At 28.4% G+C, this 72,089-nt stretch overlaps 2 protein-coding genes across 5 annotated transcripts; one reads left to right on the forward strand and one right to left on the reverse strand.

Moving 5' to 3' along the window:
• Positions 1 to 12,029: 12,029 nt before the first annotated feature.
• On the reverse strand, positions 12,030 to 28,599 carry LOC129975193 (peroxisomal targeting signal 2 receptor-like). The gene is made up of 10 exons (XM_056088176.1): positions 28,334 to 28,599; positions 24,417 to 24,592; positions 23,426 to 23,461; positions 22,766 to 22,843; positions 19,976 to 20,084; positions 18,214 to 18,320; positions 15,840 to 15,953; positions 15,691 to 15,746; positions 13,763 to 13,859; positions 12,030 to 12,281 (listed from the first exon to the last, which is right to left on the reverse strand). Exons 1-10 carry the CDS (start codon positions 28,452 to 28,454, stop codon positions 12,228 to 12,230), a joined length of 948 nt encoding a protein of 315 aa, XP_055944151.1. The 5' UTR covers positions 28,455 to 28,599; the 3' UTR covers positions 12,030 to 12,227.
• An 86-nt stretch (positions 28,600 to 28,685) lies between these two features.
• Positions 28,686 to 59,566, forward strand: LOC129975192 (uncharacterized). 4 transcript variants are annotated; one of them, XM_056088175.1, is made up of 23 exons: positions 28,686 to 28,851; positions 30,536 to 30,752; positions 33,377 to 33,462; positions 33,787 to 33,856; positions 36,809 to 36,891; positions 36,972 to 37,017; positions 37,234 to 37,330; positions 38,115 to 38,194; positions 39,448 to 39,558; positions 40,582 to 40,701; positions 41,562 to 41,622; positions 43,603 to 43,645; positions 44,634 to 44,670; positions 45,014 to 45,120; positions 45,238 to 45,353; positions 45,965 to 45,995; positions 49,615 to 49,676; positions 51,438 to 51,606; positions 52,721 to 52,847; positions 54,344 to 54,400; positions 54,523 to 54,599; positions 54,752 to 54,881; positions 57,713 to 59,566. In XM_056088175.1, exons 2-23 carry the CDS (start codon positions 30,561 to 30,563, stop codon positions 57,737 to 57,739), a joined length of 1,929 nt encoding a protein of 642 aa, XP_055944150.1. In that variant the 5' UTR covers positions 28,686 to 28,851; positions 30,536 to 30,560; the 3' UTR covers positions 57,740 to 59,566. The 4 variants fall into 4 exon arrangements, with proteins under 4 accessions (XP_055944150.1, XP_055944147.1, XP_055944148.1 ...); XM_056088172.1 differs by lacking the exon at positions 28,686 to 28,851 and adding an exon at positions 29,019 to 29,165; XM_056088173.1 differs by lacking the exon at positions 28,686 to 28,851 and adding an exon at positions 29,165 to 29,305.
• The last annotated feature ends 12,523 nt before the right edge of the window (positions 59,567 to 72,089 follow it).

Consider the following 72,089-nt stretch of genomic DNA (forward strand, 5'->3'; position numbering starts at 1 on the left):
ACCTCGGACGATGAACGTTCATACAACTGTTGTGGCGCCATCTACCTTCAGCAAACCAAAATTGCCAGGTTCACTTGACGCAGCAGCACAAAAAGGTCCCAGGTTCTATCCTCGCTCATACCAATCCGCCACATTGGAGACCTCGGACGATGAACGTTCATACAACTGTTGTGGCGCCATCTACCTTCAGCAAACCAAAATTTCCAGGTTCACTTGACGCAGCAATACAAAAAGGTCCCAGGTTCTATCCTCGCTCATACCAATCCGCCACATTGGAGACCTCGGACGATGAACCTTCATACAACTGTTGTGGCGCCATCTACCTTCAGCAAACCAAAATTGCCAGGTTCACTTGACGCAGCAACACAAAAAGGTCCCAGGTTCTATCCTCGCTCATACCAATCCGCTACAATAGTAATCGTCAAAAATTCGAATTCGATATTTTGGTATTTCGATACGAATTTCCACGTTTTAGGCCTCCCTGAATTTGAACAACACATTTTAGAAAATATCCACCTGTCTGCCCGTGAAAGCACAAAAACGATTTGAGGTAGACTTTTGAAATTTGGTGTACTGTCTTTACAATAAATGTGCACATTTCTATGAAATTTTGAATAAAATCTTTTCGAGAAAGTCCGTCTGTTCGAATATAAGTTAACACAATAATTACAAAACGAAGAGATCTAGATATACATGATTCGATACACAGATTTAACATTTGTAGTGTAGACACCTGTCAAATTTTGAGCTAAATCCCGCTTACAAATTTATAGTCTGTCGGTCTGTACTTTCTAAAATAAATAAACGCGATAATTCAAAAATGCAGTGACTTTAATATATCATATTTGGTATTACAATTTGTGACTTCAAGGGCACCTCTGTGCCAAATTTTTGTTTCAGTCGGTTGATAAAAATATGTCTAAAACACAATTTCGATTTTTAGATATTATTAACATCATGCCAGGTAGTAATCGCCAAATAACTCGCCAAGTATCACACGAGATGCAGTAAAAATATTCCATTCAAGCTAAAAGTTAATATTTCGCAACTATTATTCGTCAGTGCTATGTAAGACATTCTCTGGTATGAAAAATTTATTAGAGACTGTACGAGAAAGTTTTTATAGCTGACTTCCCCTTGTTCTTCTGTTATCGTTCTTAGTTTTCATACTTCCTTTTTCCCCCCCCCCTTCCAAATGATATAAAAGGGTTTTTAATTTCTTCATTGACCCTTTCTAGTGCCGTGGGAAGCATGCTTCCCACCAAATTTATCAATCTTTGTCTGAAACTATGTAGGTTGGCATAAGTTGTGACAAATTTTTTTAGTGAGTCAGAAACTTAGATGCTTCAGTTCTTTATCTCAGACAAAATGATGTGTCTTGATTTTTTACTTAATTATTAATTAATCAAATTAAATTTATCTAATAATCTAAATGAAACCCTTTCCTTATTCTAATTTCAAGCTTAAAAATATTTTAACATAATAGGACTAGAAAAAAATGGCCCTTTAAAGGGTTAAACATTATATATATTTTTCTAAGCTTTATTAATTCTATAATAAAAGAAGTTATTATAGAATTCTGTAATAAATGCCATTAGATATGGACCCAGTTCTTTAGCGCGAATTTAAAGCAAAGAATATCAGCATCGATACGTCAATCGTAGTTAGGCCTAATGATTAGAGAGTAAGACTTACTAAATCCACTAGGGATCCTATAACTGTCAAAGAATGGATCAAAGAAAAATCTAAATTAACGCTTTGCAAGGAAAAAAGTGTATCAGTCCTTGCAAAATAACCCATTGCAAGGACTGGTCGATTTCTAAATATAGAATTAAAATCTTTCTTAACTACTACGTACTGGATGGAAAAATAAAAATAAATAAATAAACAGAGGAGCCCAATTCGAATGCAAATAAGATAACCTAAAGGAAATACCAAGATGATCAAAAATGGTGCAATAAAGCTAATTACTGAGTCATGATAATCTTTACTAATTCTATATCCAATGAAACTCAGAAAAAGGTAGTGAGACTTGACATTGCCAGAATTTGCTTGATTATACCTGTACAAGATTTTCGAAGACTCTTCTGACAATTTGTTATATAATATCTGCTTCCAATTTTTTGTATTTAGTCGGAGAAATGTGACAGCAGCTCGTCCATCAAAGCTCAAGAATTTATGGTATGACCGAAAAGGAGAACTAGAAAATAAGAAAGCGAATAGACTTCCAGAGATGTTTTTAATAAGCTAATTCTTGAACATTACTTCAGAAAACTATTACTCCTTCAAGTCAATTGGCTTCTTTTGAACAAAGAAAAAAGAATTTTAGATCAACTGATTACACAGCTCTGTAACCACGAAATGGAACTGAAGTAGGATTCAAGCACAAATGAAGTTGGAGATCGAAAAGAATCAGTAAAAGAAGGAAAAAAAACAACAGTAAATGCAATCACAATTTTCAGAAAGTGCATTGGGTCAAAACGTGCAGAAAGTGGATTGGTGATGGGAAACCAATAAGTTGGGTGTTTCCAATTCCGTAAAAGAAGGAAAAAATCATACATCTGCTCATTTGATATTTTTAGATTTAGGTAATATTTTGTTACAGATTATTGCAATTGAATATAATTACTGCAAAGCGTAAAGAGCTAGATCAATAAAATTTGGCACACTATTTTAACATCCAAACGGTAAATCTGCATCAAATTTTGGAACAAATCTGTCACTGAGTTGACCCGCCTGAAAATTCGGTTATTGTTATTGAATTATTGTAAATGCGATAATTAGAAAGCATATCTCTTTAGATAAATGAAATTTGAAATGTAATGCATTGCTATAATTATACTCGCCAAATGTTATAATTGTGCCAAAACTCGCCAAATGTAGCACCAAAACAAAATCGACATTGCAACCCTACGTGCTTGCCCTAATAGCACACATATATTGCACAATATTATATAATATTAAACAATATTCGCAATATTGTATAATATTGTTAAACATTAAATTATATAATATAATATCACACAATATTTAATAATATTGTGGAGTTGCTTTGCTAACTTACGAAAATAAATAAGCTCTTGTTTACACTATTTATACAAAGATTACAAGAAGAAAATCGTATTTTTTTAGGAAATTATAAGCTTCAATCCATCGAAAAAATACATCAAAATTGCATATTCAGCTTTCTTTACCATACTATTGGAGCACAAAGCGCTCATGTGCGGGAATCTGAAAATAAAATTTCTTGGCTCTCACGGTCTTGCCCATGACCCATAATATTTCTAAGGTGGGGAAGGGAATAATACCTCTATAATGAAGAATCCAGAAAAGTTCGAAGGAAACTACCCCGCTGTTTTTTCTTTTAAACATATAATACTGATTGAAAGCATATCTGAATTTGTTGCAGACTTTAAAAGAAAAAGAATTTTTCGTCGATTTTAAAATGAGTTTATCATTCATAATTTATTACTTGACCCACTTCGCTATGCAAACATCCATCGCTCATTTTCTCCTGACAACTTTCACAACTAATATTTCACTTTCGAAAAGGCTTCGACTTCGTCTTTTGTTCTGAAAGTGTGAAGAATCACTTCTGTTCAGGAGTTTACGAAAAATAATCTGCACATCAACTCTCGAAATTTGTCAGTTCTAGCTACCAAAAAGCTTTGAAAGTTTAAAGAGATGCTCCATCAAAAATTTAACGTGTGGCACTTTCAGTTTTATCTTTGAAGTAGCTTTTAAAAAGTTGTACATGTCATTTATATGCCTCACTTCACAAATTAGAAACCATAATTTCATAATATGTGTGACAGGCAAATAAAAGTTCATTTTATTGAAAGGAAAGTTTTAAATTCCCTTTCAAATCATACGCAAGTTAAAGTTAACGTACAAGAAGAAATAAATGCGGAGCGATGTTTGAGTTTAGTTATAACAAGTAATATATATAAAAACATGTTTAAAGTCAATTCCTACTTATTTTCTTATATTATTTATATATATCTTATATTATTTATGATCGGATGTCGTGTTCAGTGATCACAGAGCTTGGCGAAAAACTTGGCGACCAAATAAAAATTACTGGACAAATTTATTTAATTAATTAATATTTTTAAAAAACTGTATTAACATCAAGTATCATCAACTGCAAGTTTTAAAAAATGTATTTGAACTTGAATGGATGAATAAAAAGTATTTTTATTAAAGATTGAAAATTTGAACAAGATACGTATTGTTACGAAATTTCCGGGTTCGTTTGGATAGTGGATGTGATATGGTGTGGAGAACGCTCAATCAGCAGGCGGCAGTAGAAGAAAACAACGACGTTTATCTACACGAAGAAACACAGAACAGCACAAGGACGACAACTATATACAGCACAGAGAAGACAATTATCTTCAACTGAGACGTGCACACAACAAGACTGTACTGCAGACAGTAGCGCACAGCTTAGTTCAGCACTAGCTTGACTCCGTCGCTGCTCTGCTAATCTCTGGAAGATTCGTTCTTCACCGTCGATTCCAAATACTCTTCCGGCAGCTGCAGGCTGCCTCCTTTTATAGGTCTCAGGAGGCGAGGCTAGAAGCATCTCAACCAATCAGGAACCTTCGAGGCGTATCTCGGTTCCTAATGGACGGATCGGGAAAATTCTCGATGTTTTGGATATAATCTATTTTGGCGCCAAATTCGTAGCCAAGTTGCTAAGCTTTGGGACCTCCGACGCGACACCCGGACTCCGTCCAATACAGATGACTGTAAAATAGTCTTTCTGATGATGGATGGTTGGTTGGTTTTTTTGGCGCAAGAGCCAATATTGGCCATACTGCGCCAAGCATATGGTTTTACATTTGGCAAGCTTAAAATGAATCAGTTATAAAATGTAAAAAGTAGGATAATTAAATAAACAAGAATATTTTTGTAGCAATGAGTATATTAAATTTTGAGTAAGAAATGGGCAATGATTCTGTAACAGAAATCAGGTGTTACAATTTAAATATATATATAAACAATGAACAGGTATTAAATGCACTCATAAAAGCCAATAGCCTTTAAATAGTTTAAAATATTTGGGTGGTATTTCTCACCCACCATGTCTTGGAAATCCAGAGAAGGTGAATGAAAAAAATATTGACGATGAGAATTAAACACTGGACATTCAATTAAAATGTGTTTCACACTAAAATCAATGTTACATGCAGAACAGATCGGTTCTCTCTCACCGAAAAGGAGATGACGATGCGTGAATCGAGTATGCCCTATACGAAGGCGAGTCAACTTGACATCAACCTCTCGTATAGGGATTATAGGCCAGAAATCAATTGTAGGTTTGACAAAATGTAACTTATTGTTAGTTTGCATGTCCCATGCCTTCTACCAAGTTAAGTGGAAATAATTATTGACGGACTTTCTCGCATCATAATATGGAAGGCCATATGTCAGAAAGGATGTAGCCTGTTTAGCAGCAGAATCTGCCTCCTCATTTCCGGAAATACCCACATGACCAGGAACCCAGCAAAATATGACATTGAATCCTCTATTTTGTAAAATGTGCAATGTAGACAAAATCCAAATAGCAGTTGGGTGCATCCCTTTATGACAATGTGAGAGTGCCTCCAAAGCACTTCTACTGTCAGTATAGATAATAAAATCACGCTGAGAAGAAGGCAAGATCTCCTGAAGAGCACAGAAAATTGCCACCAACTCAGCCGTGAATACAGAACAGCAGTCGTTGTGGCGATAGCTCAGTGTATCAGATGGAAGTGCGATGCTTCTGATGATGGAACCAACTACGCTGGGAAGCAGCATCACAGATACTTAACAGTATATACATATATAGGGTGAGTGTAAACTAATAGTAGGAATTGAAAAAAAAAATGTATTAAATGTAACAGATATGGGTCTACATATTATTCCGATCATAAGATCTTGACTTATGAAAAAAAAAAAAAAAAAGAACATTTTAATCTTCTCCGAGAATTAAAATATGGTTTTGCACATACAACGGACAAAGCTAATCATTTGGATGGATTACAGAAATGATAATCATCACAATTTAACTTGCCATAGTTGAAAAATGTGGTTCAATGAGCTGATGTCTCAAGTATTCCAAAAATGTCAAATTTTGGATTCCATGATTTGTAAGCAGAACGCAGCAGTTGAACGATGATTTGCTGGACTTACGGCATTGAGCGATTCTTCAAGATATTTTGTTATTAAATTTCATTTCGCAAATTACATTTTTTTAAAAATTCAATTACCAAAAATCACAGGGTGCGAGATCTGGAGTAAATGGAAGTTCCTTGAAAAGGAAGGTACTGTAAAATTAGTCATATTGTGGAATCATATAACTGGTTGAAAAAATAATTTTATGTAAGAAGTTTCTTCTTTTATGGATACTGCAGATAGTAGCTTTTTTTATTGTAAGAGGTGTACAATTATTTATTCACAAAATTCAACAATGCCAAAATAAAACTCGCATAGTGACAATTTTGATTCTTATTTTCTGACATAAGAAGTATAGAGAAAATATTTACATGGCAAAAAAAAAAAAAAAAAAAAAAATTCGAGAATTTCGACGAATATCCACTTTTTTGAGCGTTCTAATTTCGGAAAACTACATTTTGAAAGATGTTTGTCATAAAGATAACGCAGAAACGTTTTGAGAAAGGCAGCTGAAATTTGGTATACGATCTTCACTCAAAATCTGCAAATTTCTATCAAATTTTGGGCAAACTCGGTTCTGAGGAAATTTCCCTATCCGGCTGTTCGAATATAAGCTAATTCCATATCCACAAAACGGAGACAGCTAAACATATAAAATTCGATACACAGATTAAACATTTATAGTGTAATCTATCCTATAAGCGGCTGTCCGTCTGTACTTTTAGAAACATGTAAACGCGAGAGCTCAAATATATCAAATTTGGTATGACATTTTATGACTGCAACTGCAGTTTTGTGTCAAATTTTTGTTTCAATCGGTTGAGAAAAACGCGCCTAAAACTCAAATTCGATTTCCGAATACTATTAACAGCATTCAAGAAATTAGTCGCCAAAAAAATTCACCAATGATCACACGATAACTTCAGTAAAAACTATAAATGAACGCCATAAGTTAATAATTCGTAACTATTGTATGCCAATGTTATGTAGGACATTCTGGAGGATAAGAAAGAACGTTTCAAGAGAGCAACACCCACTGATAGCATTCTTGCATCTGCCTAATTTGTGTGCATCATCTTACTGTAGTTGGTGATAAAATTTGAAACTTTTTTATTTGCTGCAGCAATAATCGAAATATCATAGAGAGAAATAGTGAGAGGAGTTTATGTCATGAGGGTAGTGAGAGGGTTATTATTCCAGCTTAATATGACTGCTCGATACATCATTAAAGTCAACAAGCACTATGTGCAAAAAATGATCAATGTGGGAAACTGGTCAGAATTGGCATGAAGGGGAATAGCAAATATCTAAATCTTCAAATTATGACAAATTTGGATACATTTACAAGAAAAATATTTTGTATAACCCAGCACCAATTACTTTTTGTTATTTCATAGCCTTTACTCTTTATTTCAGTTTGAAATTACACGAGGCATTATTAAGGATCAATATTCTTAAGTCTAAAGATTATTTAGAGGCAAACAACATTAGCAGGTGGTGGGGATGGATGGATTAAGCCCTTAAGTTGCCCTCCAGCATGAAAATATCAAGCTAACTTTTCAAATAAGATTAATTTATTTGAAATTAATATCTCTATATGAAATTTTTAAGTAAAAATTTCATGATTAACTAAATAGCAAAATATTCAAGCACAAATCATCTTCAAGAGAGCTTGTTTCAATATGTTATATTCGGAAGAAATAAATTTGAAAGTAATTTTAAACAAAAATGATAAACAATTACAGTTCTTTTCTAGTAAAATCTAAATATTGGGTTGGCAACTAAGTAATTGCGGATTTCACTCATAGATGGCTTCAGTTGAATTTTTAGGTTTTCAGACGTAGTACAAATGTAAAACACATTTTGTTAGTTGATAGTTGGCAATTCAGCTGTCAATCAGTAAAAAAAGTTTTTTGATCGGCTGCGTAGTTTTCGTTTGGCGTTCGTTCAAAAATGGAAAATCAAAAGGAACATTTTCGTCATATTTTGCTTTTTTATTTCCGCAAAGGGAAAAACGCATCGCAAGCTCATAAAAAGTTATGTGCTGTTTATGGTGACGAAGCCTTAAAAGAACGGCAGCGTCAAAATTGGGTTGCCAAATTTCGTTCTGGTAATTTTTCACTCAAAGATGAAAAACGCTCTGGTCGTCCAGTTGAAGTTGATGACGACCTAATTAAAGCAATAATCGATTCGGATCGTCACAGTACAACACGTGAGATTGCAGAGAAGCTTCACGTATCACATACATGCATTGAAAATCACTTAAAACAACTTGGCTATGTTCAAAAACTCGATACATGGGTTCCTCACGAACTGAAAGAAACGCATTTAACGCAACGCATTAACAGCTGCGATTTGCTAAAGAAACGTAATGAAAATGATCCATTTTTAAAACGACTGATAACTGGCGATGAAAAATGGGTTGTTTACAACAATATCAAGCGGAAAAGATCGTGGAGCAGGCCAGGTGAACCAACTCAAACAATATCAAAAGCTGATATTCATCAAAAGAAGGTTTTGTTATCAGTTTGGTGGGATTACAAAGGAATTGTCTACTTTGAACTCTTACCACCCAACCGAACGATCCATTCTGATGTCTACATTGAACAACTAACGAAATTGAACAATGCAGTTGAAGAAAAGCGGCCCGAATTGACAAATCGAAAAGGTGTTGTATTCCATCATGACAATGCAAGGCCACACACATCTTTGGTCACTCGGCAAAAATTATTGGAGCTTGGTTGGGATGTTTTGCCACATCCACCATATAGTCCTGACCTTGCACCATCTGATTACTTTTTGTTTCGATCTTTACAAAACTCCTTGAATGGTAAAAATTTCAATAATGATGATGATGTCAAATCGTACCTGATTCAGTTTTTTGCTAATAAAAACCAGAAGTTTTATGAACGTGGGATTATGATGCTGCCTGAAAGATGGCAAAAGGTCATTGATCAAAATGGGCAATACATTACAGAATAAAGTTATTTAGTTCCATGAAAAAATTGTCTTTGATTTTCTAAAAAAAATCCGCAATTACTTAGTTGCCAACCCAATATATTCTAATACGAAATTGTTGTTACTGTTGAGTTAGTAACAATAGCTGATTTTTTTTAATACACTAATTTGTTGTGAATTTGAAAAAGAATGATAAGAACAATTTTCTGAAATATAAATAGTAATTTTAATTTAAACGAGTTTAGAAAGATCAAGTAGTTCCAAATAAACTCAAATCTTCAAATGAAAGCATTAATTTATATAATCTTGAAAATACTGTAGAAACTGCCAAAATACTTCAGATATTTCTTTTATTCCTCTAATTGATAATCTTGGCTTGGTGAAGGGTACTGGTGTATAGGGGCCCCAGCTTTTAAAGATGTCTTGAGGAAAAATAATTTATCTTTTTTTATACAAGTCTCATTTGGCAACCAATAAGTTCACAATGATTCATGATTGCTAAAAGTTTCAAATAAATATTTTGTGGTACTTGGTTTTAATGACTTCCTCAGAAAAATATTTTTAAAATTCAAATTATAACAGATAAATTAGTAATGCTAATTTAGAAACCTTATACCATTCTGTTCATTGTACAGAATCTCTATATATAATGCATATATCTATGTAATACATATAATAAATTGTTTTTTCTCTCTGTTATATATTTCTAATTTTCTGCCTATATCTTTATACGTCTAACTATATCTCAGAAACGAGCAGCAGTGTTTGAAATAGGCTAACTGAAAAATTTTTTAGCAATTGCTTGAATTCTGAAGTTAAATTATAAAAGTTAAAAATTCATTTTTTTTAATAAAACCTTTTCTAATATTGAAATTTATTAAACATGAAAAAAAAAATAAGTGGAATTATATTTAGATCATCAAAAGAGGAAATAGAGTCAGGGTAAAATATCAGTAGGAACAATAAAAACGATTTTAGTTCATTAATTCACGATTTTAGCTCATTCATTCGACGATTTTAGTATGGTTAAAATATTTTTTTAATCGATTAAATACAGAAAAAAAATTATTTGGCTAAAAATTGGTGACACTGAAAACATAATTTTACAAATTTCAAGATGATGTAGAAACCCTTTTTGTGTTAATTGGGAAAAACATCAAAATTTCTCATAATTTTTAATTAAATTTCTACTGTCAAAAAATTTGCTTAGTGATGTACATTCCAAAGTAGATATGGGCCAAGTTTAGTTGCTCTAAGTCAAACGATCAATCCTATAGAGGGCCGACACATTCATCTTTATGATTTAAAAACCTCAAGTCTATAAATGGGAGTGAGAGGAGTTTGAATATTATGTCATGAGAGTCATTCATTCCAGCTTCCTGCTTAATACATTATTAAAGTCAATGAGCACTATGTGCAAAAAACGAACAATGTGGAAACTGGTCAGAATTGGCATAAAGGGGAAAAACAAATATCTAAATCTTCAAATTAAACATTTCGAATGAGCTTCTTAAATAAAAATCAAATAATATACCAATTGAACTAGCTGGTGGCCCTAAGGCAGTCAATTTAAGATAAAGAGAAAAAGCTTTATCTTACAATAGTTCATATATGTCTTCTTTATAATTCTTATATTTTTTTGATGATTGATATATAACCAGAAATAATCATGTCTTACTTATTATAAAATAGTAAATATATTTATTGTAACCTTCCATGAACATAAACCTTGTGTGGTGGATACTGCAAAGATGATGCTTTGTAATTACATATAATTCTACAAAATACTTTAGCATAAAGTGAATATAATTATTTATATTTCAGTCATAAATTGCAATTAAAAAAGATTGATCTGACAATTTATAAAAATCAATTATTTTAGGAATTAAGTAACTGTTAAAATACCTTCCAACAATGGGTACCCAGTCATCAGTAACACTTCTTAGCAATATATTATATGTAACAAGGCAATAACTAAATTATTGAAAAATAAATATTTCAAAAGTTTAATTAAAACAAACATTTTCAGACATTATTCAAAATTATTTAAAAAACATTAATTATTGACTAAATATATAAATGAAATAATTTTATTTAAAAAGCCACACAACACGATTTTATTGATGAAGCAAATTACCAATACTTATTTACATTTTATAATTTTTTTCATTAAATAGTAAGACACTTTTGCTTTTTTTAAAGTCATAATTATTCAGTTCAGCATCATAAGAAACTCCCATACACATTTTTGTTAAGGAAAGTGATTTCAGTGTTCTTACATTGATGTTGAAGCACGATTCCATTAAATTTTTTTTTCTCTAACCATGCTGAAAATTCTTTCATTACCATCATTACTGTGAGTGAGGATTTAGGGAAAAGGTGTTTTTGGTTTTTCTTTCTTTCCCCCCCCCCTTTCTATCTCTTTACACCCCCCCCTTTTGAAATTTTCTGTACATGTCTATTCATAGTTTTTAAATACACATCAATCAATTTTCACCTCATTTCCACAGCAATTTCTAATTATTGGATGCTTTAAATATCAAAAACCTTTTTCTTTCTCACAAGTTAAAGATTCAATATGTTATAGAATGTACCAATAAAGATCTTATGCATTCTCTGATGTCAACAGCTTTAAGAGTAAACATGAAATTCCAGACATGCTATTTCAAATCTTAGTTATTCACTTTTTGCTTTCCATATGAGGTATTATTATTAATAAATTAATTAGATAGAATCCAAAATATTACTAATCACAACAAAAAAATTATTTTATAAAGTTTATCTTATTTGAAGCCTTGTTATTCAATTCTTATAGTTATTATCATTATTATTATTTGTTATTCAATTACCATGCATTATTTCCATTATTATAATTATCCAACAAACTTAAAAAAAACAAGCACTTCATATTGCCAAATTAATTTTAAAGAAGTTTTATTACAACACCTTATACTTGACAAATACTTTCTTTCTGCACTTATATCTCAAGTGTGAATAAAAAAAAGTAATATATTTTAAAGTACAAAATGAGGGTTTATTACAAGAGTTTACGATTATATACAAATCATACAAAAATATTTAAAAATCTTCTAGGTTAATATAGTTTTCTAGGTTCTATCATTGTAGATGCAAAGTAAGGAGTCCCAAGCACAATCAATTGCCTAAAAAAAGATCAGAAATATATTAATAAAAATGTTCAAAATATTTAACAATAGTGTTTTATATTTAATAAATATAATGCACTAGAATACTATTTATGATATGAATGGAAGAGGGGATTACAGGACATTTTATTTGAGGCTAAGTTACAGTTTTTCCTTTCCCTCTATAGCAATAATGGAACAATAAAAATCACATTTTTGCAGTTGGCAATAAAAAAAAAAACATTTTTTACAAATTAGAATTTCTCAAAATTTCTTATTAGCCACATGATACATTCGCACACCTATACCATCAAGAATATAATAAGTATCAATATAATACCAAGAATATATATATCAAGAATAAAATACCAAGAATATAATATGTATCAATGACCAGGAAAAGCTAGAAAACATCAAGTCTAGCCTGAAAGTGGTTTGCATTTGAATACATTTTGTTTAAGAATATTAGCTAAGTGATAGCAAGAATTGAAAATTATACTTAAGGTTATTCAAATCAAATATCATTTAACTGAAAAATCAGTTCAGGATTCAATTACAAAAATTTGTTTGTTTTTAACATTTTTTTCTAGAAGTAAAATAAAGAAATTTTAAAACTATCACATATTTCATTAGAGATGTATAGTTAAATTTCAAAATGTACATTATAGATATATACATATATAAAACATATGTTTCAAATGTAAATGCTAAAAACTAAACAATTTTGTGATAGTTAAAAAAAAAAAAAAAAAACTCATCCAAAAAAATTTGTCACCTCTTATATTTTTGAAACTTTTCATCATTTAATGTTAATACTCAAATCCCCTTTCCATGAAAAGGTTTTAAATGTATAGTTATTAAGTATTTGAAAAATATAACTGATGACATTTTTTGTTAATATATGTGATGTTTAAAAGTTAGTTTTACATTCCATAAAATTGATTTTATCTAAAATAATTTAAGGGAACCTGCATATTTTCTATCTCTTAATAATGCAAGATGTCTGGATGTAAAAGTATCCAAGAGTAAAAAGATTATAATAAGAGAACCATATATGATAAATCAGCTATATGTTTTTGAAACATTGAAGAGGAATGATTTCTTAGGCTAATTTGCTGTTTCATTCACATTAAGTTCAATGAGAGTACATTTTGTGGCTTTGTAAGTACCTAAAGCGTAACTGATATAAATTTTAATTTAAAATGTAATGCTAATATACAATCATATTAATGAAATTTCAAAATATAATTGAATAAGATTGGAATTAAAACGTCATAGCAGGATTGTCTATGGAATATCTATCATATTTGGATACATATTGAAAGAAATCTACTTAGAACATTAGAAATTTCTTTAAATATCTCTTAAATAAAATCATACAAGGAAAAAAAAATCTGCTTAGATAAAAATATACTTACAGTCCATTGTTTATAGAAAACAACTATCCAACTATTTTGAAAATGCAAATAATCTGACTTTTAAAAAGAATTATTACTTACTTCATTGCGCCTCATGGGACTAAAATCTAATCCATATACAAATTCAGAGTGCTCTTTGTGGACTTGCAGAGCATGTGCCACATTCCAATTCCAAAATCTAAAACAAATCATTAATTTTTTTTAACTAAATAATAAAAAACGAAAACAGGGAACAAGAAAACACCTTATTAAATAACCAATGAAAACATGCTATGTTGTGCTAATCCCCCCCCCCCTTCTGAATTTAGTATTTTAGCTCTGCTTTATATATTCATCTATTTTGAAATATTGAATAGCATTAATACAGTTGATCAGAAACAACTTTTCAATAAAATAAAATCATTTGGAAGATTATATAAAATAATCAATTGTTTAACATATGAAAAATAAACAGAAGTTTAATTTAATTGAATTATTTATTACATCACAACAAATTATTAAATCTTGATGGCTTATTTTTTCACTTTTACTATTTAAGCATTGGAAAATATGAAAAAAAAACTGTCCATAAATTCATTATCTCGTATATATCTTATGTTATTATAAATTGAACTAAAACTGATAGTACAAGAAACGATGCTTCTCTTATTAAGAAATTATCATGATATGAGTGGGATTTTGAAAACATTCATAATGATTTTTACATTCCAATTATTAAATAACTGTAAACAAAAAGGTAGATATGAAAAAATCATTTAAAAAAAAAACAGCTTTTATTTCTGCGAATATTTTTTTATTTATTTCTTTATTCACTATTTAGCATTAAATAATACATTTCCTTATATATCTTATAATGAATACTGAAATACTATATACTAAAAAGGTATTTTTTTTTAAATAGAAAAATGAAGGATTGCCTGTGAAAAATATTTTTCAAGTTCCTAATATACAGATATTCATATCTATATAGAACATTCATATCATATAGAACATTCATATCTATACAGATATTCATATCTATATTCAGTATAGCACTTATATATTGAAATATTCAGACTTATCAGTTAATTGTTTTAGTATTTTTAACATGTAATTACTGCAATAAACAGGAGAATTTTTCTGAAACTTTCTTACAATTCCCTAATAAAGCTAATATCTCACAAAAGACACAGAAGATCAAATATAGATACATAAGATTAGCACGATGTTGAAGAGAAACCAGAGCATATAGATACACAAGATATAGAAAAGAAATTCTGGTTCAAAATTTGATACAGATTTATAATTTTGAAGTTAAAACTGTAAGTCAAATTTTATTTGTCTTGCTCTTTTGCACTGTATTTCTCATCACTTGAACAAGAAAATTTCTTGTGAATAAATTTTATTCAAAATGCAACAGCAAACAACAAATACAAAGACCAAATAAATATATTTAATCCTGTTAGTTCAGCTTTTTTTTTTTTTTTTTTAGTCAAGGAATTCAATCAAGAAATATACCAAAAAATTTAACTTATTCATATATTAATAAATAGCATAATTAATTTGGGAATATTTACAGAATATGGAACTAATTAGTTAGGGGGGGGGGGACTCTGGAAAACTACATAACATCGTACATTAGAATCAAATATCGATCAATATAATAAGAGTCTTATATTTTACACTATTCCCAATATTTCTCCCCACATTTTACAATATTACACAATTGTATGCTACTTCAGAATAAAATATGAAAACTTTTTCTCAAAGTTCTATCAATTACACTTATATTTTACAATGAGGTTATTAATTTATCTTCCCTTTATTAGTTTTCTGAGTTACAGGTGATAAATTTCATAATTGATAGGTTTATATATTGGCTCTCTTTTTTTATACAGATACAGATTGTCAATAATGCAGCAGGAATAATTATATAAATCTGATCTTTTTACAAAAATTCAATAGAAAATGAATAAAATATATTTCTTTAATTAGAATATACTAAAAATTACTTGAAAGAAAGAACATACCTCGTAGTAAAATCATAGCTTACTGAAGCTAATCTTCCACGTTCAAATGGAGAAAACTGTCAGAAATGAAAAGAAGAAAAATTAATTTTTTTCATGAGAAATAACATATTACATTTAAAAAACAGAAACTGCTAAACAGATAATCTTACTTTTAACTGTCTTATTGCATATTCATGCCCAGAGAGAACAAAAAGAGGATCCAACATTTTTCTGACATCCCATTCAAATATTCTTCCATCTGTGGTACCTGTAGCTATTACATCCTAGAGTAATAAAAAAAAAAAAAAAAAAACACTTTATGAATATTTAAAGCACATAAAAATTATTCAGAAATACAAAATTTCAAAACACAAAAACAGTGAACAGACTGCATGAAACAAACACAAAAAGTAACAACATGAAGCACACAAAGATGAAAGGAGGTTGAAAATTCTTCACAGTGACAGCAGATTTAATGAAGTATAGATTTCATTATTTTATACACAAATTACACATAATTGCACAAGATTTAATAAAGTTTTTTTACAAACCTTTGAGAAACTACACCTAGTTATTTCAGGATTACTATTTACATTATAAAGCAAAAATTAAACGTAATAATAACATATTTATTATTAGTATTCAAAACTTAACAAGCAATAAAATCATATAAAATACTAATTAAAGGGAATTTCAAACTTTATCTTATGATATTGTAGAATAAAAATGTCTTAACATGTGGATTGGTGCATGATTTACCTTGGTCCACACCTACTACCTAATTGCATTGAATCATCTAAATTTGATAGTCTTTTTCCCCCTTCCCTGAAAGGCTCATAAGATAGAGGTCCTAACATCAGGCATGAGTCATGGTAAAAAAAAGTGTTAAGCCCAATTTAACTATATTGTATTAATAAATTTGAACTTTATCACACAGCAATGATATTCATATACAAAAATATATTGTCACAATGTGCAAGAATATAAATTCAACTTAATAAAACAGTGAAAATTATTGCAATAAGTGCTTAAAAATATACTAAATATGTTTAACAGTTGCTTATGTTAATATATTTAACAAGAATTTTTAATTTTATTAAAATTACTATAATATTATATAAAAATAAAACCAGCATGCTTCCCTTTTTAAACTTTAAAATGACACAAAATTATTGGCAAAACTTTAAAAAAATTTTTAATTAAAATCTTAAAAACTTTTTTGGTAAACACCAATCATTCAAGACACAAGTGACTCATGTCTGGTAACTCTCAATTTGATTGTCTGCCTAGTTGAACACTTTAGACAATAATTGCATCATGCATGTAACAACTTTTAGATAATATATTAATCAATAAAAGTATTATGATGTTAACATGTGAACATGTTTTCTCACAAATTGTGAAACGCATTAATTTAATTGCACTACGCATTTAAAAAAAATCAGTTAAAGTTCAGTTCTAACTATAAATGCTAGATTTCACATAGCCTTATATTAATGTCTGTGGCCATTTAAGATTTGTAAATGCAATTTCGATTTTTCTTTTAATGTCTGGCACTATTTAAAATAAGTCTATTAATGTTAAAAATTTCTTCCATTTGATTGCAATGTTAATATGTTTCAGGCTACAAAAATGTCATCAGAAAAATCTCATGATTCCAAATTATGATTATAAAATAAAATATAATTTATCAAGAGGATATATGTGACTCAAGAGACTTGTTTAAACATTTTGATAGCCAAGACAATTTCCTGTGCACACCAGGTGTTTGATAAAACACAAGACTTAACATTTTTTCTTCTTCTGGAACCAAAACAGGTGAATTATTATTTAAAAAATATAGTTATTACTTTTTTTGTTCAAAAAACCTGTCCAATTGAAATGTATCTTGAATATATTTAATAGTAAGAGTTAGATATATTTATACTATCTAATTAAATTTTTAAAATTTAACTTTAACCAAGGAAAGTCTAACTACAAAAATACGGAAACATTTTTATCTCTTGTATGCACATGCTCACAGATAAATCATGTATTTAAAAGTATCAAATTAATATAATTATAAGTTTTAAGTCATTTATCACATAAATATTGGATATAAGACAAATCTGTTATTTCACTATTTTCCCATATTTCAAAATATTCATAATTGCAAAAAACAACAATAGCAATGTGTATATAGTTAAAGAAGCTAAAATATTTCACAATAAAAACATTTTAATATTTAATTTTTCATTCATAGAGAATTCAATTCAAACCAACTCTGAAAATAATATTCATTTTGCTATCAATTGTTATAGTAAAATGGAGCATATTTATTCCTTTAAAACTAACAGTTACAAGACTCTATAGTAGAGTAACGAATATTTCTTTTTTTCATATTCATTAATGTGAAATAAATAACTTAAAATTAAAAACCACATTACTACATTGTTTAAAAACGAAAATACTCACTGCCGAGATTCTAAACTGTTAAAATTACAGAATTATGTTATCAAATTACAGAATATAACATTATCACATCAGAACAAAACAAAGCCTTACTGAATTCAGTTTACTCCAGTCACAGCATAAAACTTCTGTTTCATGAGGATAGCAGGCATAAGCACGAGCTGGAGTTCTAATATCCCACAATCTGAGTGTTCTATCACCTAAATTGAATAAAATGAGTCAACTTCAATTTTGAAGAAGCTATAAATTCTTGACAATGAAATATTAGCTTTGAAAAAAATGTTTTTGCCATACTTATAATGCTTGTTCAAAACAATCTTGATGCATTCTTATTTCTTAATGCAATCGAAAGAATACAATAAAAAATGTCTTACTAAAGTACATTAGATAATTATAAGACAAATGTAAGGTTTGCAACAGCAAAATTTTTTTGAAGCAGTTTATTGCAATAAAAATTAAAAAAGCAACAAATTATTAGCAATAATATATACCATAAACATAGCCATATAAATTCCATGGCATTTTTCAGCAGTACATTTTAATTATCCACATTTATATCATCCCTTAAAATAATATCAATTCTAAATTATATTTTAACAAGTGTAATTAATGGAAAATATCTTAATCATTCAAAATTTTAACGGCTGAAAATGACAATTTAAGAAATATAAAATAGTCAATTGTGAAATATTAAAATATAGTAATAATTTATATATTTCCATAATTAATTGTATGATTTATTTGCAATTAACTTAAAATAATTTTTTAAGAGTTTAATAAACAAATAGAAGGTAATAAGATTCATATAATAATTTTGGAGTTATCTTTTATATGTTCAGAAAAGCAATAAAGAAACCTGATGTAATCAATGCTGAATTATTATATAGAATATTCAACACTTCAAACACTTTTAAAGGAATCAAGAAATCAGTGCAATGATAAAATTTTGATTATCTGAAACCAATAAAGCCTGTTATTATCAATATTTTATTGCAGCTGAAAACTATGCTGTCAAGGCAACCAATTGCAAAAAACTTCTACAAAGACATAATCATTTTGATATTATATTATAGGTAATCAAAATGAATTATTTTAAAATGTTAGCAAGAATTACTGTATGCTTAAAGATATTTTAATTAAAAATTTGATATGGAGCCGTGTATATATTGAAACAAAATTTTCCCAATTGCAATTCTTTTTCTCATCAAATTTCAAAACTACATCAAAAGTTATTCTCAAAAACCAAATCTCATTAGTCTAGGTCAATTCATTTTGAAATTATGAGTTAATAAATTTTGAGCTTCTAATATTAAATTTAAATTTTGGACTTTCATACATATAAAAAAAATAATATAGTTATTAATTTAAATACTTTTTTACTATGAAAATATAAGGCATTCTATATGTTTTGCATATTATATACATATATATAAATTATAAAGTAATTTTTAATACCTACAAAAATTTTAAAATTGGAGAAAAAAAATTTTTAAATAGCAACAAACATAAATTTTGGCAAATAACTTAGCACTTCATGTACTGATACTTAAAACTTCTTTTTGCTTTCTTCACAATCAATATCACTTTAAGCTCAACATTTTAACTACAGTCTGGAATTGGATAAAATACCTTCTAAAAATTTCAAAAGAAGGATTTCAACAGTAACAAGAATAACTTAAAGAATTCAAATAAAGGTTCACTGGATCTAAACACTTGAAACTCCTTTAATTCATTGCTATACCTCCAAAAACTCACACTTTAATGCACACAAATAAAATAATAAAATTTACTGAAGATATAGTATTTTTTTAATTCAGATTTATCTGCAAAAAGTTAAACACTTTGTTAAACTTACCTGAAACTGAGGAAAACACTTCCACACAATGAGGAGACCAACATGCTTCATAAACTTGATCAGTATGCTCGACAAAGGATGACACTCCTTTTGCAGCAAAAGGATCCCACTGGAAAGAAAAAAAAAAAGATAAATTTCAACGATTAAACTTTTAATATTTATTACTCCTTCCTTTCCTTTTTGTTTATTAATTAGATAACAGAACATATGCATAAAAAAATATTAACAAACACAACCTCATCCTCCAAAACAGAGAATTTCTACCAATTATGCAAGGTAAGTTTATTGAATATGATGCAGTTCAATATAATTTGATAGCTTTCAAGTCATAATAAATATAAGTATTATATTCTCAACTTTCCTGCATATTTCTACAATAACCAACATTTAACATCGAAATTTCTAATACACTAAAGAAAATCTAATATACATTTCCAAACAATTCCTTTTTCTATTAACTAACCGGATTCAAAATTTGATACAGATTAACAATTTTGAAGCCAAGATCATAAGTCAAATCTCATTAATCTGTTTAATCTTTCTAAATTGTCGTATTCACACAGATAAGACAATCTAGCTATTCTCAGATTTAACCTAATCATTACAATTTCACAGATTTAGTAGAAGAATTCTTCGAAAAAAATTGTAATACTATTGCTTAAAAAAATTCTTTCGAATTGGGAGGGGGGGGGGGCATGCAAACGGTAAAAACTGATGGACAAAATATGTAACAATACAATACAATGTACATATATATTTGTGAGTGTTAAAATGAAGATTTATTTTTAAAGGGAAAAGTGCATCTTGATTCGCCCTTCCTTAAAAAAAGCCTAACATTGAAAACACAGTCAATTTGAATAGAAATGGGCAAATTACTTTGTAAAGAACTAAGCAAGCATAAGACAATTAGAATTACTTTTAGAATAAGAGAAAAAATATACACATTGAAAACTGAATTTAAAAAAATTTAGCATCTAGTAACATACTCTTCATACAGACGAGAACTTAAATTCATACTTCACATTCTTTTTGTACTATTGTAAAAAATAATCAAAAATTAACCAGTTGTAAAAATGTATTCCTTTTAACTCTTTCCTTGCAGATGCTGAATCATAAAAATTGAAACAATTAGGGATTTACTTCCAAACTGAAATAACCACCCTCTACTTTAATCATATGGCCAATCATTGTATTCTAGTGTTCTACTCCATCATTTAATAGCAACTAATCTATCCATTCACAGCTAATAAAAGGAAGATAAGAAAATGTCCAAAAGTAGTTGTGCAAGATGTCAGATATTATCTTCTGGCTGTTTAAAAGGCAAAAAAATCACTTGTAGGAAGAGATATCCTTATTATAATAGAATGTTTTGAATCCTTTTTAATACTATAATACACTTGTCATTCATAAACTTACTATCTAATTTGATGGCTATCTTCTCTTATCTGTTAATAAAAATAATGATAAATAAAACAGATTATGTCAGCTAACTTAATACTAAAATAAATTCTATAAACAAACTTTATAATGAAATAACTAGAATAAGATTAAAGCAGGCAACAACAAAAAAATATTTTTAAAATATTGTTACAAATCTGGAATGTTGCTTCCCTAGTTTGAATAGTTTTATAGTAAGAAAGACCGTTTTACAGTGAGCCTTGTTGGGTGCCAGGTCAGTGATCTCAGAACTTGGCGACAAAATAGAAATTACCAGAAACTTCGAGAATTTTATCGATCCATCCAATAGGAATTGAGATATGCCTGATTGGTCCGAGAACCTTCTCGGCCTACCTCCCAGGAACTCTAAAAGACCGGCAATCCCAAACTGCAATGAATCGTAGACAGTCGGAGTCGTTAAACGACTCATCAAGAGCAAATGAAGCAAAGGCAGTATAGTCCGACTTAGTAGTGGTGCCACCGATGTGTGGAGCTCAAATGGTTACTGAGCTGAGATGTGTGTTGAGTCCTGTTGTTTATTTTGGAAGCAGCATTGAGTCCTGTGAAGAGTAGCCAGTCATGTAGTAGTGTGTCAGCAGCTGGATACAGCTAAAGAATGGAGACAGGAGAGAATTACAGCCACTTGGAGAGACCATAGAGTGAAGCTATGAAGATTCCCTCTCCTACTGAATTCTGTATGGCTGCTTTGTGTGTTGTGATCATTGTTACTACTGAATTATTACTTGTGGGCTACTGTCTGTTTTAGTGTTAGGCTGTATGTTCGTCTCGGCTATACATATTTGTCGTCTTTGTATTAGTGTCTTTGTGCAAAATATATATCATCATTAGTTTCTATTGAGGCCTGCTGATTCTTTTCACTAATTACAGGCAAACCCAGTGACTTTACGGACTTCGTAGTAGTGGTGGAATCCATAATAATGTTAATTTAATTGCTATATAAATTCAATTTCAATAAACTGAATATTCATTATTAAAGTAAACAGATATATAAATAACAAAAAATAAATACAAACAGTATGATTTTTTTTTATTGATGCATTAGAGGTTAATATTTAATCAGTAAATTTCACCAATTACCCAAAAATTTTAACAATTTAAAGTATGTGCAATTTCCCTCGTATATTAATATAATATGTAAAGCATAAATTCAGTAATTGCAAATAACTGCTGCTATAGTAAGTGTGAACAAATTATTAGATTATGCCAGTTTACAGCCTGACTTTAAAATCCCCCTCCCAAACTTTTATTGCAGTCTTCTTGCAAAGTATTAAAAGTAGCATTGCACAACTATTTATGACAATAAAAAAAAGCTATAAAAAATCATTAACATACCAATTTTACTGTATGATCCCATGATGCTGATAAAATATAAGTGTATGAATTTTGAGGATTCCATTCTACGGAATATACCTATATACATAAAAAAATAATTTCTTTTATTACAAAGCATAAAATTTGCAAGGAATTTAATATTCAGCTAGAATTTATTTTATTCTTTATAATTAATTTAAATGTTTAACTAACATATAAAATCAATCTAGAAAGTTGGCACTACAATGATACAAAGCAACAAAAAGTAGTCTTAAAAGTTTTTTTTTTTTTAATCCATATTTTGGTTAATTTTTACTCTTCCAGTGTCAAATTATTCTGCTTTTAATAACTTTTGAGTTCTAAAAGGACCTTAAAAATAGTAAAAATTAACTTAAAATAGTAAAAGTAAACTGTACAGTTGAAATAAATAATCCCTTGCCCAATTCTAAAAATATTTCACCTGTAACTTCACAAAAGAACACATAACTATAAATTAAATAGTCCGAAGCTTGGTTTAACAGGAAAGACTTGAATAAATGGAATGCTATTTGGAGGAGTTCAGTTTAACTGAATAATATTATAGAATTAGTACTTTTTTTTTCTTTTAAAATTACATGTGGGAAAAGCCTATTATATCCAAGTACAAAGTCAAGTATTTCATGAATGAATTTAAGCACTTACTTCTTTGTTGTGAATTTTGTACACTGAAACTGGATCCTGGAAAAGAAACAAAAATATAAAAAGATGATTCATTACAAATATTATAGATATAAACTCCTTTGAAATGGAATTCTATTTTTCTGTCATTTTAAAATTGCTTTATTTTAATGTAATCTGTAGCAATTAGAGCAATTCTTTTTTATTATTATTATAATTTCAGTGAAGCTACAAGGGTTTCATGTCTTATTATGCTACAGTCTTAGAGTGCTTCTACACATGGCTAAAATAGATTTTCATTTTAGTCAAGAAATAAAATCAAAAGCCATAATTTAAAGGTTTTTTTTTTTATTTTATTTTATAATAAACAAATGTTTAAAGCTAGATTAAACAAATGATAAATCAATGATCTCACATTTTGGGAAAACAAATGGTTAAAATTCTTAATGAAATTAGGTTATATGTTTATGTAAAGGCAACTTTATAACAGTCATAATAAATCACATTTGTATGAAAAAAACTTGAAATTTTTTTATTAGATTTAGGAACACTATACAATCTCAGTAAAAATTTCACTACATTTTAGACAACTATTACAGCTTAGTTGTATTTAATCTAAAAAATTTTTTCCTAAATTACTGATTGAAAAAAAAAAGCATTTAGTGTCGATATTGAATTTTTATTTGAAATTGGGTTTCTAATGTTTTTCTAGAGCCCCAGTACAAACTATTTTCCAACCACCTCATGTTCTTTAACATTAAGCAAAAAGTCAACATTATCTAATCATTACATCAATCTTATTGTTTACCATAACTTTCTTCCTCAGGCAGTAAACAGCATTCATTATAAAACATTTGCTGTACAATTATTTTTTCGGTAACTTTCTCTGTTTAAATGAATGACTATAGTATATAAAAAGGATCTGCATCACTGCTGTAATACTAATATAGTAATTAAAAATTTTAATACACAATCTTTTCTTAAAGACAATTACTGAATTCAAAAAAGGACTTACTGGAGATACATAGATATCCCATATTTGAATACTACCATCACCACAACTTGTAACAACAAGTTGAGGATTTACTTCACTCCAAGTAACATCAAACAAGCCTTCAGGCCAGTCCTTGGTCCCTGCAACAGTCACTTGTTTGCTATAATTAACATCCAAAATAAACAAACGTCCTCGCCCTGAAAAATTAAGATTCATTATTTAAAAGAATCACAACTACCAATTATACATTTTTTTAATGTTTCTGCATTTGTAATTAAACAATTACACCATTTCCTGGCCATATAATCTCCTATAAGAGATATGCGAAATCAGGCTAAATTTGAAATCAATGAACAATCACTAAAGTTGAAATATTTTGGGGTAATTTCTTGTCAAATGTAACTGTGACAATGTTTAATTGCAACTCTAATTATCATATGTTACCATGTCTGGTAACCATCCAAGATGGCATTTTAAACAATTGGCATGATTTTGATGTGCTTGGTAAAAAAATACCCATACCAAGATTAATTTCACTCTGAAATCATTGTCCAAATTCTTCCTTTTCCTTGGTTTTCTTTCTTGATATATCCAGTAAACATGCTTTAAGGACCAAGCTTTCAAATTATCACATTCAATGTGTAAGGGTACAAAACAAAACAAAATGCTCTATTTGCCCTTCTTGAAAAAATTGAGCATTTTTTTAAGGAACTTCTTCCCAAAATTAAGTACTTTTAAAATGCTTTAAAGAGGTATTCAAATTTCAGCACTTTTCATGATACTACATACCCTGTAGAAAATCATTACATCTAATATATAAAAATGAATTTTTATTTGTTCATATTTTATGCACTTCCATACTATTCATCCAATCACGATAAAACTTTGCCAATTTATTGCTTGCACTTGCGCGAAGGTTATAGGCATAGTACAATTATTAGTTTATAGGCATATTACAATTGTTATTTATTTTGAACAAGATAACATTTACAAACATATCATTTCATATATTTCTATTATTCAACGTTATTTTAAAATTGATAACTGGCAAAAGACAAACAGCACATGTCACTTGGAGTTCATGGAGTATCATATATCAAACAAAATAATATTACGAGTGATGTCAATCAATGTAAGTGAAATGAAATCCAAAATATTTAGTGCAAGTGCTAATTTTTTTTTTTTCTTCTTGTTAATGAATAATCATCTACACAAGATATTGTCATTCAATGGGCACAATACTTTGGCTGTGGCCAACCACGCATATTATTCAGATTTTATTTCACACATACAGAATAGAATTAGTATTATTGATGCCGAAACAAGGTAAGTTATATATATAACAGAAATTTTCTAATGCATACAGTAATTTTTCTATTTATTTAGTGAATCAACAAACAATATTTCTGTTAAACAAGTGTTTAGCATGTTAATTGCTTTAACAAAAAAAAAAAAAAAGTTCCCAAACATTTGTCATTTAATACATTTAGCACTCAGTACTTAAAAATAAGGAAATTCAAGCTTCTCAAACTAATGAGGAATGACAAGAGAGTAATGAAGCAGATCATTTACGAATTCCAAATTCACATGCTTCAGAATCTCAAGATCAACATGCGACAAAAATCGAAAACAACGTTTATGTGCTACCCAATCACACACATCAGAATCAGAAGACCAAACATGTAGGAATAATCAAGGTAATCATATTTAACGGAGAGCTGAATGGAGAAGATGTGCACATTCCACGCATTCTCATTCCCCACCAACATGCCTTTTGATTTCATATGACTGCAATTCCCTATTCGACTTGCATTCTTGATGACTATCAAGAAGGCGCAAGGTCAATCACTTCCAAGTGTGCAGAATGAACCTAGAAAAACCAGGTTTTTCACATGGCCAGTTGTATATTGGATGCTCATGAGTCGGACAGCCAAGAAATTTATTTGTTTTTGCTGAAGACGGAAAAATAAAAAAAATATTGCCTACTCTAAAGCACTTGAATAATAAAATATAAAAATAAAAATAGAATAACTATTATTTATACTTTTCCTTTATATATCATTCAAATTAAATGAATTCATTCATTGTTCATAAGAAAATATCATTCCTAATTAAAAAAAGATAGCTATTCAAATGACATTTCCAAAATCATTTCCACTGTGTGGCTGTAACGTGCCGGGTTCCAGCTATTATGTAATAAATATTACAAAACATAATTTAAAATCTTAACAGCAACCAATTTTACACTTTGACAAGATGACTAGCACATATTTAGTAACTTGGATAGCTAATATAAAAATCAGTTTAACTCGGATAAATCAGTAATGTTCAGATAAATGCTTTCTATGAATAAAAAAACACTAAATTTTTCCAAATGTATTTAATCATATTTAAAGAAGAAATCTACTAACCAAGTAATAAACACCTGCCAACTTTCAAGTGTTTAAAGTGATTTGTTACCCAATTTATCATTCAGACAGTTGTTCTTTTTACACAACTGAACAGTAGATTTCTTTTGTTTGTTGGGGATTTTTGGCACAAGAGCCAGTACTGGCTAAATAGATTTCTTTTGAGACCTAAGCTCATATTTCATAGTCTGAATTACATCAAAACAACTCTACACTTACTCTTTTTGTTTCAGAAGTGATGACTATAATACTACATTTTAGTTCTAGGCCCATGAAAGATAGTGATCATAGCACATGATCTTTCCAAGACTAGTGGAAATTGTCTGGAATTTTCAACTTCCATCCACTAGCTATCACTGGTTCCTTTCATTGTACTTACCATGAACTGACAGCAGGATACTTTCATGATGAGCACTGCATAAAGTGGTACTTTAAAGTCATAAATATTTAATTTTATTCTTTCGAGCCATTCTTTGGTCATCATTACAACTGACAAGTACCTAACAGTACGAGTGAATTATATGACTAACAAAAGCTTAAAACTATTCTGAAGAAGAAGCTAGTAAAAGATAAGTTACATAAATTATTTAACTGAAATTTTTAATGAGCATTTAAACAGGCGAATCGGTTGAACGCCAAATGTCAAATAGTTAATAAATATTTAGATATGTGCATGCCAGTAGCAAACATTAGTTACAAAAGTGCATAGCATGCAATTTTTTGCAATTGTTAGCATTCATTTAACATATTAGTACCAATATTATTTATATTACCATATTACAATGTATACTAAAAAAATATTTATTACTATTAAATTAAATAAATCAAAGAGCTTCTTCTGAAAGCAAAAGGTTTTAAAAAGTAAAGTTCTATTCCTTAATAAGAAGCACTATGGAATAATAACTGTAACTATTATCCATATTTTAAAAGTAATGCAATTAAATGCATCTATTTTTTTAATTCATATCTAATTTAATTTTTTAATTAATTTAAGAGGAATGAATATAACACCTGAATGCAAAGATTACTGAAATGATGACGATGTATTTTTTTTAATAAACCTTCACAAAGAATAAAATTATGCAAATTATTATATATAAAATTTATTTTATAATCAATTTGTCATTAAAACAAAACAATAGATAGCAATTTCTTCTTCAGAATATATTTATTACAATTTAATTTGATGGAAAAAAAGGCAGGTTAAATCTTTGTTAAAACCAAATGATAAAATTCTGGAATAAATATGCCAGAATAATAAAACCTTTAAAAAAATCAGCAGCTTTAAAATTACGCCCCAATTATTTAAAATAGAAAAAAATCATTACAATATTATACATAGAAAGGTATCTGATTTTTTTTTTAAAAATTATTTGCTTTAATGAAATACAAATACTTTAGTACCAGTTTCATTTCCACATTTAAATACATATTTTATGAACAAATATTCTAATCTAAGATTCATTCCCATAAATCTCTCTGTGATTACTTATATTTATATAGCACAGAAATAGATTTCAAAAGCCTTACCTGTAATTCCATAATTTTGAGACGCTGCACAAGCTAATAAATGCTTACTGAAAGGAGAATATTTGACATTATACCCATGATATTCACCCGTATTAAATGTACCTGTTATTACATTGTTCATTTTTACGAATATCGAAAGAAATAAAACTAACCATTTATTCACATTTATGAGTACTACTTTGTCTTAGACGTAAACAATTTTTTTGTATACAATGTTATAAAAGTTTGACGTCCTTGTATACGCTTTTTAAATTTACTTCTCCGAGTTTAGTTGTAAAATTAGTCCCAAAGAGTCGTCCTAATCAAATAGTGGTTCATAATATACGCAGTGCACAATTGTTCAAATTTTAATTAATAAGTAAATACTCTTATAATAGATGCATCATATTTTCTTAAAAGATGTCTACAACAATATTCATCAGAACTGGGATTGAACGTGAAAGGAAAATACTCATTTCGAATAATGAATGATTTAAATTATTTGTGTCATATTTTGATAAAGCTTACTTAAGAATAAAGTATAAAATTTTCATATTTATCTCCTTATTAATTTTTTTATTATTGCAATTGGTAGGATTAGCTATAAACTTTTTTACATGTTTTTTTTTTTTTTTTTTTTTTTTTATTAAAACATGTGTTATTGTTTATTATGATTGGTAAAAACAAAAATTTTAGTGAATGATAAATATATGTCGTTATATTATTGTTTAATAACTTTTGACCAAAAAAAAGTTGTCAGAAACACCAAAAAATTCGAATCTCCTCAGAACTGCATTGATAGAACAAATTATTTTGCAGTCAAAACAAAGTTTGTCGATAGCCTGTACATGTGGTAATCAGTCTTTCTTTTTCTTTCCTTATATTGAAATGTAAATAAGTTCGCGGCTAGTTTCATTATCAGATGCCTATTGGAGAAATCATTACTGAATGATTGAAGCTAGTGTAAAGATAAGAAACTAATTTTTAAATCATGTATGATTTTTTTTAAAATTTTATTTTTGAAACTGTCACGCTGATCCTCAGACTTGCGTAATTTCACAACAAACAGGCCTCATGGCATTCTGTCATTGTGTGAAACTGTCAATAAGAATTTTAATTTCTGCTTTTAATGCTGTTCCACTCATTATGCTTTGATAAGGGATTTTCAATGTAATGAAATAGTATAGATTTTGTCACATTTAACGAATATTTGTTTTTAAATGATATTCAATATAATTAAAATGCAGTGTAATTTTTTGTGCAAAAGGAAAAAAAAAAAATCTTTGATGTCTTTACTTATTTTTCTCCGATCATTTTATTTTTTTGAGATTGTGTTTCTCTTAACATTAAATGAAGTGATAATTTCCTTTTTAATATTGTTATGTAGATGCAATTGTAAAATTGTGGAGTTATTTTTCTCCCCTCCTCCTCTTGTAATTTCTGTTTGGCTTATGATCTTTTAGATTTAAAGTAAATATTAATCATTATTCTTGTGTAGTGAAAAAATTATGTCACAAGTTTAAAAAAATATTTATTAGGAAAATGACCGATTCTAAGATAGTTGCTTCAAAATTAACTTCATGTGTCACTGCTTTTTATTTTAATCAGCATAAAAAAAAAAAATTCTATTATGCTTCCTGCTATTCTAATTTGAGACATTTGATATTTTTAATATAATATTTTGTGTGCCTTAAAATAAGTTGATAAATTGTTATTAATTTTTTTTATGTCTGCTCAAGCAGAAAAAAAAAAGTGTTTTCAAAATATGTGGTTTTACTGAATTAACTTATTAGTTATTGGTCATCTTTGCCAAAAGCTGATTTGCAAGGAATATTGGTAAATTGGTAGACATGATTCCAATCAAATTTTCATATATTAAAATGATGTTGTTTTAATAGTTTTAAATATTATCTATTTATTGTGTATGTGGACTTTCATAATAGAGTTTGATCCCATGCTATCATAGTGCTTTTAAAAATGCAGTTCATTTCTTTTCTAACTTTCACAGTATTTCAAATTCACCTTTTATTCATTTTGTAAACTACACGCATATTAAAGAGAATCCATGAATTTTTAATTTGTATACACATATGTATATATATGTCAAGTTTGGGAGCTCTAGGTCTACAATCTGCCTTGTATTATACATATACATTCTACTTTAATATTAGAAGCAGTAAAATTTTAACTTTCACTAAAATTTGTATATTATTTATTTTGTAGAGGTTGATAAAATTTATTTTTTACCATGCTGTGGAGTCCCAATGAAGTTCTTGCTTATCTGAAAGAAGACTTGAGTGATTACCAGTCAGCTACTAACAAAGAAAAACAGAAAGTGATCCCAACTTCAGCATTTGGAGGATTTGAAACTTGGCCTGGTGATAAAGAAGATTTTATACTCATTGCAGAAAATTCTGAAATACATGGACCAAATCCTTTGGTTTGTATTTTATAAAATCTTAGAAATAAGTTTATATATATATGTAAACATAATTTTTAAAGCAGAATCGTGGCTGAAGACAGAGGAGACACTTTGAATTTTTAATGTCATTTTATTCCATCCCGGGAGGCATGATTTATGTACAAGAGAAGCAACAAGCACATCAACACAGAATGACAAAAGACCGAAAATGCGGGAAAGCTCATGATAGATTTATCCCTGTAATTATATACTGTAAGATTTTGATAGGGATTTCTTTACACGTGTCGATTTTGGTAAGGGAATTATAGGGATCTTTTAAAAGAATATCTTAACTCGGCAATTTTTCATCCCTACCCTCTGAGCATGGGAACTTGTCAATGTCAGCAATTTTACAGAGCTTCCATTGCATTAATTAAATAAATAAAAAGTGTAATTGGATTAGGAACACTTTAGAATGAAGTTTATATGTACTAAATTAAGCTAAAAAATTAGGAAATTAAAGGACTTTCTTGAAAGTCCTAATTTTTCTAATAACTCCTAATTAATTCCTTTTAATAATTTATCCTAATTTTTCCTTTCCTTGAAAGTCTAAAAGAAAAATTAGGACTTATTTGAAACTTAAATATTTTCACTCAACATTTTTATTTTAAAAACAATTTAATGGTTAAAATGCAAGCCTAAATCCTGCTTATTTTGCTTCCATTAGGAAAACTAATTTTTAATTAATTGCTATGCTGTCATGAGCATATAATTTACTTACAAAGATTATTAACATGTATACTCTTTAAGAGATTTTACAAATTGCCCTTCTCCGTAATTTGTTGCTATCCATATAACTATGCCCATTTCTATGGAATACAGTAAAGTGCTTTACTGTATTTCAAGGATACAGGAGTTGAATACTGGACATGGACATCATGTCTGAAGGTACATCCAAGACGCCATACTCTGAATAAGAGGTACATCTATATCCCTGAATAAGAGGGAGGGAAAACTGTAAATCTAAAAATAATGTGCGTCATGCAAAATTAGGTATCGCTAAAAAGTGAATTATGTAAGATTTCATTTGCAACTAAGGATTAAAAAATATGGAAAAAAGGTAAAAATAATCACTGTTATTCCTTTCTATTTGTACTGAAAATCTTTTAAAAATGTTATATATTAAATCCCCTTCTTCTTTTAATGGTATTAAAATATCGAAATATTTCTTTTTGCTTTTAGAGTGAAATAGATTTTGAGTTCTAAGTTGCTAGACCATGTAAAAGATATTGGAAAAATTAACTCAAGTCTAGCTCATATATTTCTCTGCAACATTGATATGAGATTAATTAAAGACTTAAAATCAGATTTAAATTTTTTCAGGTTCAAGATGTCATAAATAGTTGATGCTTTTGTTAGATGTAATATCTTCACATGGTTGGCACTCATTTTTCTATTTCGCAATATTTATAATATAGTTTTTGTAATTCAGGTTAATCTGATAGTAATTTTTTTTCTATAATTTTCATAATGTGCATATGATTAATTAGTTTCATTAATGTTCGTGACATTTTGGTAAAAGCTTATAAGCCAGTTAACAGCTACACTACCCGAGCAATTGCTTTTGTTTCGTGGTCATGTTACTGGACTGCAAACCACAAGATCCCAGGTTCTATCCTCACTCATTCCAATCCGCTACATTGGTGACCTCAGACAATGAACCTTCAACCTTCGTACAACTGTTGTGGCGCCATCTACCCACAGCAAACAAAACAAAGTCAGATTCACTTAACGCAGCTACACAAAGCCGTCAGACTCATTTGACGCAGCAACCAAAGTCACCAGACTCACTTGGCGCAACAGCATCAGCAACCACTCACCCACACATGCTCGCCATAACGCTTGGCGCTACTCAAATGGGTACAGGCGCATTAGACTCAACAGCTAAATACATCACCACTCAACAGCCATATCGTTCGTCTCACCTCCGACTTACTGGAGGGAGAGTGTGGTGAAAACTTATAAGCCAGTTAACAGCTACGTAACCCGAGCAATTGCTTTGTATTGTGGCTATGTTTCTGGACTGCGAACCACAAGGCCCCAGGTTCTATCCTCTCTCATTCCAATCCGCTACAACATTATGTTTCTCTAATAATAGAAATCAAAATAAAATTGTCTCTGTATATATATATATATATAATAGTCATCATTTTTTAAATATTTAAATCTCACTCTTGAGCTTGAATTATAATTGCAAATTGTTAAGTGATATGGGAATGCAAAAGATACAGTAATTACTGCTGAGGCTTAAATGTCAGCTTAATTAATTTATATAAAGTAAGCAATTCTAAAAGTTAAGAAAAATAATTCTTCCATATATCTCTTTTTGATTTGTTTGCATCACTCATTTTTATATGATTGACTTCGGATAGATTTTTTATTTATTAGTTCATTAAATTTTTTTTCTGTCTCTTGTTAATTATGAACATTCACTTTTAAGGTATTAAATACAAGCTTACTGTAAGCAAATTATTTTCTGAACTTTACTTCTAACAGACATACTTTTATTCTAACCATTCTATTAAAGTTTTATATTAGTAAGAATTAAAATTGAATATATTATATTTTTCTGATTATTTGCATAGTGGTTTTCTATATTTTAGTTCACTATTCCTGAGCTGGATTCATCATTAGATCTAAATTCGCTTTCAACACAGATTTTATCTGCAGATTATCAAGGATTAAGCAAGTAAATGCTCTGTTTCCCTTCTAAAAATTTTTTTAAGCGTAATATATTGAGAGAAATTTCTCTTTTGATTTATTATATTAGTTTATAAAATAGATTATTTACGACTTTTATCTAGCAAAAGTAAAACTTTTATGATCTAAGCTTATTTTAGATTTTCTCATTCTGTCTTCTTATGTTATTGTCATGAATCAATACTTTCTTTATTCTTTATCCCTTTTTCTGATTATTCAATGAAGAAATTGAATTATAGAAAAAAAAGTCCTTAAAAAAGATATTACTATTGTTTTTACATTGTTTCTAATAATTTTTATATTATTTTTCCAGTAATAAAATTCTTCCTGGAAAAAATGCTCAACTTCTCATGCCAGATCTGGCATCAGATTTGCATGCAGCTGTAAGTGTTTTCAAAGATCATTTTTTAATGAATGTGATAGTTAATGAAATCTTGACTCTCTATAATTAGAATATTTTTTTATATCTATTTAAAAGTATCATTGCAAAACTATTGATAAAAGGTAATTTTATAATAATTCAACTTAGATGTAGAAGATTAAAACTTGGTTAGAATATTTGTATTAAGTGCATGTACTAACAACATAATATTGGGTTGGCAACTAAGTAATTGTGGACTTTTTTTAGAAAATCAAAGACAATTTTTTCATGGAACTAAATAACTTTATTCTGTAATGTATTGCCCATTTTGATCAATGACCTTTTGCCATCTTTCAGGCAGCATCATAATCCCACGTTCATAAAACTTCTGGTACGATTTGAAATCATCATCATTATTGAAATTTTTACCATTCAAGGAGTTTTGTAAAGATTGAAACAAAAAGTAATCAGATGGTGCAAGGTCAGGACTATATGGTGGATGTTTCAAAACATCCCAACCAAGCTCCAATAATTTTTGCCGAGTGACCAAAGATACGTGTGGCCTTGCATTGTCATGATGGAATACAACACCTCTTTGATTTATCAATTCGGAGCTGCTTTTCTTCAACTGCATTGTTTAATTTTGTTAATTGTTCATTGTAGACATCAGAATTGATTGTTCGGTTGGGTGGTAAGAATTCAAAGTAGACAATTCCTTTGTAATCCCACCAAACTGATAACAAAACCTTCTTTTGATGAATATCAGCTTTTGATGTTGTTTGAGTTGGTTCACCTGGCCTGCTCCACGATCTTTTCCTCTTGATATTGTTGTAAACAACCCATTTTTCATTGCCAGTTATCAGTCGTTTTAAAAATGCATCATTTTCATTACGCTTCTTTAGCAAATTGCAGCTGTTAATGTGTTGCGTTAAATGCCTTTCTTTCAGTTCGTGAGGAACCCATGTATCGGGTTTTTGAACATAGCCAAGTTGTTTTAAGTGATTTTCAATGCATGTATGTGATACATGAAGCTTCTCTGCAATCTCACGTGTTGTACTGTGATGAACCGAATCGATTATTGCTTTGATTAGGTCGTCATCAACTTCAACTGAATGACACGAGCGTTTTTCATCTTTGAGTGAAAAATCACCAGATCGAAATTTGGCAAACCATATTTGACACTGCCGTTTTTTTAAGGCTTCGTCACCATAAACAGCACATAACTTTTAATGAGCTTGCAATGCATTTTTCCCTTTGCGGAAATAAAAAAGCAAAATATGACGAAAATGTTCCTTTTGATTTTCCATTTTTCAACGAACGCCAAACGAAAACTACGCAACCGATCAAAAAACGTTTTTTTACTGATTGCAGCTCAATTGCCAAGTATCAAATAACAAAATGTGTTTTACATTTGTACTACGTCTGCAAACCTAAAAATTCAATTGAAGCCTTCTATGAGTGAAATCCGCAATTACTTAGTTGCCAACCCAGTAGAATGTTTTATTATGGTTCTTTAAAAATTAAACAAATATTTTCCTCAGTGTTATTAATAATTTAATTTTTTTCTGTTTTAAAAGTTTCATAATTGCATTTTTAAAACTTCTTTTCATAATTTTATCAAAATATTTTGATACTATTAGCATTGTCATGATTTCTTGTGTTATACAGTACATGTTGCAATCCTTTAAACTTTGCCCGTAACATTTTTATATTATTTACAATAAATGCATTTTTATTGATCAATAGCACCTACTGCTATCCTAATTATTGGTAACTTTTTTTTTACATTATTGTTAATTGTTAACTATTATGGGTTAATTATATGCATAATTACTTAAATATGTATAAGTATCTGATTGTATTTTTTCATTAATAAAAAACGATATAATACAGTATTTAATTTTCTGAAAGAAGAAATTAAGAGCAACATTTCCTTATTCATAAATTTGCTGAAATACACATATTGTTATTGAGCTTTTTGTGGGAATCAACCATTCTCATCCTTGAAAGAATGTTTAAATTAGTTTATTTCCAGCTTCCATAAAGACAAAAATAATCACTTAAAAATTGTTATGGCAAATTTTCTGGAAATTGAGGTCCTGTGCAGCAATGAAAAATCCAACAGGCTCTACAATAGATAATAAGTTTTATTTTACATGAATACAAACAAAACATGGCTGAAGCATAAACAAGTACAGCATTTTCCATAAACAGCAACACACAAGCAGCAAATTGTTAATAAACAACTTTAACACCGCAAAGTGCTTAGAGAGAACTCCCAGGAGAAAGACAGCTCTCAGCTAATCATGTCACTCAATTGTCTGCTACTTTACCACTGACTCAGTACTAATTGATTGCAGTTTTGTTTCCCATTTTTTTATAGTTAACATGAAAGGGAAAAAAAATTCAAGAAGGATTTTCATAGTTCAAGTTCTATTGGCTACCACCAGGATTCTAGTAGTTTCTAAAATCTCCCAAGTTTTTTTTTTTTTTTTTTTTGCCAAAGTTAGGGTCACTAACTCAGCATTTACCTATCTATCTGTTAAATTGTCTTCTTTGTCATGGAACTAACTACACTAGGGAATAACAATACAAATTCATAACCATGTGACATTTCAAGAATGTTTGCTTAAAACAAAAATACTTTGCAATTCATTACAAAAAAGAAAAGAAAAGAAAGACATTCTTTGCAACAAAACAAAATCTTAATCCTCCCCCCCCCCAAAAAAAAATGCAATTGTTTCAGGTCAACTCTTATGAAATTTTCATTTCATTTTGTTAAATTCTTTTCACGGTTAATTTCACATGGTCTCTTAAAGTCACTCATGGCTTTAATTATATTACATAAAATATTACTTTTTATTGCTATAGTCTTGGTTTAAATTTTGATGTTTTTTGATATACTGAATATTAGTCAATATTTTCATACATTATAGCTGTTTTTCAAAGTACTTTTTTTTTTTTTCTTTTGCAGATAAATTATTTCTTTCTTTTTGACTCTGATGCCCGGGGTTTCGTTCGACCAACATGTTTAGCATATTTTACAAATGACAAGCAGTAAGATTTTTCTTTAAAAGTAGAGTTGTATTGAATTTTATCTTTATTCATATTAATTACAAGATTTCTTTCATTTTTAGTAAGCTTGTAATGTTGGCTGAACCAATTCTAAAAACACTTGGTGAGGTATATATATTTTTGATTGTATAACTTCTATCTTAAGAATTATTGCTCTATTAATTTTTATTACTTAAAAAGACATTTTGTAGAATACATTAGGTAATTTTATTTTGTTTAAAAATTTCTCAAAATTTTTCAAAGGGATTTTTAATTATTTAAAAAATTATAGTCCTTTTATCTAATTAGTCTTTTTATTAATTTGTAAAATTGTTATATCCTTAGGTTGCTGCAATTTTGCAACATTCAAACATTTTGTATCATATTAATGATCTGAGAAGTTTAAAGGATACTTTTAAGTTACCCGCACCCAGTACTCAAGGTAAGATTTTATATATATATATTATTTTAATTTAAATATTAAATTTTCAGTTTTCTTTTTCTCAAATTAGTCACAACTACTTTTTTAAAAAAAATTTCTTATTTCATGATTTACTATTAACTTTTTTCATTTAAATGTTTCTAACATGCACTCTAAAAAATTCCTGAGTGTCAAATTTCCCTGGGCTTGAGTGAAGGATTAAAAATACCAAATGTTTACAGTATTCTTTCTGAGATTCCCTTTCCTAATTTGACATGTATCAAAGAAATTCCTATCAGAATATCATAGTAAAATCACTGAAGGAAAAAATGCATGTTTCTTTGCTCTTGTCTTCTGGTGCAAAGGCACGTCTTCCAATTTCTTTCTCACTTACAAATCATGACTCCTATAGGAAAAATAAACTAAATTTAAAATTTCAGAAATATCATTTTCTTGACCACATATCTACCAAAATTTTGCTACATATACACACATATTGAAATGATGTAAAAATATAAATAATAGTTTTTGGATAATTAACTGATTTTAGATTTAATTAATTGAAATTTCAAATTAAATAGCTTCTGAGATGTATATTCTCACTTTCCAAAGAAGGCATATATCCTGAATTTAGTAGCTGTAGGGTTAACAATCTTTCCTGTTGAAGGCATTATAAATACATTCACATTTGTCTTTATTTTTACTTGATATAGTTATTGTTAAAATAAAAGATTTACTTACTTTTTTTACTGTTTTTAATTTTTAGAATATATGTGAAATTATCCATGTGCCTTTAACATTTTAGTTTCCAGTTCAAATGAAATAGGTCTTGAGATGCGTTTGAAGGATATTCAAGAAGTTCTTGATATTGTAGAAAGTTATGAGGTACTTATTTATTTTGTACTTTTTTCTTTTTTAAATACTTTTTTGAGTTTTAATATTATTCTGATAAAAAAAAAGACGTAAAAGCTAACTTATATTGTTCCATATTAGTATTCAAATCGAATTTCAGTTTCTCTTTGAGTACCCATGAGCAAACGTGTTGACAAGATTAATATGGAAACCTAAACTATATATATATATATAAAAAAATTATTTTCTTGCTGATATTTTTTTATGTATTTCTATAAAGCTTTATTTGTAGTTCCTAGAATTTTATCAATTTCATTTCTTAAGTGTCTCATAAAATTAACATTTTTGTTCTTATGTTGAATTTTTAATTAATCGACTCTTTCAATTAGCTGGCATTAATTTATTAGCTAATTCATTAGGAATATTAAATAAATTTAATTTCAGTTCAATCATTCAGATATATAATTTCATATCTATGATTCTGCCAAATTGTCAGACATTAAAGCTGTATTATTTTAATTGTTTTACATGTATTCTGCTCATTATATATTCAGATTTTCTTAATGAAGCCCAGTCCTATGACATCACAGCTCCATTAAAAATGCAAATGTGTGTTTCATCTATCTTCTAAATTTCATGAGACTGTTACTTAACTTTTTTTATTCATTTTGTAAACAACATAGATGTTAAAAGAGGGTCCTTCATTATTGGGAAAAAACAAGCAATTATAAAATTGATTTGAATCTGATGGCACCATGGAATTATTAATGGAAATAAGACCAAAAAAAATGTTTGAATATTAAATTAGTATCATTGAAAAGATAATTTTTTAAAATTTATATGTTGATTTAAATCTTATGACAGCATAAAATTATTATTGGAAATTAGACAAAAAAAAATTGCATGAATATTAAAAGATAATTTTCTTATATTGATTTGAATCTCATGGCAGCATGGAATTATTATTGGAAATTAGACAAAAAAAAAAAAAAAAAAAAATTCAGAAAACATTTGCATGTATATATGTATATATATATATATATATATATACCCGTTTAATTCCCAGAAAGAGTGTATAATGCAATAGAAATTTTCAATTTTGTATTCAATCATCTAATTGTTAAAGAGATAAGGGCAAAACTAAAACTAAATTATTATTATTTTTTTTTATACTCCTGTTAAGAGATTGGCATTAAATCTGTAATTTGTATGTCATTTTTTTGTCGTTTGGCACACAGTTTGTAAATCCTTTGCTTGATTTTTTTTTATACCTTATTTTCTAATAGGGAAATGAACTTTATGATAAACTGATTTTAAGTGTTATGGAGAATCTAAAAAAAATTGCTGTATCTGAAAAAATCCAAAATTTGGATTCTGTCTTCTCTCCTGTTAAAAAAGTAAGTTTTATAATTTATTTCAATTCTGTCTCTCTAATTATACCGATGATTACACACTGGAAAGTTGTGTACTTGTGATTTTTTAAATATCTTTTTGCATTGTAGATATGACTTTCTTTCCGGGACATTTATTGCCACTAAAATTTCTATTAATATCTTTAGTGTCACCTAAGAATATTGTAAACTTTCCATTGATTTATTTCTTTTATATTAATTTTTTTATTATGTGTTACAATTTTGATAACTTTTATTATGAATAAAACTCGGTATTTGTGTGTGTATCTGTTCGTGATCAACATTACAAATTGTTGTTTTTACAAGTACTAAATTTGTTTCAAACCTATCTCTAATATTTAAAATATAAAAGCTTCAATCTTTTTCTGTTTCCTTTGAAATTTTAGTTAATAATTTACTATTTAGAAATTAAAATACAATTCTAATTTTTTACATACTTATGTGCCTATAACTTCCTAATAATTATTTCATGAAAACTATTTTTTTTTTCATCGTAAAATGTAGAAAATTTTACTTGCAATGATTTAAATTTAATTTCTATAGAAAGTTTTGACTTATTTTCATACGTTTTAAAAATCATATTTTATCAGTCTTGAAATAGATTTTTTTTTTTTTTTTTATGAACAGCTCGACAATATGTATAATAACACATGTATTTTTTGTATAAATTTCTTCATTTTTTAAATTAAATTAATCATATTTGTTTTGCTTCTTGGTATTTATGTTTCGCTGGATTCATTATTTTCATTTTCATTTAGCTGTATTCATATTTAATTTTCATTTTTAAGCCTGTATTCTGCCTCATATTGACTTTTTGTGTAATGAAAAAAAGAAGAAAAAAACAAAGTTAATTAAATCACAGTTGTTAGAATTGTCTTTTGTGGTAGTAATTATGTTAAAATTCTCTATTTTGAATAAACCTTCTATTAAGTAGAAAAAATTGGTAATCAATTTTACTAATTTGATCAACTTTTAAGATACCAACTTTTTTTTTATCAATTTTTTTAGGTTCCTGTTTTAGATTTTTTTATCTTCAGACCTAATACCAAGACTCATATGAAGAATTTATATCATATTTGTAATAATGGATTGGTGCTTGGCTTATATCATCTATTTATCATGCACAAAGTTAGTATTTTGTTTAATTGTGGGTGAAAAATATTTTGAAAATTTGTAGTCATAATTTCATGTTTTTACATTATTACCATCCAGCTTTGTAGATATTATTATAGCAAAATCAGTTCAAATTGTTTTTAAGAATTAATCAACTTTTATTTTGTTCTTAATTAATAAAAAAACAATTCCGAATTATTTTGAAATTGTAACATTTTTTAGTTATATGTATGCAAGACAGTTTACAACAGAGAAATTGATTATTGAAATAAATGTAACAGTTTTCCCAATTGAAAGCATTATGAATGCGTTTGCTTTCTTCATATACTCTTATTAGAAAATTTTAATAAGTTTAAATTTTTGATATTTATTCGTAATTTTTTTTTATGAATTTACTTGTATTTGTTCTATTTATTTTTATAGTTGAAACTATTCTAATTCTTATGAAAATATCTTGGTTCTAAAAAGAAAATGCTATAAAATGTAAATGTACAGTATGTTTATTTTGTTATTCTACTACAAATTATAAATTATTTTTTCTGGAATAATAATTTAAGGTAACGAAACAAATAATAATATACAAGACAGAATATTATAAGCTAATGAAATTAAATATTTTTGCATTTAATCAAAAATTTCTTTAGTATTCTTTGTCTAAAGCAATTTAAAATGCTCTTCTTTCTCTTTGTATAAAGAAGGGAAGATGTATTTGTCGGTTATATTAAGATCATTTATAAATTTTTTAATTATAAATCAGTTCAGTTTACCCCCCCCCCCCCCAAGAAAATATCTTGTTATGTTTTAAAATCCTACATAATTACTTTGTCTCTAAATTGTAATGTGTTTATTTATTTTTTTATTTATTTATTTTTTAGCATTTTAGAAGAAAATATGAGCATGTAGTTTTGAATTCAGATATCTCATCTACCTCAAAAGGTAATAAGTTATTTACTTTTAGTGAAATAATTAAATACTTAGCTTGTGGAAAAAATCCTGATTTAATTTTTTAGTTCCATATTTTTTTATATATATATTTGGAATAATGACCTTTTCTGTAGTACCCTTTAAAATATCCCATTTTTTTTTCTAGTTATGGTGTATTAAGGTCTTTAGGATTTAGATTGCTTTAAGTAATTTATTTACCTTATTAGATAAATTTAATTCATTAATTAATTTTGTTAATTAATAACTAAGTAACAAATCAAGACATATCATTTTGTGCAAGATAAGAAACTGAGGCATTTAAATTTCTGTTTTATATAAAAATTTGTGAAAATTAATGCCAACCTTCATAACTTCAGACAAAGATTGATGAATGTGGGGGTAAACAACTTCCCATGGCCTTAGAAAAGATCAAAGTAAAACAATACATTATGTTCCTTAATGGGTTTTTCAAATCTTATTTTAACATTAAGATCCTGTGATAATTTCATATGTCATTTATTTCAATTTTAATACCTATTTGTATACTTGCATACACTGAGTGGTAAAATTATTATGAACACCCCCTCAATACAGTGTCGGTCCACCTTCACCCCTTAATACTGCTCGCATCCTTCTTGGCATAGATTCTGCGAGATGTTGGTAGGTGATATTAGGAATTTGATCCCATATCCAATGAACTGCACTTTCCAGTTCCTTCCAATTGGATGGCACTGGATCCAGCTGTCTGATGTCCCATTCGATCCCATCCCACAAATTCTCAATTGGATTGAGATCTGGTGATTGTGTGGGCCAACGAAGGCAGGTAAAGTCAGTGTTATGTCCTTCGAACCATTTGACGACAATACCAGCTGTATGGCAAGGAGCATTGTCTTGCTGAAAGTATGCATCTCCGGCAAGGTACAACATTAACATAACAGGATGTACTTGATCTGCAAGAACATTTAAATATCCTTGAGCATTCAGACATTGTACCACACTAATCAAAGGATCCATGCAATGCCAAGAAAACATCCCCTAAGCCATTATATTGCCTCCAGCAGTTTGAAGTGTTGTGGCAATGCAATTGGGATCCATACTTTCATGCTATTTTCATCTTATCTGAATCATGCCATCTGCATGGTATAATTAAAAATGCAATTCATCAGACCACATAACCCTTTTCCAGTCATCTACTGTCCAATGTCCGTTTGCGCCTTTGCAAACTGGTCCTCTCTTGTTCAAGGCTGACAGTAATGGCTTTCAAACAGGTTGTCGGCTCCCACAGGTGCGCTGCACAGTTCATTCAAAGATGTTTGCAGTTACTCCTTCATTAAGACTCCTCAGTATTTGATATACTGTTGCTCTTCTGTTGGAGTGGACAATTCTGGCAAGTCTCCTTTCAGCTCGAGCATTCAGTAGCCTGTCGTTGAGACCCAGTTTTCTGCTTGGTAGTCCTCTCTCTGTAAACATCAATAATTGCTGCTCACAAACACTGCACAAGAGCAGCCATTTTGCTGATACTGGTACCGACACTTCAAATGCTTACAATAATCCCACGTTCAAACTCAGTTAAGTCATATTTTTTACCCATATCTCCATGCATGATTCAATGCAATTGATGGTTCACTTGCCTTGAATTCCCTTTTTGTGGATATCTCGCTCTCTAGCGGCAACACTGTGATGCAATAGCTCATTTTGTATAAAATTATCAGGTGGCATTAATAATTTGGCCACTCAGTGTATGTCTACCATCATAAAACAGTTTCTGTTTGAAGATTGTTTTTATAATCACGATAAAATAACAAATAGCACATTTGTACTTCTTCTATGAACTATCTATCCTAACTCATTATAACTAGGCATTTTTATAAATTACAGTAGTATGGGAATAATTGTATAATATACACTTAAAAATGCTTATGTGTTTTGTGTTTCACTAAAATGTATTTGAATTTTAACATTAATTATTTGTGTGCACAATTATTTTTTCAGGTGTTATACTTCATTTTGGAGCTTGTCTTACATTATCTACTCAGTAAGTTACAAATTTTAGCTTTTTTATTACACTTATAAATTCTCATTTTTCATTAGTAGTATGTAAAAAAATCATTTTGACATATTACATTAATAAATATAAATAAAATAATTATCTATGCAAAAATAGCTCCATACATTTTATAATGTTATCTCATTTTAGACTATTCAAATATGTATAGTAATGCAAACATCAATTTTAAATTAATGGCTTACAAAAAAATTCTTACATAAATCATTAAACAATTAATGATTAGATTAATTAATTAAGGCTTAAATCATTTAATTAATTAATGGTGGTAATTAATTAATGATTAAAACTTTATGGCAAAATAGGACTTTAATTTTAATTACTTTATATGCCACTCCTGATATTTTGATACAAAGATTGTATTCATCAATAGCAAATAAAAAAGAAGGTTTTTCATGAAATTTGTAATTATTTTATATATTTTTCATTGAAGGGTGAAAGGTAACATTTTATTCAAATAATAAAACCTTGATTAATGGCATCCACAGATATTATCTTTCATGCTTTATTATGCATTGAAATTACATTTTAATTTTCCTATTAGATAAATGCATAGAAGGATAGCATGTTCCTGTAATAACATGTTTAAGCATTTTCCCTCGGAAAAGTAATTCTCCAAGGTTTAAAAAATATGATTGAATTTATCTGAAAACTCAATCTTGCCATCTTATAATTATATGGTATTTTTTAAAAAAACTGATGATACCAAAAATATCAAAATGATGTAGAATTGTACCAAAGAGAATCATCTAGAATACAAAGGTTACATTGGGAAAAATTTTTATTATATTTATAAATTATATAAATGAACTCCTGTTTGCAATTAATATTCATAAAAAATTAACATGAGCCAACATTTACTCTACATAGATATTTATTATTCCTCAGTTTTTGAAATTAAAAAGTGATAAAGATTTGTTTTTAAAATGATAATTTTTTCTTTATTTTCTCTAAATAGATATCATTCCATACAAGATTTCCAAAGTACAAAATGTGTAAGTTTAAATTGTGCTTCATTTCATTTAATATATATAATTTTTGTTAGAATAATGTATAAAATATTAGTAAAATTTCATTTTATCAAGTTTGTTGTGATTAATGCATAGTAATCCATAAGTATTGATTTATAATTTGTTTTAAAAATGATCCTGAAAAAAAGGAGCATTTATTTTTGTATAGTTTTTTATTGTTAATAACTGGAATGAAGCAATAATAGAAAACTGAGATTGTGTAATTACTATATTATCAAGTTATTTTTATTTACATTGTTAATTATGTCTTTTCATTATAAAAGATATTTGTGTTAATTTTATTATTATTGTTATTTCCAATTTCCAGGTACTGTCCTCTTTCAAAATCCCTTATACATTTTCCTTAGAAAGTAAACAATATTTTAATTGTTTGGACCATACTTTTGAAAAGTTACTTTTGAGCTTTATTGATAAGTGAGTATTTAAAATTTTGTTGCATGTTTTCTTTTATATTTGTATATGAGATAAATGCTCTTGATATACCAAAAGCTTTTTAGTTTAATAACTGATTTTATTTATGTTTTCTTGTAGAAACAAAAATGCGCTTAGCTCTACAGATAAAAATAATGTATCCTATTGTTCATCACAAGATTTTTCAAATTCATCTGAATTTTATTCTGGCTCATCTCATAGTAGTGGCTATTTAAGTATGTATATTGTGCAGTTATTGTTTCTTTTTGTTATCATATTTGGTTTTTTAATAAATTTTCTTTTAGTACTTTTTCTATTAAATATATGAAGGTCTGTTAAATCTGCAATGAAAAAATATGACTCTGCTTTAAAGTTTAATAAATCAATTTCGTCAATAGCATTACTTATCTTATACATTATACATTACTTTTATATTCATTCTTTAATGTATGTTTTTCATTAGCATTTTAGTTAAACAAGCTTATTAGTTATAGTAATTTTTAATATATATATACATTCTTTTTATATTTTTGCACTTTTTAATTTATTTGAGGATTACATAGATTTTTTTAAAAATGGAACAATGAAACAAAATCTTCTTCAAAATATTATTATGTTTTTTTCAAATTATTTGCATTATTTTTTTTAATTAGTGGCCATATTAATGAAAATTATATTTGTATTTCACAAAATTTTACTCTAGTGGGCCTCAGCAATTTCCTGATACAAATCTTTTATCTAAAATCAATTGCTTAGAAAAATTATGTGGTATATTTTTGTACTTTTTATTTGTGTTTCTTTATATTGTATATGAATATTTTAATTTATTACTTATTTATTTATTTAGGTATGGATGAAGTAAATGATAGAAACTGCGGGTAAGTTAAACATTCTTTAAGTTTTACTAATACAGTAAAATTTATTGTTATTCATGAGCAGGAAATAAAGTTTTGAGAAGTTTTATTTATTATAAATGATATTTTTTAAAGTCAGTTATGCATTTTTTAACATTTATTTAATAAAAATATTTGATATTAAAGTACAATATTGTCGCATTTTGACATTTTCCTCTTTCACATTTTTTTACCATAATGGCTGTTTAAAACAGTTTTTATTTGGTCCATCAGATTTCTTGTTTTGAATTGAGTTGGTGTTTGCTTTGAGATATATTCTTACCGTTTGGCTACTTTCTCTCAAGTTTTCTTTCTAAATATATAAATAGGGAATAGAAATGGAACACTTCTACTCATTAGTCTGGGTAATTTCTTCGAAGATGAAGCAATGAGTTTGAATTATTTTGTTTTTGTGCATGCATATGTGTATTTGCATTTTTTTTAATATTATTTTTGTTGCATTGTTTGAGAAACTAAAAAGACAAATAAAAGAGAGTGATTGAATTCCCTAACATTTATGAAGTTGTTTCTAAAAATGTGCACGCATGACACATTTTCAGTAGAACATAGATTTCAGAATTGAGTTTTATTATTCTTGGGATTGATTATTTTTTTATGTAATAATTTGACAATATTTTTAATATCTCATGCATTTTTTTTTATAAATTTATTCTTTTTTTGTTCAATTAATCATACTTTCTTTACTTATCAGTTTTTATGTTCAGCCCAAATCATTATTTTACGTAGTAGGGATTTTTCTTTTTCCCTCACCTCAAGCTTGTATCATATCTGACTGTGAGAACGTTTTACTGCAGCTTATAGTTTCCCACCATTTTCAACACTATTCCTCTAGAATATATAAAAATAGAATAATACTGTAAGAAATATATAGTTTCTCTCTCTTATTGTATAAGTAAAAAAATATTTAGAGTTGTATTAAAATTTTCTGAAAGTATTATGACTATTTAAATGTTTTTTTTTTTTTTTTTTTTGTACAAGCATCAGCATTAAACCAGGATTTCTCTAAATTGACTTAATTTGAAATTAAATAATATCTGATGTATGGAATAATTAAAGTTACTTAGCCATTAGCATGTAGCTTTTATTTATTTATTTTCCTCATTAGTGCTGTCCTCATTATAAAGCTGTCAATATGAAATGTTAATTGCCTTGGTGTTATTTACTGTATAAATTTTTGGCTGAAAAAAAAGGGTTGTATTTTTCTTCCAGGGGTGTTTGTGCTCCGGGGAAACCCCGGAATTCCGGGGATTTTGAACTTCGATACCCGGAAATTCCGGGGATCGTCGTTCAAAAGGAAGTAGGAATAATAATGAATTATTTATTTTGATCTGGGTAATTTTGTTTGCTTTGAAAGCAGAAAACGCAAGGTCAGTGTGTGTGGTGAAAACTTTTCCTTTCTTTCTCCAAAGGCAGTGATAATGCGTGAAAAGGGGAAAAAAACTTCTTTTTTGTTCTTTCCTTATTGCGAGTTATGACTCATTCCCCCGGTTCTCGGACATTCTCTTCTGGATTCTTTTCGGCAAGTAGGCGCAGCAGAAAAAAAAAGGAGAGACTTCGTTCGACCAGATGTGCGATCACGTGACTCTGGGTTCAAAGGTCTTATCTCTCCTGGGGTGGCGCCAATAAGTAGAGAAGGGGGGTTTTTCGCCGTATTAGCTATTTGTCATTGATCGCTTCGCAACTTTTTTTTCTCCGCTGTGTAAAATTTTCGTTTCATTTATTGATGCACGTGTAAATTTTTCGTTTCGCTTATTGAAATATTTTTTTATTTATGTACGCAAGAGAATTTCACTTTGAAATTTCAGCATATGAAACAGAAATTACCCCTTAAAAATTCATGTCTAATTAGTTTTACAGCATTAGATCCAGAGCTAAGAGGTAAAACCAGCACAATATTAGCTTTTGAAAAATTATCATTTTTTATGTCGCATATTTTTAGTGATAGTGAAAAGACAAAAGTAGAAGCTGAAATAAGGTTATACCAGAGTGATATTGATATCACCAAAGAAATGCTCTACACATCTGATGAAAGTGGAAATCAAGTCAAGTGTACAATTGGTCTAAAGTTTTTAATTTAAAAGATGATTTCACAAATGATTATAAGTATCCTACATTGACTAAATTGGTCAAAGCCTGCCTTAGCTGCTTCCATGGCCCATTAGTGGAAAGTGCATTCAACTTAATGGATACACTTGTCACTGACTATAGAACCTCTCTTAAAATTGATTCCCTAGATGCAGTGCAGACTATTAAATATGATTTAATGGCTTCTAAAGAAACCTCATGTGAAAAATATGGCTCAAAGAATCCAATGACTGATCCAATTCACAAAGATCTCTTACTGAATATGAACAGAAGTTGGAAAACATATCAAGAGGACTTAAAAACATGTATTTCAGATGAGTCACCTATAAAAGTCTCTGAAAAACCTTCTACATTAGCAGAAAAGCAAACTGCTTCTACCTCTGCATGTGCTGTTCTCGAGGAAATTTCTTCAACTGTAAAAGAGGAAAATAAAAGTCAACCTTCCTGCAATTATGAAGTTCACCACAAAAGAAAGACAAGCCCACAAACATCAGAAAATAAAAAAAAGCAGCAGAAATTAGATAATTTTTTTTAAAAGAATTAATTCAGGTAATTTAAAATATTTACATAAAATGTAGTAGTTTATATGTTTGAAAATTTATAGTTATTAATTTTGCAAAAAAAGTAATTCATTAAACTTTTATAATTAGGTCATTCAATACTTCATAATTGTAATTTTTCATTCCCCCCTCCCCCTTCTCGAAACTCCAAAATGCCGGTAGTAAGTCCGTAAAAGTTTCAGGGGATTTTTTGGGGTCCCACAAACACCCCTGTTTCTTCATATTTTGCCTGTTTTGTGTAGTTATATGTCCAACTTCATTTCCATTCAAATAATTTTCACTGGGGGTAAATTAATTATGAATTTGTAGATTAAATAGATTTTGTAAAAGAAAGAATTATCTCAATTTAATGAATACCAAATATAAGCAAATTTAAATTAAATGAAACATTATTATTCTTCTTGGAAATATTTGATAAGATACGAATTAGTTAAGAAAAAGTGAAAATATTAAACAAAACTGCAGAAACAAAATTCACATTAATCTCACCAGATATCATTAGGTGTATTATAGTCAAACATCATATCAAAGATATAACTTAGTATAGTTTTAAGCAAATAGTTGAAATAACGGATAAACAGACGTACAATAATTGTTTGAAGATTTATTAATATTGTAATAATTTTTTAAAATCAACCAGAAAAATTGGTCAAAGGTTAGAAATCATCTTGACAATCCATAAAGTTGTTGTGAAATATGATGAGTTAGTTGAATTTTCTAATTTTCTGAGCTTTATCCATTTTAATTTTTTATTATATTTTGGAACATTTTATATTTACTAAAAATAATTATTCCTTCTATCCTGAAATAAATTGATTTTAAAAGTTATGTGCTTTATTTTCCTCTCCATATCTTATTGTCATATACCTGTTGTAAAAATTCAGTGTGCATTGCTATATATTCTGATTTTTTTTTTTTTTTTTTTTTTCTTTTTTTAGACACATAGGGCCTGTAAATACAATATGGGATATCATAGAATTCATTAAAATAGAAAATCCAGGTAATGCTTGAGTTAAGATTTTTTAAATAAGACTTTTTTTTAAATTTAAATTAAATACTTTATATAATTTTTGTAAGACTTCATATTGTTGGTTTCCATTTGGTATAAATTTTCTTTCCTTAAAAATTTTATATTATTATTTAATGTATAAAATTTAAGAAAAATGCTTCTAATAACATAAATCCTTTTATAACCATATAGATTATAATTTTATCAACTTTTGACTTTGATATAAGGCATATTAAATATTTTACAATCAAAATATTAATTATACTTTTATTTTTTCCTGTATTTATTACAAACTTGTAATTTTTCATAACAGCATTGCCAGGTATGTGTGTGAAAGATAATGTCTTCACCATTAATATGCTTTCTCTAATAATATATGTAATGATACAAGATTGCTTTGTTACATATTCCAGTAATGCTGAGATGATAATATGCTATATGATGGCATCTGACATAAATAATTTGAGTATACCATCAATATAGATAATACTGAGTGTATGTAATGTAGTTAATAAATTTTTGTGCTTGTGTAAAATATATTTGAATATGATGTGCTTGTAAGGTACATATTTTTGTGGGTTTTTTTTTTTTTTAATTTTCTTATTTGTTGAATACAAATTATTTTTATTATCTAATAAGTATTTCAGACAATTTTTGACTATAGCTTTTGCATTCTATAATATGTGTTTTTGTGAATGAAATCTTATTTGGTAAGGTGTAGTTAAGATAATCATAATGCCTTTATATTTTGTTCAATTAATTTCTGAACCAGATGCAAATGAATAAGCAAAATATCTAGAAAAGTAAGTATTAAATTGGAATAAAATTTTAGTAATTTAATTATTGCTGTAATTAAGTCCTCTACAAAAATTTTGACCTTTTTTTAAAATTAATTATATTTTTATTATTATTAATCGCTTATTATAAGTTTGACGAATTCCAAATCATAAACATTTTTTTATTTTAACTTAATGATTAAATTCTCTATATGGAAGGGATATTTTATTGTAATACATTAAAATTGAGCTTAGTGAAAACTAGACATGTAAAAGTCGTTTTTTCTTTTGGTTAAGTGAACTAATGCTTTCAAAGCATTTCTTGAGACAAATCATAGAGATTTGATTTAAGATAAAAGTTAGCAATCAATAATATTAACCACTTCTGGTTTAATACATGTTTACATTTATTGCTTAGTTAAATTAATTAATCCCAAAAAACTACATGCCACATCTAAAATCCCAAATAAAAATCACTATCATGTTTATTTCTGAAGAAAGTATAGAAAATGTAATATCTTATTATATATACAAATTTCTAAAACTGATGTGTTTAGTACAAAATTAAGTTCAAATTATTGTTATTATATATTATTATTATGAAACTTATAATAAAAAAATTAAAATATATTTAATTTATTATAGAATTGTTTGCTCAAAGTGCCTAGCATTAGCAGAATTTCAATATTTTTAATTAAGTTATCACAATTGATCACCTTTGCTAAATTAGTGACACATACCACTTCTGTAATTTACCTCTTTCATCATCTATCGTAACATAATAATTTTAGATAAAATCTGTAACTTGCAAAATTCAGCTGTTTGATACCTCTTAGTTACTGATTATAAGCACTTCTATTAGTATGATCATAATTTTTCTACCTGATATTTAATAGTTCTCTTTCTATTAAATAAATTTAATTTTAAAGTTACATATAATAAATCTGTAGATGTTATAAAATATTTATTCATGTAGGTATTGAAGAATCATTCCTGCAAGTTTTAAAAATTTTCAGTGATACACGAAGATTGTTGTTTGCAGTTTTAACTCGTATGCCTATTGTTGTAATATCAATTCCACAGCTTCTTCATCTTGCTCAAGATTTTGTAAAGGCTTTAAGCATTTTCATACCAAGAAGAAAAGAGTGAGTATTTATTCAAAGTCTGTAATTAAGTCTTTTCCACTCTTCGAAAACTGTGCGAGATATATACTGCTCTGCATTTGTTTAATATAATTTCTGTAAGTTATTTTATTACTCTGATCTGTTCCCTTATTTTCTTATTGAATCAATTAATTTGAGAAATCCACTTATTTCTTTGTAATTTGAGGAATTACACATTTGGAATTTTCTCTTGTGTGTTTTATGTTCATTTTTGAATTACTTGTTTATGTAATCAAGTATTTTTTTAATAAAATCCCTTATCTTTTTTCATTTTGTTCATCCCGTTATTTTATTACATTCTATTTTTATCATTATTTAACAAAAAAAAGCATTTTAGGTGTTTTTTACTGGAGGAATAAATTATTATCATTGTCTTCTTTATCACTTTATTTAATATTTGTTTTTCTGAGGAATTTGTCTTTTTAATATTGTTTTTCTATAATTTAATATTTATTTTTCTTTATTCCTCCAATTATTTTTAATAATTAAAAAAAAATTAAATGTTTGTATATATAATTTGAAGATAATTAAGTTTTAAAAAAAACTTTTAAAAACATAGAAGGATATCATAACGTTTTGAAGTGTTCTCTTAGAAATGTATATACGCTTTAATCAAGTGATTCATGAATCACAACTTCATAACTGAAACGAATTGATAAATTTATTATTGTTATAATTTAGATATTGTTTAATTTCAACTATAAATTAATTCTGAAATTCTGTTGAGCATGTGGCTAAAGCAAAACAGAAGCATCAAGTTCCTTTGAATTGGACTTGTGGTGTAATTCCCTTTGTGGGCTTTACCAAAAATGAAATTAATTTAGTACTAATTATAATTGTATTATTATAGAGTAGACACTGAAAATGAATACTCCCAAACCATTTTGAAAATTTAAGCAATATTTACAATTCTATCAATAATTATTATCTCAAATTCTACACTTATATTAATTTATTTAAATTGTGATACTTTAATGCATATTACTAACCATGTAATAATTATTCAGAATATTTACTCATTTACATTTGGGTGGGAATGAAAAAGCATCTTGTAATAATATCTATTTTTTAAATAATCTGTGTACTTCATTTTCAGTGAAGTTTTATTTGTGGATATACATAGACAAGATCCTTTAAAAAAGGAAGATTTTACTAAATTAGCTGTTGTTAACATTTGTCTTTATAATCACCCAATTGAGAAAATTCTTCCAATGGAAATTTTAGTAAGTATTGTTATTAAATCATATGGAATTTATTTGTACTCCTTGAATTTTATTATAATTACTAAATAGTTAACATCTTTTTAAATATTTTATTATGTATTAATTGGTATGGAGCTGTTACAATTGATGTTTCTTGTTCTGAACATAATAAAGAAAGCCAATATCATGAAATGCAGTTTTTCAGAACACGAGGAAAACAGTGAAGCAAAAAAGAAGAAAATAAATAACTTATAAAAGTAATCATTCCTTAGGACTGTTGACATGTTGTCATTTGGATATTTGTAATAGTTGTTAGTATCTGTTGCTCTTCTAGACCATTTAAATTTATAATTGTTATAAATCTTGATTATTATCAAACTCAGTTTATATAAAAGCCTTGGTCCCCCCCCCCCTTGGGGCTCCATGGGACCATAAAAAAACAAAGCAAAAAAAAAATGAATTTTACCAAAATTTATATAAAATAATGATTACTTTTCAACATAATTGGCATGAAGAGTCAACCATTTGTCTATCAGTGGATCAGGTCTCCTACACCCTCTTTAAAACGATCAAGAATAATCCACCCTCCACACCCAAAAAAAAAAACTTTCTCACATATTATCTAACTAATGTGAACATGTTTTCCCCTAACCAATTGAAAACACATTTGACACAGAATTACAATTGCTGTCACAAAATCACAAGCCAAATTTGATTTATTTAAATTATTATTATTATTTTGAGTTATTGCATGATTCTGAAAGTATAGGTTGCCAGACATTCAGCCTATGGAATATCATGCAATCAACTGGCAAAACTGCATGGCAAAATTGTTTGTTTGCAATGCTCATTTAGACATTCCAGCTCCATATTCTTTCTTTAAAAGAAATTTTAGAAAACTTATGCCTAAGTGATGCAAAAAAAAAGGGGGGGGGATAAATAACTGATAAAAATAATCATTCCTTATCTTAGGAACCTTGACCAGCTTCCAAGAAGCTCTAACGTGTATCTCATATCAATGGTGAGCAAATTTTGTGAAGAGGGTACAGGACATTAAGTTGAAAAGTACCCATGATTGTATTTAACTTTTGATAATTTTGTTTGATTCATTAAACTTTTTTTTTATGACCCATCAAAAAAAATTTCCTTGTGCTAGAGACAATTTGTCTGTTGTCTCTTATTTGAAATATTTTTCATCATTATTTTCTCAATGCTCTAAAATATTTACCACTTAGTTTTGTGACCATTTGTTTTAATTTCATTAAGTTAGTTTTAAGACTTGATATTTTACTTTTCTTATATAATTAACATAAGAATTTAAAACAGCCTTTATTATTAGATTTTGTAAAGAAACAATATGTTAGAACTCTCTGCAGTTAACAGTCTTGCATGCTATAAAATCACATTTGTTTTATTGTTTTGTTTCTTATTTTGACCAATTTTGTTTGTATTAAATTGTTTTTGTTGTGACATTACAAAAAATATAATAGTAAAATTCTTCTTTCCCCTTTCTGCAGCCTTCTTTGTGCATTCTGAATCTAAAAGACTGCTCTTTTAGTGGACCAACATATACGGTATGCATTATATATTTGCTTCATAAATGAACTAACAGATATTATGATTTCCTTAAATATCATATAATGCATTTGAAACTTAGATCCTCAAAAACAATAAAAATATCATTCCTTTTATTTAGGGTTGCCTTTTAGCAAATATTGATCAACAGGTTCAAATACTGCCTATTACAGGACCTATATTTCCTGTTATAGTTGGGTAAGTTATATTGATTATACATTATCACAGTAATTATTTTAATTATATTATAATCAACTTATTATTTTAATTTTGTATCAGAATGAAAAATAAATTTTTAATATAATTTGGATAAAATAGAAAAAAAAACAAATTTTTTTCAACAATTTTAGAACATTGTTGGAGATTGATAGAACAATTAAATGGTGGCATGTTCTTACATCATCATCGGCTGATACAAGTACGACTATACAGTATGTCTTATCTAAAGGCTACAATCGCTTAGACATGTCAATCATAGAGGTGAGCTAACCCGGATAAAATCTAATATTTGTAATTCAGATTTATTTTATTGTATTCTGTGAATTCATGAAAAAAGTTATTTGAAAGTATTGCATAAAGTAATTGAATAAAAAATAGGATTCTTTTCTAATTGGACAAAATAATTTTTATTTATTACATTTATTTATCTTTTTCATAATAAAGTAGCATGAATTTTACATTTAATTCCTCATATAATATATTGTTTACTGTAAAGTGTAGATTATTTTGTCTAAAACTAAAATTCAGAGGGATATATTTAAAGGTTAAAAATGTGCCTCTCATTATTGTATAAAATTTTAGCTAGTTAAAATTTAAATGAGATTTTTACTACATTTAAAATTTGAAAAGTTTTTTAAGAATACTAATTTGTTTTTTATATAATTTTAATGTAAATTTTATCACATTTTTAGCATAATTTTTAGCAATAAATTTTATTATTGTCACTAAATTCAAACCATTTTCATTGTTTCATCAGCTATTTAATCACAAGATTTTCTTCCATTTTCGAAAGCTAATGAAGAAATATTCAACTTACAATACTGCATATTTGGAGAGGAAAAAATTAAAGCATAATACCCTGTCTTAAATTTTTAAATTCATTACAGTGATATTAAATTGTGAGCATAGACTCCAATAGGAAGGTCCATGTACGCAATTAACAGAACAAGTGTAGTACTATTAAAATAATACAGTTTTAATGCCTATCATAATTTGATGCTTAAAAAGTATTTCATGGAGAGGATCACTTACATCATTTTATGCATAAAGAATTTAATTAATATTAGACACAATCAATATTCCTGGTGAATCAGCTAGTAAAATATATTCCCACAGGGAATATTGGTGAACTTGAATGACCTAAAAATTTTTAATGTGTGGCAATAAAGAAATTTAATTAAAAAAATAGTGGAATTTTCTTGTTTATTTATTTTTAATGAAATGCAATTAATTAAAAAAAACACTCCAGAAGTAGGAAAATAATAAAAAAATTGTTGCAATGTGATTAAGGAAGCTGATTTCCTAAATTGCACCACCAATTTCTTAAGTGCAGTCAGTGCAAAAATATGTGCAAGTGTAGCATTAACACATGTACAAGCGTAACATTTCTTGCACTATTTCATTTCTTTTCCTTTGTTTCTTCACATATATAAAACTTGTAGTTTTAGGTTATTGCTTTTTAAATTTTTAACTAATATTTGTTGCCTGCTCCCCACCCCCTTTTTGAAGATTATTATTGTTTATAACCACTTCCTGTGCACTTTTCCTAGCTCAAAAAGAAAGAAAAAATGCAGTTGGATTAAAAAGTTTATTTTCAGCATCAGTTTTTTTTTTTTTTTTAATATAATTCAAAAAACATTTGGGAAAAAAATATCTATTTTATTTTAATAAAATTATAACTAATTATTACCAAACATATTTCCTCTGTTTTAATATATCAAAATATATCCCCCCTTATTTTAAATAGTGTATTAATTTTTTTTGTCAAAATATTATTTCATTGATGATATTTAAATGTTATTGTTTGTTCACATAACTTCAGTCACCTAACATTTTCTGTAAATGCAGTTTTACAAACTATATGTATCATTGCAACATATATTGTCTATTTTAATTTCCAGATATTTGATAAAATTGAGTTTACAATATCTGTTCAAATTCAACAACTTTCTCCTGTGCCATACTGAATTCTCTAATTTCCCCATATTTATTCACAAAGAAGAAATGGGAAATTTAAATTTTTGCAAATATTAATGCAGTGTGATTTAATTAAATTTCAAATAAAAAATCATAGTTAAAATGTTAAAATAACTAATATTTTTATCAATCATTTGATATCCATTATCTCTTAATGCACAGTTAACATTTGGGCTAAGACCCCATCAATTGCCTTTTGGCTATAATATTCAGTGCCAAAATATTGTTAAAATATTTGGGAAAAAACTTGAAACTTAGATTTGTTTTTTGTTACAAATTTGATTTTATTTACAAGTTTTAATAAAAATTTTCCTTGGCTTCTAAAAGAGCAGCAATTCTGTTATTGCAATATAAAGCTTTGTATCATTGTATAGATTGTATTTAAGGTTTTAATCAAAAATTTATTTAACTTTTCACTAACGATTTGTCCTGACCAACCACACAAACTCTATCCTTTTATATTTTAAATGAAGGCTGCATAATGAGAAATGAGTTATCACCAAGGATGTTCTTGCTTTACATCCTGTAGCCCTCATTTGAAATGGAAACCCATCCACCAGAGTAGAATTTCTGTAGCTGGTTGAGTCGGGTCAATATAAAAACAGTTAATGCACATTATTAGTGGCTTCAAAAAAAGTAACTGATAATAATGAGTCTATAAGTCACAATATCTTATAGATATACTCTGTAATACAATTTTTCCAAAGAATAATTTTTAAAATTTCTATAGCAACCCTACGAAACAAGAATTTAATGTTTTTCATCCAAAATTTTGTTTCTGCTTTTCTATATAGCTTATATTTATGCAACAATTTGACAAGTTTAGCATTGAAACTGTATTGTAATTTTAAATCAAAACAATAATTGCAGTTATCAAAGCATTAGAACAATGAATGAAATTTTGAATTCAAAGAAGGAGAAAACCAAATAAATCCAAAAAATTATTTATATGTGCTTGTATGCATATTTTAACTTAATGTCAAATATCAAGGAACTAAAAATATAACAATAATCAGTAATTTTATTGTTTGCCTGTAATAAATATGTTATGAGCATCTTCAATTTATTGTAATTCTAATAAATTGTTAGTCACTAAATTTTTTCTTGTTTTACAGAAGCTGTCTAGGTTGAGTAAAAATTGAAACTTCTCGATGGTATTTTCATCATTTACTCCAGTTTTTATCCATAAATATGAGGCCGTATATATACATTATGTTATGTAACGCTTATTCAAGCATTGTTTTTACCATTGTTATTGTTTGTTAATGTTATTGATCATAAATAGACTTTATTTTTATTATGTGCCATATTGTTATTGAACAAGTCATATTTCTCAAATTAGATTGCAACATAACTTATAAATGGGGATTTTTACCAATTATATATATATATATAAATTAGTGAACTACTGAGAGATTGATTTGTAATTATCGAAATAGTAATACTCAATTTGTTGTATTTATTTTTTAAATTATTTTTTTTAATTTCTTTCATGTTATAACCATGATAAAGAAATCCAAATAATCTTTAACAAAAAAGAGGGTATCAATCTATCCATATAGCTTGTGAATTTCTTTTTTTAAATTGTGAGAAATTTTATTTATTATGAAGGGCATATTGTAAGTTGACAAATTAAAAGTAAAATAATACATACAATTCTAGTTTTGTTGTTTAAAACTTCCTTTTGAAATTGTAATTTTCACTAAGCAAATTTTAATTCTTTTAAGATATTTGCTTATCTTTGTGAGAACCTAAGTGTTTCAGTATTTTTATTAATTGGTCAAATTTTAAACCATATTTCACTTAATAAATAACCTAGAGGCTTTTCTACTTAATAGATATTTTTTAGATTATTAATCAAATATGGTTATTTGTTTTATCATCAGCAGACATTCATATTGGCACTACTCTGTGACATGTTTCCATGTCTACTACCTACTTTTACCAGTTATAACAGTCATAGTTCTATTGATTCCATATAGTCCTTGTGCCCATTTCATAAAGCCAGTAAAGTGAGATTTTATCAAATAACTATGAAACATATTAATAAGAATATGGGCTTACTCTTAATAAAGAAATATTTAGAAATTTTACCACTATTTTATTGTTTTAAATCATATTTCTTCTTAATGTTAAAAAATAGCATTTGTAAATCATGTTAACTGAAGTTAAGAATAATTTTACATTACCGGAATTATAGTTATCATAAATGTCTTAGAACTAATGCAATTATAATAATTGTAAACATGTTATTATATAAATTACATGTATCCATCTGGGTCAAAATGTTGATCTTGAAAATTTATGTACAGAATTTTATCCTATATCCTGATTGGCTAATGTTTAAAGTTTTAATAGATAAGAACTGCATTGCTCATTTAAAAGAGTGAGATCAGTTACATAGTGGAGTTAAGTAAGTGCCCAGTCTATTATATGTTTTTTCTTAGCCCTGAGACCCTCAGTCATCATCTGAAACTTAACAAATGTCACACAAACATTATATTTTGCATTGTTATTATAAATGCCTTAATGTTTTGTCTCCGTTACATAAATGGCACCTGTGCATCCCCCATCTCCCTCCGACGCACCACCATCATTATGCAATTGAGTAACAACAAAAATCTTTATATTGTTGAACACTTTCAATTTATTTATATAAGAATTTGAAATAAAACTGAATTATCATTAATATCATTACTGTTTGTTATTTTTCCTACTTTGAAATTAAAGTATGTAGTTTTTATGCTTTATCACTAAATGGTTTTATTCTCATTTTTGTAAAATTTTCAATTTTTAATGTGTATATTTTTTTCTACCAGTTTTTTTTTAAGAGTATGTTGTTTTCTTTTTATCTGGAATCTAATCTAGAAAATTATGATGTGCATTTGTTGTTGTATTTTTAATCAGTCATAAAAATGTTGTTTTTTGAGTAATGTTTATACTCTAAAAACTATTTAACTGTTTCATCTCATTTTCAAAAACTGAATGTATTATGCATTAAAATCTATCATTCATTAAAATTTTATTTTTTGTATTAAATTAAAGAAAGGTTTTTTTTTTTTGGTTAATCAGAAAGTTATCAATGAATTAATACAGTATAATGAATTATCTGGTTAATCAAGCTTGTTGATACAAAAAAAAAAAGTTTATATATGATGCTTTAAATGTTACTTTTATTTAAACAAATATAACCATATGACTTCAAAAAAATTACCTTGAAAATTGTATGAGTTCAAAAAAACTGAAATAACAATTATTTTAATTTTTTTAATGACTGCTCTGCTGTCAGTGTCATTTTTATTGTATGGTTTTAAATATTGATCTCATTGTTATTTTTTTAAATTCAATAGTCAGAGCTGTTATGCACAAAAAACAGTGTGCATATTTATTCATTCTTTTAATTTTATTACTTGTCTTGAATAATTATAAACTTTTAATCTTACAATAATGGAGTAATTTATTAATTTATCAGATCATCTTATGTCTAGTATTCCATAAAAATTTTTACATTAATCTGTGATTTTTGGTTAAAAAGTAAAAAAATGTGTGCTAAAAACTATGCAAATCTTAATTTAATAAAGAATGGGTTTCAGTTTCCATCCCTTTCATTTTATTATAGAATCAACTAATTGAAATATGTACTATATTGATTTTTCATTAATTTCATAAATTTTCAGAGAAACTCTAGACTACAGTAAAATAAGAATTTCTGCACACGCTTAATGCATGATCAGCTTTGAACATAATTTGGTTGTTTGCCAATTATATTGTAAAGTTAGACTGAAACCACTCACTTGTTATTAAAGGTTTCAGTTAGGCAAACTTTAAGAGAAAAAAAAAATCATATAACTTTTAGAAAATCATAATCCATATAGTGCTTTTAAAATGCATACTGACTTTATAATGTAATATACATATATAACCATATCATCAGTATTTGAAAATTATTATATGATGAATTAAAGGCAAAGAACTTCATATTTTTTCTTTTATGTGTGATAGAATCTTTTCATATCTTCACTGTTTTGAAGAGTCTCAAAAGAATAGAGATTTTTCTTAAAATGTATTTATATAATTCAAAGAAAACAGGATAAAAATTCTAATTCTTACCTCACATATACAAAATAATTAAATTAAGGTATCTCTAATCAGAATTGAAATCAGGAAAATGAATTTAATAAGAAGCACATTTATTGTATTAAAAGTAGGGTTTTTTTTTCTTTTTAATTATCTAATATTTAATTTGCAACATTAAATTATTAATAGTATGGATTTTAGAATTTTTTTTGTTCCAAATTTAATATAAAATTAAAATTTATTGAGTAATTGACTGATTGATAATGAAGTACTGAAAATGTTAAAATAACAAACTGGTTATCATGAACACACAAGCATACAAGATTTCAAAACTTAGGACATCAAGAAGGGAGACAGATGATTACAAAATTCCGTCTTTAAAAGTATGAAGTAGTTCAAGTTAAATAAAATTGTTCAATATAATTGATTGCAAAAATGTCAAATATTAATTGTATTCATTTAAGAGCTTGGGAAAACAAATAATTTAAAAAAGGGAGTTCATCCAATAAAAAAAAAGTCTTTTTTTTTTACCACATATATATATACAGGGGTGTTTGTGGGACCCCAAAAAATCCCCTGAAACTTTTACGGACTTACTACCGACATTTTGGAGTTTCGAGAAGGGGGGGGGGAGAAATGAAAAATTACGATTATGAAGTATTGAATGACCTAATTATAAAAGTTCAATGAATTACTTTTTTTGCAAAATTAATAACCATTAATTTTGCAAAATTAAGACCTTTGAACCCAGGTCACGTGATCACACATCTGGTCGAACGAAGTCTCTCCCTTTTTTTTCTGCCGCGCCTACTTGCCGAAAAGAATCCAGAAGAGAATGTCCGAGAACCGGGGGAATGAGTCATAACTCGCAATTAGGAAAGAACAAAAAAGAAGTTTTTCCCCCCTTTTCACGCATTATCACTGCCTTTGGAGAAAGAAAGGAAAAGTTTTCACCACACACACTGACCTTGCGTTTTCTGCTTTCAAAACAAACAAAATTACCCAGATCAAAATAAATAATTCATTATTATTCCTACTTCCTTTTGAACGACGATCCCCGGAATTTCCGGGTATCGAAGTTCAAAATCCCCGGAATTCCGGGGTTTCCCCGGAGCACAAACACCCCTGTATATATAAATGGGTTACCACATATATATATATATACAGTTTTTTTTTGTCTTATTTCTGAAGGGCAACAGTAAAATATAAATAAATCACTCTATGAATATCTCAGAATGATTCATTGAATGTTTTCGTAACTGTATTTGATTTAATGCTTTGCTAATTAATGGAATTGCAAGATATTAGAAATTCTCTAGAAAGAAGTAGCATAACATTAAGTCATAGGTAACAAGATGTAACAGAAAATTAAGAAATCAGAGTCAAATAGAAAGTTTAACAGCACCAAAATTGGCTTAACAGTCATCAGATGAATAATAGCTATGACTTTGCTATTTCATACTAATCTTTTAAAAAGTTAATAATCTGAGCGAAAAAGTTGTATTCATCAAAAACGGCAATATTAAGTATTGTTAGCATCTATTGCATTCCTGTATCACTTATAGTTCTGTATTTCAGAGGTAAGTCCACTATTGAATTTATTATTCCGACCTCACTTTTGGATTGATCATGTATTATAGCTGCAAATATATATATATATATACACACACACATATTTTTGAGGCAGAGGTCGTGAACGAAGAGTGAGGACACTTTATATTCCGACACAATTTAGTATTTCGATCAATGAATTTTTAAACTTCGCTTTATTCCATCCCGGGAGACATAATTTATGTACCATAAGCGTGAACAAACTGACGTCTGTTCACAAGCGATATAAGAGCGTGAAAGAGAAAATAGTGAACGAAATATTTATCCCCATGATTATATACTGTTAGATTCTGACAGGGATTTCTTTACACATTTCGATTTAGGTAAGGGAATTTTAGGGTTCTTTTAAAAGAATTTGTTTAGATCCACAAATTTGTATCTCTTCACTCCGAGCGTGATAACCACTGATTTAAGCCTTCTTACAGAGCTTTTGTATTATTAATTAAAAAACGTGGAATTGGATCAGGAAATAAGAGATCATTTTGGAATGAAGTTAATATGGCCTAAATTAAGATAGAAATTAATTAGATAATTTATATTTAGAAATATCATTAAATATATATGCATAGTAATTGTTGCATTGCACTCTGGAATTTCTTTTGGTTCTCTTGTAAAATGTTGCGATATTTACTTTTGCATCAAGATGATTTTTTTATGCATTGCGATTGAATTTTTATACGATTGTAATTTGTTTTTACAAGTCGTTGTAATTTTATTTGTTGTTATTTGTAAATATGCATTATATGTAGTTGTGAATGAAATTGCTTGGAATCTCAGAGAACGTAGCAGTAGACGTTACAGTACAATTAAGACTTATTTTTCTGTAACCATCATAACAGCATACAATTCCAACAGTATGAAATGCCATCACAATACTGTGGTATAGTCATGGGGAGGGGGAGGCATAAATGACCCAGTATGTTTATGTTAAGTCGTGTTGCAACGACCCTTGGCCTTACAGACGATGCATGCTTCCCCCCCCCCTTGACATACTCTTGCGGGTTTCTGGACAAACATCAAAGCACCCCAGAAAATAGCGAGAGGGAAGTGTGCCTCGTCTGCAGGCGGACAGGTCATGGGAACGCGCGTTGCTTTATTTATCAATTACGATGAAGGGGTGAAAAAGTTAGTGCAGGAGTTTCGAACTTTTTCGGGATCCTCCCCCTCCTTTCTCCTTCCAAAATCCATCGCTCCTTCTTCCATAATAGAAAATCCTATCAAATATTAAAATATTGCTACATAGTCATCAGGCCATCTATTAAGAATATCAAAATAGAAATGATAATAACCATAAAATGGCATCTTAATTGTTTTTTTAAAAATAAACACGAGATCAGTAAAATTGTAAAATGTGTTAGATTAATGGAGTTTTAATAATTTGTTTCTAGTTCCAGTTTCATTAACATCATTTCCTAGTTCACTGATACACAGTCCTTTATTCCTTTTTATATATATTAACTAAATTTTCGAATCGAAATCATGCAAAATTTCTTTACTTTTGTCCTCAGTCCAGAGTACAAAGCTGGCTTTAAGTTTTGAAGCCAAAATTCTTGATATCCATTTCTTATTTTCACTTATGGTTCGTCATGATATATACATGTTCCTCTTTTAAATTTGAAATCTGGGGTTCGAGGTCGAAGAGTTCCAAATTCGAGACCCCATATTACAAAATATCCGCCGGGTATATGGGCCTAGTACACTTTAAATCTGGCGATGTGAGCCAAATGTTCTCTTGTTGCTGTGCTGCGGAAATTTGGAGGGAAGCGACAGCTTAGATGTCGTCCTCGTTATCTGACCGGAGTTGGAAATTATGAGATTCGTCCGAAAATAGGCCTCGTGTTACTTTTATCCAGAACATTAATATAACTAAACTTCAAAATTTGATAATGCAACATCTACATTCGTCGATATTTTTAATGCTCTATAATATCGTGAAGATATCGTTACAATATTATTCATCATTTTGTGCTAACAGGGAAAGTATCGGCCACACTTTCGGGCAGTTTCTGAAAAATATTTCCCTTATATTGATCTGATATTTATTTCAATTCTTTTCTGTCTATCTTTTCTTTTATCATTTCTGAACTCGGCAACTGTCGCTCAAGCTTTATCACTTGTGATTGGCTTAAATGTGTTCTATCGCCTTTTATCATTCTACGAAGAAATTTGAAACACAGAGAAGGAGATCTTTCTCTGTGATTTGAAAGACACTGCGTGTTCTGCAACCAATGGCAAGCGCTGTTGCAGCAGCGCCACCTACAACTCCCAATGTAACGTGTGAGCAGCATGATGTGAGCGTCATGTTTTTTATCTTAAGAAGTGTGAGCATCAAATAAACTGAGTTTAATTTTACAGTCCTCGAGAATGAGTTTGCGAATAATTTTCCATGTACAAACACTGCGTACCGAGCAGCTTATTGCTATTACTCTTTCTCTCTCTTTGTGTGTGAAATTAAAATTTAATAATTGAACAGGAAAAGTATAAAGTAATTGATAAGTTCCAAATTCAGAAATTTTAGAGTGGAATTCTTTTTTACCAAGTAATTCTGACGAATCGACAAATATTTATAGACATTTTTCGAGGGTAGTTTTTTTCTTTTTTTTTTAATACAGATATTTTTATCAGGTGCTCCTTCATATGAACACATTTATGTATTATGTAGAGTGAATTTATGTAGAGTGCCATAAATTTCATTGAAATAAAAAAAATGAAAAATATTTTTAGAATTTGTACTTTTTATGAATTTTCTCCTAATCTCCTTAAGCTATCGTAACTTCGACAACTCATTTTATAGGTCTGCTTAATACCTAAGATTTTTTTTTTTTTAATTTAAACTATTTCTCTCGGTTACAAATGTTTTTTAAACGCTAAAAATTGGTGGCTCAATTTGTATTACATTTACTCAAACATATCCAAAGACATGGCCTGTTTTGGATTACCGACTCAACAAGTTAAATCAATAAAAATGGTAGGTTTTTTCCCCCCACTTTAAAATACAATTTGATTGGTCACAAGTTTATTCCTGGGAAAACAATAAACACATTAAAAGTTGTTAAATTTATTTAATAACATTTTTATATTACTATGAGAGTAATAATAAAAACAATCAAATTACAAAATTTTCGTACATTTTTTTCAACGATTTTGTTTTTCCCTCAAAAGCATTTTTTTTTCATAGTATTTGAATTTAGTTATTTACTACTATTTATTAGCCAGTTAAATGTTTCGAGCTCTTCGGAAAATGCGCCTCTAAATTGTGTCGCAAAAATTCAGAGATGACGAGTGTACTCGTCAAACACAGAGTAAGAGTAAAATGAAATTATGTTGTAATAAAATGATTTTTACTTTTTTATTTCACTAATCACATTTATTTATTTATTTAAATTAACATACATTTTCTGCATATGAACGAAAAGAAACATCGGGTGACTAGTGCAACACAGAGATACATTTAAGAAAAACATTTCATATTATATGCTTTTTCTTTTTTTTAAAACTGTGATTCAATGAAGATCATTATGATCAGTGCAGTGGAAACAAGAGGACCTATTTTCCGGCAACATTTCTTTAATAATCATGTTTCACATAAAGCACTAAAGAAAGACAAGACATTAACAAACGCACACTAACAGAACAGCATCTTATCTCATTTTCATTACAATCGTATTCACTATGGGATGCGTACCTAATCAGACATTGCCATCTATTATACAAAAGAGAAGATAAGGTAATGCAACTGATACTTAATAATTATTAATAATCTTTTATTTGTTCCTTTGATTACGATTTGGCTTCAAAATATTTTAAACATCTTGAAATTTACGAATGTGTAATTCAAGCTCCAAATTGTCACTACATATAACTCTTGACGAATAAACTCGTCATAACGCAAAATGTTGTATTTTTTCCATGACGAGTATACACGTCAAAATCAATTAACTGGTTAAATATTCTGTTTTTAAAGACAAGAAAAAAATGAAATGAAAATAAAATCTGTATTCTAGAAAGTGAATTTGCTGGTCGCTGCACTAATGATTGCTATGTATTGCCACGCAGAAAGGAGAAAAAAAATTGCATCAACAGAAAATTTAATCTACCTTTCAGCTTCAATTATCTGTCACACAATGTATTTTTCCATGCTTGAAAGATTAGCCACTGACAAATGACTGCATTTTTACGATTATTATGATCTCTTTTTTCGTTCTCTCATCGTTTTTTTCCCTATTTTTTTTCGTACGCACGAACAGGTTTTCCAATGTCCAATATCTCTTAAGCGGTCCAGCAAATAATGGTTTTGAAATTGTTATGCAACAAAAGCCCTTTGTTCTGAACCATTAAGAATGATGCCGGGTTTAAACTCGTCTAGTTCTAAGACGGCCAGTAGGCAGCGCATGCGGAGAAATGCTGAAAAATTAAGTTCGGTCCATGGAAAATACTTATCCAGACGGGACAACAACATGCCGATGTATTGTTTTTCTTTTTTTTTTTTTTTACTGCGTATGCGCTTGTAAAATTTGGCGGGCTTTTTTTTTTTTTTTTTTTTTGGCGTGGAAAAAATTAATTATTTATTATATATTAATTCCGACATTTTTTGCTCATTTTTTTTTCTGTTGTAAGGTTGTGTTGTTGCTTTTTTCATTTTATTTGCCATTTTTTTATAGTTTTCCAAACTGAGGTTCGCCAGTCTTAATGTTCGTTAAAATTTTAATAATTAAATATTTTATGCAATTCCTACTTTAATAGCTTCTTCATCAAAATATTTTAAAACTTCAAATTTTGATAGTCATGCACTCCTAATATTATAAAGGCCTTCAGTCATAACATAATATGTATCTCTCTAAATTTCTGTTAACTCCCGTAGAATTTATTCCTTAAATTAAAGTGGAAAGGATTAATCTGCAATTAATATAATATTTTTTACTGAAACAAAGCATTCTTTTATAATATGATTACTGAAAACAGAGTCACTGAGCATTTAAACTTTATGGGCACTAAAGAATATCTTTCTTAATTTATATAATATCTCAATAATTTGTGAACAAAATTTCTCAGATTCATCATGAGCAGATCGATTCATTAATAATGTTTAATTTTAAATGCATCAAACACTAAGAAAATAAAACGAATCGTTTAAAATAATCGGTTGAAAACAGGTTAAAAAAAACTACTTAAAAAACGATTTACTTAAAACTATAAGTATGAACAAAAAATATATAACTAACATAAATACAATTTAATTACAAAAGCATACAACTAACCTAAAAATAATTTAAATCAAATCCGCATCCGTTGTCAATAATCAGAACACAATGCGTATGCGTGAAATTTCAACGCCAGTTACGGTAACTTTAATTGCGTGAATTTTTCTATGACAGGTGGGGTAATGCTATGCAGATTAGAAATTTTTAATTTCCTTTATTCTTTTTTATTTAAATTTAAAAGTACTTCAGAATGAATCTGAAAGATCGATTAATTAGCAATGTTTAATTTTAAATGCATCAAACATTAAGAAAATAAACAGAATCGTTTGAAATAATCGACCGAAAAATTTTACCCCTAGCCTCATTAGTGTGGGAAAAAAAACTGAAGCCTTACTCATTTGGCGGGGGGGGGGGGGGGGAATGAAAAGATTTTTTTGGCGAGAAAGGTAGTTTTTAATTAATAATTAAAATTCTAGTTAAAAATTCAAAAAAAGAGGCACCAGATGCACATTCCCGACCTCCAAGGTATACATGTACCAAATTTGGTAGCTGTAGGTCAAACGGTCTGGCCTGTAGAGCGCCAAAACACACACACACATTGAGCTTTATATAAGTATAGATTTTACCGTGTTTCTTTGTGTAAATATCCTCCATTTTAATATGATACGCAATGTAAAAGGAAAAATCAGAGACACCAAAACGGCGATTTATAAGCAAGCGTGGAATGAATCTATGTTATGAAATTATGGGAAACATAAATCAGTCCCTTTTGGCGTATGCGCTGCTTACTGGCCGTCTTATAACTGGCCGAGTGTAAACCCGGCATTAAACTAAATACTTCTTTGAACATTTTAAAATCTTTGTTCCGGGTAATTTAAAGGAATATCAGCGTATTACTTTTCAACAAACTTGTGTGACAGAAATCTTCCCTCCCCCAAAGTCAAGCGTTCTGCGCGAGTACGTATTTTTTAACGATAGGAATTATTTTGATCAAAATTAGTTAGATTCTGATACAATTATTCTTTATTTTATAGGTTTTTCTAACCAAAAAAAAAAAAAAAAAAATGCTGTTAACATATGAATGCTTTTTTGTGAAAACAAGTTTCGAATTAAATTGTACCAGAGAAGTATGAGCTATCCAAGTGTCTTATTAAGAACGCAAGGGAAATCTCATATTTACTGCTGTCGTTATTTTTATTCTATTAGTCATAATATAATTTGAATTTGAAACTGTTACTAATACCTGAAAGAGGGGGGGAGGGAGGGTTAAATCTGAATGTAGTATACAAGATTTCAAACATATTAAAGAAAATAAGTATTTGTTTATTAATTACTTGATATTAACGAACAATTGTGACGAAAGATCGATCCTCGACTTGAATCTAACATTTTGGACTCTCGTAATTTTTTTGACGTGATTAATTGCCGGAATATTGTTAATACAAAAGTACCAGACAACCGAATATATAGTTTGGAATTCTCCTCCCCCCATTCAGCGGTGAATTTAAAATAAAATTAGACAAATAATTACAATTGTAGACACAAGATCACATACAAACCTCTTTGATTTAAGTTATTGTTTTCACATGCAAAAGTACTGATAGACATATGGTCAAACCCTTTACCGGATTTGATTCCAAATTTTATACGGATCCATATTTTAAATGAAAAACCTTTGTACCAAATTTTATTGATCTGCCTGTCATCGTTTTGTAGTTATCTTGTTAAATTATATTTAGATAGCCGGAGAGACAGACTACCAGACTACCTAATGGGTTTCTTTCGAAATTTGATAACAATCTACAAATGTGTTGTAATATAATTTCATTTTAGTTTCATTTTCAAAATATTTCTTACTTTAGATAGGTTACTTATATACAGGGTGTTTATAAAGTCCCGGACCCATTTTGATGTTTAATAACTCGTAAAATAATAAAGATATAAACAAACTTATGGCATTTATTGATGGAATAACTCATATATTTTCCTTTTCAAGTTTGAATATTTTTACTTTTGTAAATATCGTCTGCGCGTGTGGTTAATTTTAGATAATTTCATTTTCCAGTCTAAATATCTGTACTTTTCTAAATATCGTCTGCTTATTAATTGCATTTTTCTCTCTTTTGTTTTTGGCAACTATTGCAATGTTATGTTTACTTTTGATGTGTTTGTTCTATGTAGTACTTTTGTATGTGATGTTTTATTCGAGCGGATATTAAGGAGAATGCATACACCACAAGAGAAAGCACAGATTTTATGGTGGTTCATAGAAATGAAATCGATAGTGCAAGCACAGAGAAATTTCAGAAGAATTTACCAAAAAGATCCTCCATCCAAAAACAGCATCTTGCGGTGGAAAAAGAATTTTCTAGAAATTGGAAGTATCGAAGATAAGAAACGTTCCAGACGTCCTTGCACAAGTGATTTTGATGTTGAGCGTGTCAGAGAGACATTTTTACACAATCCTAGAATATCTGTGAGATCAGCTCAACAGAATTGGATATGCCAATTTCGACGGTGTACAAGGTTATTAAGAAAAAATTAAGACTGCATGCATACAAAGTTCAAATTGTTCAAGTTTTGGAACCAAACGATAGGCCTAGGAGGATGGCCTTTGCAACAGATATGCTAAGGAGGATAGAAGATGCTGCTGATTTTCTGAAGAGCATAATGTTCTCCGATGAAGCATCCTTTCATGTTTCTGGCATTGTTAATCGCCATAATGTGCGAAAATGGCTCTGTGGAGGCCGACATGCTTGTCGCTACCTGGCGTGAAATTGACTATCGACTTGATATTCTCCGTGCGACGAAGGGGGCACACGTGGAAGTTCATTGACAAGGGTCATGAAACTTTTTGAGTCTATTTAACCATTTATGTTATTAATTTTAATCTATCTTTATTATTTTATGAGTTATTAAACATCAAAATGGGTCCGGGACTTTATAAACACCCTGTATATATATATATATATATATATATATATATGGGGGTGGAAAGCAACGGCAAGCATTAATATGAAAATATATTTATTATAATTAAAGGACAAAACATTACTATACTAACATAAAACATATAAAGATACATGAGCGTGAGCTGTACGTCTTACAGGCTGACTATCCAACTCTCGTCTGCCAATTATGGCGGGAAAGCATCACGTGATTAATGACGTGACGCAACATGGCCAACACGGAGCCATACAGGAGATGAGATCTGTCAGCAGTTCACACACACACACACACACACTCACACATATATATATATATATATATATATATATATATATATATATATATATACGCAGGGTGATGCCTAATTCAACCGACAAATTCAAAGGGTTGATAGTAGGTATAAGGAGAATGAAGAATCGCCATACAACTTGGGATCCCAAACGTTTAATTGGTGAAAATCGCAAAAATATAGAGAATCGTAAAACTGTTGGTAACTGTAAAAAGTTAATAACAAATGGTGTTTCAATCATGATTTTTTTTTAAAGTAAAAGCACATTTTTAAAAGTTTTTTTTTTTCCATGCTGTTAACATGCGGATTTGATGACCTAGGGGATGGTAAATTACTGAAAACGAAAAAGTAGTTTATAACCCATATTTGAAAAAAATATTAAAACTTGTGAAAAATTAAAAGCTTGAAAACGTAAGGAATTTTATATTCTATAATTTGATATAAGTGTGTAGTGTGAGAACTGGGGAGTTTTAAAGATATTCGAGAAAAACTAAAATGGAAACCAGAAAACATTGCTGCAACATTAATACCGATGTTCGCAGAGAGCTTTGTCAAATTCGAAAGACAAATTCAGAGCAAGGATAATAAGCATTAACAAAATGAAAAATTTCTAGAAAACATAGGGTCGCAGGTAACGTATTTCAATGAAAATCGCAAATCGAGTGGAGTTCCCAAGCTGGAGTTTGATACTATATAGGAATAAAACTCTAGCACACTTTTCTGCAAGAGTTTTATTCTCAGATGAAGCCTGCTTTACGAGGTAAGGTGCCTTCAACACGCACAATATGAATTTTTGGTCATATAATTTTTGGTCGAAATATTGGTCGAAAATCCCCACATCACTATCTCGTCGAACGTACAACACAAGTTTGATATTAGCATCTGGGCAGTCATCTATTTGGACTGTATCTTCTGCCCGAACGCTTAAGCGGCACAAAGTACCTTGTTTTCTTCCAACACGTTCTTCCTCATTTACTTACAACGGCAATTGTACGCCGGAAAATTTCGCTAAGGCATGATTGAGCATCATCACATTTTAATTATATTCGTGAAATTTGACCTGTTGTTCGAATGAAATATAACGATCATCAATTCTACAATGCTCATTAATAAATACTTGCTCGCTGCTTTTATTTTTCTCGTATGCATGAAAAATTTACATACGAGAAGGCTTCTTCTCAATTGTTCCTAATTCTCGTATTCATAGGTCCATTCTCTTCGCCAGACTCGTTGTCTTTTCGACATCTGTTTTTGAAATTTTCACCGAATAAACGTTAGCTGCAACACTATGTTTTCTGGTAATTTTTCATCTTCTTAATGCTTACTATCCTTGCTCTGAATTTGTCTTTCAAATTTGACAATGCT

Source organism: Argiope bruennichi, chromosome 7 (assembly GCF_947563725.1).
Source record: "Argiope bruennichi chromosome 7, qqArgBrue1.1, whole genome shotgun sequence".
In the NCBI taxonomy this organism is placed as follows: Eukaryota; Metazoa; Arthropoda; class Arachnida; order Araneae; family Araneidae; genus Argiope; species Argiope bruennichi.

Excerpts from the sequence above, each read along its gene's own strand:
- LOC129975193 (XM_056088176.1), bottom strand. The coding sequence starts at position 28,454 with ATGAACAATGTAATAACAGGTACATTTAATACGGGTGAATATCATGGG. Across the intron at positions 23,462-24,416 it reads GGGATATCTATGTATCTCCA|GATCCAGTTTCAGTGTACAA; the intron begins GTAAGTCCTTTT and ends TTTCTTTTCCAG. Across the intron at positions 12,282-13,762 it reads GTCCCATGAGGCGCAATGAA|GCAATTGATTGTGCTTGGGA; the intron begins GTAAGTAATAAT and ends ATCTTTTTTTAG.
- LOC129975192 (XM_056088175.1), top strand. The coding sequence starts at position 30,561 with ATGCTGTGGAGTCCCAATGAAGTTCTTGCTTATCTGAAAGAAGACTTG. Across the intron at positions 39,559-40,581 it reads TCTTCTCTCCTGTTAAAAAA|GTTCCTGTTTTAGATTTTTT; the intron begins GTAAGTTTTATA and ends CAATTTTTTTAG. Across the intron at positions 49,677-51,437 it reads CATTAAAATAGAAAATCCAG|GTATTGAAGAATCATTCCTG; the intron begins GTAATGCTTGAG and ends TTATTCATGTAG.